The sequence below is a fragment of the Bos taurus genome, chromosome 1, assembly GCF_002263795.3.
Source record: "Bos taurus isolate L1 Dominette 01449 registration number 42190680 breed Hereford chromosome 1, ARS-UCD2.0, whole genome shotgun sequence".
Lineage (NCBI taxonomy): Eukaryota > Metazoa > Chordata > Mammalia > Artiodactyla > Bovidae > Bos > Bos taurus.
This window is the reverse complement of record NC_037328.1, coordinates 151,399,151-151,470,953: the sequence shown is the minus strand read 5'-3', so window position 1 is coordinate 151,470,953 and position 71,803 is coordinate 151,399,151. Positions and strand designations below refer to the sequence as shown.

The window sequence follows — 71,803 nt, the reverse complement described above, 5'->3', positions numbered from 1 at the left end:
GAGGTCATGATCTCAATGCAGGCAGCCCAGGTTTGATCCCCGATTGGGGAACTTAATCCTAAGTGCCACAAAGACTCCACACAGCCAAATAAACAAAATAAGAAAATAAAAAGTATATTCTTAGAAAAGAAAAAAGAAACTAACCATCTTAACCAATAATGATTAAAAAATGTTTTTAATTTAAAAATTGAATGCAACAAAGGCATGATTGGGCTGGGGGTGCATCGGTGCCTTGAAGCCTCAGTCTCCCTGAAAACTGGGAGGAGCCATTTGGAAGAGGGGATGATGTTTGGAAGAGGGTCTCGTGAGAACTGACACGCAGCTAGTGGTGGCAGGGCCCCTGGCATTTGCCTTTGGCCTGGGCGGCCAAGGAGATGGAGTGGGAAAGACCCTGAGGCTGGCTGATGTGGGTGAGGGAACCAGAGGTCCATGTACAGCTGTGCCGTGCTCGGTGAGTCCACACAGCCCCCGTGCTGGTGAAATGTTGTAGCTGAACCATGGAAAATGCCGGGATTCTTGGCCTCCAGAGAAGAAGAATTCAATCCGGGGCCAGAGACAAGGCTTGATTGCTCAGAGCTTTTGTGTAATACAGTTTTATTAAAGTATAAAAGAAATAGAGAAAGCTTCTGACATAGACATCAGAAGGGGGCAGAAAGAATACCTGCAGGCTAGTCTTTAGCTGGCTGTTAAATAGCTACTAGCAGTCTGCTAATTGGAGAAAGGAAACATCTCAAAACTCAGAGACTCACCAGGTGAGTCATCCCAGGCCATAAAACGATTGACATGAATCTTGAAGAAAGCCAGGTTTTCCATACAAATATATAGCTTCATTAACATATATTAGGAGAACAATGCATGAGTATAAAATATTGGTTTGTCAAGTGGTTCTGAGCCTAAATCTGAGCCTTTAAACGACTGGAAGATAGAGTCTAAGGTAAATGCATAGCACAGTAACATAGCTAGAGACAAACATTTCCATAAGAAAAATACATTGGCGAGCTCAAGGTTTGAGAAAAGCTAAGTTCGGATGGAACCAGGTGTCATTACGGCAACACAGAATTTTAAGAGAAACCTCTTTTTAAATTTGTATAGAGAAGGGGAAAAAATGTAACACTAATTTGTTTCCTCCTGCCCCTTAGATCAGATCAGTCGCTCAGTCGTGTCCGACTCTTTGCGACCCCATGAATCACAGCACACCAGGCCTCCCTGTCCATCACCAACTCCCGGAGTTCACTCAGACTCATGTCCATCGAGTCAGTGATGCCATCCAGCCATCTCATCCTCTGTCATCCCCTTCTCCTCCTGCCCCCAATCCCTCCCAGCATCAGAGTCTTTTACAATGAGTCAACTCTTCGCATGAGGTGGCCAAAGTCCTGGAGTTTCAGCTTTAGCATCATTCCTTCCAAAGAAATCCCAGGGCTGATCTCCTTCAGAATGGACTGGTTGCATCTCCTTGCAGTCCAAGGGACTCTCAAGAGTCTTTTCCAACACCACAGTTCAAAAGCATCAGTTCTTCGGCACTCAGCCTTCTTCACAGTCCAACTCTCAACATCCATACATGACCACTGGAAAAACCACAGCCTTGACTAGACGAACCTTTGTTGGCAAAGTAATGTCTCTGCTTTTGAATATGCTATCTAGGTTGGTCATAACTTTCCTTCCAAGGAGTAAGCGTCTTTTAATTTCATGGCTGCAGTCACCATCTGCAGTGATTTTGGAGCCCAAAAAAAATAAAGTCTGACACTGTTTCCACTGTTTCCCCATCTATTTCCCATGAAGTGATGGGACCAGATACCATGATCTTCGTTTTCTGAATGTTGAGCTTTAAGCCAGTTCCTCTTCACTTTCTGCCATAATGGTGGTGTCATCTGCATATCTGAGGTTATTGATATTTCTCCCGGCAACCTTGATTCCAGCTTGTGTTTCTTCCAGTACAGCATTTCTCATGATGTACTCTGCATAGAAGTTAAACAAACAGGGTGACAATATACAGCCTTGACGAACTCCTTTTCCTATTTGGAACCAGTCTGTTGTCCCATGTCCAGTTCTAACTGTTGCTTCCTGACCTGCATACAAATTTCTCAAGAGGCAGATCATGTGGTCTGGTATTCCCATCTCTTTCAGAATTTTCCACAGTTTACTGTGATCCACACAGTCAAAGGCTTTGGCATAGTCAATAAAGCAGAAATAGATGCCTTTCTGGAACTCTCTTGCTTTTTCCATGATCCAGCAGATGTTGGCAATTTGATCTCTGGTTCCTCTGCCTTTTCTAAAACCAGCTTGAACATCAGGAAGTTCATGCTTCACATATTGCTGAAGCCTGGCTTGGAGAATCTTGAGCATTACTTTACTAGCATGTGAGCTGAGTGCAATTGTGCGGTAGTTTGAGCATTCTTTGGCATTGCCTTTCTTTGGGATTGGAATGAAAACTGACCTTTTCCAGTCCTGTGGCCACTGCTGAGTTTTCCAAATGTGCTGGCATATTGAGTGCAGCACTTTCACAGCACCATCTTTCAGGATTTGGAATAGCTCAACTGGAATTCCATCACCTCCACTAGCTTTGTTCGTAGTTCACCCCTTAAGAGAGAGATAAAAAATGTCTGAGACTGGCAGCCTATTTCCTCCCTTTGGAGACCCCTGGCCTTCCTGTCTGTTACCCTCTCACTGGAGTCTCAAGACTAGGGGGCTGAGTTGAGCCGGAGCCAGCCCCTTGCCCGAGGAGCACCGTCACCCTCTCTGGAGACATGGACAGCTCACTCTGGCTGGAGACAAAGTCCAGGCAAGGCTGGCGGAAGGCTTTCCTCTCCCCCAGAGCCTGGCGATTTTCTGACAGCTCTCCTGCCTTGCGCGGGGCTGGAAGCCAGCCCTCCAGGTGGGCTGGGGAGGAGGGCTAGGATATGGATGGACTGATGGAGTGTCAGCCTGAGCCAGGGTGGCGGGGGAGTGGGTGGTGCTCATCCCTGCTCCATTGTCATCCCAGGCAAGTCACCAAGGGGACCGTCTCCAGACGCCCAGAACCAGAGAGGAGAGAAACTCTGTTTGGGGGCAGCGTGTGCTGCAGGCTTGCTTCCCCCTAGAAGCAGTTGTAGGGAAGGAGGAAACAGACAGAACAGGCTCCACCTCGAAAGCAGGACTCCATCTTGGGCCAGACTGTGGACTTTGAGCTATTTGCCCAGTATCTATGGAAACAATGTACCAACTGGAAAACCAGACCCCCCCAGAAGGAACAGCCCCGGGGCTCGTACCTAGACTCTCCATCGCCTAAAAGAATACCCTAATTATCTGGGTAACCAAATAGAATCATACATTCTATTATGCTTATTGGGATATGACCACAGGCCTATTGATCATTGTCCACTGTTAACTACCTAGGCTTAAGGCATATGAATCATGGGTTAACTTTGATTGTATCTTTCTTTTCCTTTGTTCAGACTAGTTTCAGGGAATTTGGGGAGGCAGGTTTGTGCACATACACTTAGGGTATATAAAGTTTTCACAAAAAACGGTCGGGGTCCTTGGCTAAGAGGAGACTCTGCCTTGGGCCTGCCGGTGTAATAAACTGCACTCCACTATCTGCATCATCCTTCTGAGGGAGTTTATTTCCTGGAACGCGTGGCTATAACAGTGGAGCATAGAAACTGTCTAGTTTTCTGTGTCTCTTCCCACTGTGTTCCTTGCAGACCGTTCAATGCCTTCCCCCGGGGTGTCATTTTCCACTTGCCCTCCCTGTTGTTTGAAATGGCCCAGAGCTCCTTAAGCTGTAGCCTGAGGTCATCTCTGAGAGAAACTCTCTCTGCACACTTACAGTGGAGACACGAGCTCACAGCATGGGGGTGCCGGCCGGGGTGAGCCCCACCAGGGGGCCCTGAGGTCTGGGGTCTGGAGGGGTCGCCAGAGGCAAGCTTGGCTGCCAGGGGTCAGCTCCCCCGAGGGAGGGCTGGGGAGAGGTGAGGAGGGGGCTGCAGAGATGACCACTGGGCTAGCTAAGCTGGCCTGGTACGTCCTGAGTTCACTGTCAACCCAGAGGAGCATCCCACATCCGCACTATCACCCCAGCCAGGAGCGCCTCTGTCTGGAAAGGCCACCGGAGAGGTCCCCAGGTTGTACTCTGAGGTCTGCAGATCAGTTTGTGGATTGCATTCTCTATCTACAAACTGAGGGTTACTGATGGAAGAGACACCATTGTTAGGAGCCTGTGATCTCACGGTCTGGGCCCCAGGGCAAGTGCGGGGCTTGGGACGCAGGTGGCTGGTGGCCAGTGCCTGGACCAAGGCAGATAGAGGAATGCCTCGCTTGTTCTGGAAACTTCTTCAATCTGTGACAACCCTTAACGACCCCCAGAGAAGAAATCATTGTCCTCAGAATTATGTTCTGCAATCTTTGAATGAGCAATGCTTCTTTTGGGGTGGATCGTGGCTCAATGGACGAAATATTTACCTTACCATGTCCCCAGGAGGGGGATAAATTTGTTCTGAGTCATTCCTCGTGGACACATCCCTGTGCCTGCAGGAATATGTCCCAGGTGACCTTGAACCTCCAGCGACAGCTTTCATTGTTGACCTGTTTCCCACTCAGGCTGTTTAAATTGCACTTATGTAGACTGGATTCCCTGGTCCAAAGCGACTCTTTCTCTACCGTCTAGTGTGTGCGTGCTCCGTCGTGTCAACCTTTTGTGATCCCATGGACTGCAGCCCGCCAGGCTCCTCTGTCCATGGAATTCTCCAGGCAAGAATACTGGAGTGAATAGCCATTTCCTTCTCCAGGGGAATCTTCCCGACCCAGGGAGGAAACCTGCATTTCCTGCTTTGGCAGGCAGATTCTTTAGTACTTGCACCACCTGGGAAGCCCCGAGATTCTTTTCATTATTTGCTTATTTGCCTGTGTCACGTCTTAGCTGCAGTGTGCAGGATCTTTAACTGTGCCCTGCGAACCCTTGGTTGGGACAAGTGCGTTCTAGTTCCCTGACCCGGGATCGAACGCAGGCCATCTGCATGGGGAGCTTGGAGTCTTAGCCACTGGACCACCAAGGAAGTCCCACTATGACTCTCTTTATGAACTGTGTCCAGAAGGGGAGAGACCATTTCAAACTATGTAGCATGAGAAGAGGGCACTATCTGCTGTGTTTTCCCAGCCCTTTATTGTGTGTCTTTTCTCTCTTGTTAAATTGTAAGTTTCTTAACTGCAGAGACCTTTCACAAATTCTATCTTTCCTATTGGGGTTTTACCAATGCCCTGTGAAGTTAGCTACATATGCAAGATGAGTGATACTTGTCACACTGCTGCTGCTGCTAAGTCGCTTCAGTCGTGTCCAACTCTGTGCGGCCCCATAGACGGCAACCCACCAGGCTCCCCCATCCCTGGGATTTTCCAGGCAAGAACACTGGAGTGGGTTGCCATTTCCTTCTCCAATGCATGAAAGTGAAAAGTGAAAGTGAAGTCACTCAGTCGTGTCCGACTCTTAGCGACCCCATGGACTGCAGCCCACCAGGCTTCTCCGTCCATGGGATTTTCCAGGCAAGAGTACTGGAGTGGGGTGCCATTGCCTTCTCCGGATACTTGTCATAGACAGTAATAACAGTAATAAAAATTATCTTTGAGGCAGTGGGTTGAAGCTGGCTTCTGCCTTCTTCTGAGACCCAAGGACGGAACCCTCATCTCCTGCTTGGCAGGAGGGTTCCTTACTACTGAGCGCCAGGGAAGCCCTCTTCTTGAAACAGCCAATAAATATCCAGGAATTTAAGGGATCTGGTTGCTAAGCTGTTGATGCCTTGACATTAGCCATGGTAGGAATATTTACACCATAGAAACTGGCAAAGGCTGCAAATCAGGATTTTGACTTTCCTCTCAAAGAAACAGTTTATGGACTTTCCTGGTGGCTCAGTGGATAAGAATCCGCCTGCCTGTGCAGGGGACTTGCGTTCGATCCCTGAAGATCCCACGTGCCGAAGGGCAATTAAGCCTGTGCGCCCCAACTACTGAACCCAGGCTCTGGAGCCTGAGAGCCAAAACTACCAAAGCTCTCATGCGTGAAGCCCGCGCTCCACAAGAGAAGCCACCTGCACGGAGAAGCCGGTGCATCCCAACGAAGCGTAGCCCCTGCTCACGGCAACTAGAGAAAGCCAACACACAGCAACGATGACCCAGAGCAAAGATAAACAGAGATGGTTTACCAGCACATGGCTTTTTGAAGATGAGAAAAACCTCCTGTCATTCACTCCTGGAGAAAAATGAGGAAGACACATGGGACCGCGCACCCCCAACCACCCCCCCCCACCTCATTTGCTCAGAGGATAAAATTCAACTACGCTTTATTTCAGAGAAGGCAATGGCAGCCCACTCCAGTACTCCTGCCTGGAAAATCCCATGGACGGAGGAGCCTGATGGGCTGTAGTCCATGGGGTCGCTAAGAGTCGGACACGACCAAGCAACTTCACTTTCCCCTTTCACTTTCATGCATTGGAGAAGGAAATGGCAACCCACTCCAGTGTTCTTGCCTGGAGAATCCCAGGGACGGGGGAGCCTGGTGGGCTCTATGGGGCCGCACAGAGTTGGACACGACTGAAGCGACTTAGCAGCAGCAGTAGCATGCTTTATTTGCTTTCTAGAATATGTTTTCTTTTTTTTTTTCTCAATATCTGGGTTAAAGATGGGTAACTGAAAATACTCATAATATTCCCAGGCACATGTGCTGTGGAAATGTAAACAACCCCTCCCCCACCCTTTCTCATGTACGCTTTGGTTCAGCCAGGAAATTTTTGCTGAGAGAATGCAAGTCTTTGCAGATGCTCAGAATGTTGAACCGCAGGTCTTACCGTCATCATTTTAGACACTTGTTTACTTTAAAGAAACTGTAGGGTAGGAATGTGAGATTCAGCTAATATCACAAAGTCTGGTTTTCTGAAAATAACTTGCCATTTGGGAAGATGATAAAGAGTGTTGATCTCAATGGTTTGGCTGAATTTCCTAGTACAGTTTTAACTTTGCCAATCCTGAAACCAGACGAAGTTGTTTCTTAAGGCATAAGTCATTTTCAGGGTGTTTCTTGGGTTCTGAAATTTCAGTGTGCCAACACTAAACCATCCCTTCAGAAAGAACCACTGTCCCTTGAGAATCGCCAAGGCCTCACACAGCTGAGTCTGACAGATACGCGAGGCACTGAAAGACTGAATTCTTTTTCTTTTTCAAAATATATTTAACTTCAGTAAACCTTAAGCCAAGTCTCTTGCAGATGGCAGACAGCTTAATTGCTGTGGTAAACTCGTCTGACGTTTTTGGGAGAACTTTGGGTGCTATAATTATCCATCAAACCCAGAGAAAAAAGATTTCAACCCACACAAAAGACAGGCATATGGACTAGCCTCTCGACTTGGAGGCTGAAGTTTTGTCCAAGTCTGCTCCTATTTCCCCTTCCTTTTTCAGGCTTTCTTGAATGGCTGGCAAGTGCAGAATGTATTATAGGAACAGCTTTAGAGATCTGGAGGCTTCCGTCATGGTCCAGTGGTTAAGAATCCAGCTTCAGTGCAAGGGACTCAAGTTCAACCCCTGGTTGGGGAACTTAGATGCCACCTGCCTCGAGGCAGCTAAGCCTTCGTTCCACAACTAGGGAGAAGCCTGCGTGCCACGACTAAGACCTGATGTAGTCAATAAATAAATAAAATTTTTAATGGATTTCCTTTAAAAAAAAAAAAATTGAGAGGCCCAAGATAAAGAAGGCTGAGCACCAAAGATGTGATGCCTTCGAATTGTGGTGCTATAGAAGACTCTTGAGAGTCTCTTGGACTGCAAGGAATCAAACCAGTCAATCCTAAAGGAAATGAACCCTGAATATTCAGTGGAAGGACTGATGCTAAATTTGAAGTTCCAATCCTTTGGCCACTTGATGCCAAGAGCTGACTCATTGGAAAAGACCCTGATGTTGGGAAAGACTGATGGCAGGGGGAGAAGGAGGCGACAGAGGATGAGATGGTTAGATGGCATCAGAAACTCAATGGACGTGAGTTTGAGCAAACTCCGGGAGATAGAGAAGGACAGGGAAGCCTGGTGTGCTGCAGACCATGGGGTCACAAAGAGTCAGGCAAGATTGAGCTCTTGAACAGCAGCAAGATAAGATAGCTTTGCTATTTCTGCCTCCTCTGTCTGTCTTCCTTGAATAGCTGAGATGGTGAAGGACAATATCAGTGGACAGTATTCATGTACTAGCTTCATTTATTTACTTATTTTTAAATTTCACAGGCACTCTGTGCCTGTGGGCTTCCCTGGTGGCTCAGCTGGTAAAGAATCTGCCTACAGTGCGGGAGGCCTAGGTTTGATACCGGGGTTGGGAAGACCCCTTGCAGAAAGGAATGGCTACCCACTCCAATATCCTTGCCTGGAGAATTCCATGGACAGAGGAGCCTGGCTGACTACTGTTCATGGGGTCGCAAAGAGTCAGATGCTGCCGGGGACCAGCCCCGGCTGATCCAGGGTATTCGAAGGAGAGACGGCGTAGGCGAAGATCAGGAAACAATTGCTTAATTAAATGTTAATTAAGGATATAAAGAGTAATAGAATGAGGATAGCTCAGTGAAGAAATTCAGTGGAGAAAAGAGGCTGAAATAAGGATAGCTCAGTGAGGAAATTCAGTGGAGAAAAGAGGCTGAATAATTCAGCCAGAAGGTAAGAGAAAGAACGACATGGTGAGACCAAGTTTCGGTGAACAAGGCCCGCACTTTATTTTCCAAAGTAGTTTTTATACCTTAAGTTATGCATAGAGGATAATGGGGGAAGGGGTAGAGTCATGCAGTAAGCCAGGCTTTCTTCCTGCAAACTTATCATATGCAAAAGCTTAGGTGATTTGCATCATCTTCTGGCCCGGAGGCCTGTTAACATTTTAAGACCTTTTCTTCAGAAAACTTATTTTTCTTTAAAGGTGATTGGTCAGGAGCCACCCTCCAAAAGCATTAGATAAAGTTGCATCCTACAGAGCAAAGATGTGGTGGGCTATAACAAGAAAAAGAATTAACTCAAGGGTCCCAGGTTACAAACATTAAAGCTACTATTTACACCAATTATATTAATCAATACACTGCCAGGGACACAGCAGGTAAGGGATATGGAAACTTAGCAGCAAACATTGGCCCAACAAGTGAAAATCCCTTCACCAATACAATTTCTAATCAATCTTTTAACTACTCAAAAGAATCTGTGTTTAGACAGTTTAGAACATCTCCTGCCTCTCACAGTTGGGAGGCTCTGAACAATCACATGTGGCGGGAAAAACCTATTCAGGCAGGCTAGAGGATTTCCAAAGGAGTTTGTAGGTTAAACACTGTCACACCCAGGAATTATTAACTGGAGCTGTAAGCTAACTTTTTTCAGAGAGGTAGTGGGGGACAGCCCCCCGTAAAGTCAGAGGTGTAGGTGAAAGCACAAAGCAGAAAGTAGGCAGACTCTGGTTTTGGGGGTAGATTGCTCGAGAATTTCCAGGGAGACTCCTGAGGCTTGATCTCGCCTTTGCGTATGCCAAGCCTCCTTCCTCATGACCTTTGCCAGAGGCGGAGCTCGCTCCCCGCAAGATGCTGCTGAGAGACTCACACTTTCACTTTCCATGCCTCTAGGCACATCGTTGGTCCCCGGTAACAAGAGCTGTAAGCTGCAGGAGACACAACTTTTTCCAGGAGTGCCATCCACTGGCCAGGCACCGCCCAGGTTCTATTTTCGGTATCTGTATCAATAATGGATCTTTTCTAAAATAATGACTTCTGAGTCCACATAGAATTTATAATTGGCAGATTGTAAGAGAAATATTCAGCTTGAAAGCTGCAGTTCCTCACCACACCCAAGATTCCTGCCATCTTCATGGCAAAGATGGAAACAGAACCCACTGGAAACAGAACCCACTGGAGAGTGACTTGTTTTACCTCAACAACCAAAGGCTATGGAGTTTAATTCCTTTTTTAAATAAACTGTGTTTATAAGCACTTGGGAACAGCCCTAGCATGCGTAGTCGATCCATGGGTGGACGCGAATTTGTTTTAACCATCTCCCCTTATGCGTGTCACTGTGTGTACTGATGAGAGTCTGGGCTTGCTCAGCCTCTCTTGCCCTCTAGGGTCCAAGGATCTGAGGGACGCGTGATGTCGTCCACGCCTCAGCACACTTCATCTTCCTCTTTTCCTCACCTCTCATTCTGGGTGGCTCTGTTGAAGCTGTCATTTAACCAGACGGCCTTTGTTCTGTCTTTTAATGCTTTCAGGTACTCTTCTCTCACAGGCGCAGTCTCAGCTTAGTTTCTTCCCACAACATACACGGGTGGTTGCTGCTGATCTGCTTGCCTTCCTTTTCCTTTCGCCAGGAAAATTGAGGATGTTAATTCCCTTTGCAGGGAAAAAAAAAAAAAAGGGAAGGGGGGGAGGGAAACTTTCCCTGTATGAGCAGGAAAGGCTGTATTGTCATTAGGAAGTTTTGGGCTGGGAGCCCTGGAGAATCCTAGTGAAAATGGCTTAAATATGAAAACAACTGTGTTGTAAAGCACGGAGGCAGTACTTCTGGAGTTGAGTGGCTCAGGGGTGTCATCAAGGACCAGCTTCCCTTCCGTCTTTGGACAGATGGCTTCTTAGCTTTGTCCTCCTCTGGCCGAAAGATGGCGCTGCTGCTCCAGCCATCGCGTCGACACTCAGCACTGTCGACGCTCTCTGCCTGTTTCAGAGGCAGACACACTTCTCTTCATATGACCTTATCGAGGAGGAAAAGTTTTCTCAGTACCTCGGCTGCTCCCCAGGTTCCTTCCAGCTCACCCGCACGATCAGCCAATCCTTGACCCTCCGCTCAGGCACTTGGCCCTGTATGCTGCACGTGGACCAGTGCCGTGGGGGTGGGGTCCGGGGGGACGTTTCTCAGTCTCATCTAGGTTCTGATTTGAGCTGAGGGTTGGCGTTCTCCACAGCGGCTTGAGGACATCCTTCCTCTGTGCCTTGAGTATTCTAAGCCTTCCAGATATCTTTCTGGATTTTTCTAAAGGCTCTGAGTCCCAAGGGGTCAGATTTTTCACTTTCTCCTGCTCTTTTTCCTCCTGTCGCTGACGTCCTGATTACATGATGTAGGAGCTGAGTTTCTGAGATTGTGTTTTTTTTTTTAAAACTTATTTATTTTCAGCTGCACCTTGACGACTTTCAAGTTCTTAGTTCCTTCGCCAGGGATTGAGCCTGGGCCCACCGCAGTGACAGCCCTGAGTCTCAACCCCCCTGAACCACCAGGGAATTCCCTCGACAACACTCTCAACTTCATGATCTCTTCTCCATGGCGTGGTCACAACAAGGGAAGCACCTTGATGATCTGAACTTAGAAAATCCTCCTTCTCAGTGAGAACAGGCTTCCCAAGGGACAGGCTTGCAGAGCCGCAGACAGGTGAGCCACTCGACACTCAGTGAATTTGTGTGAAGCGCGTAGACGATTCCTTGGCATGTAGGGAACCCTCAGCAGGAAGCACTTGCTGATGTTATGATTTTTATGATGACAATCACTGAGCTTCATTCTGGTCACCATCTGTCCTGCCCCGAGGTCCAGATGGGAAGCGCCCACCTTGGTTTCCCCACGGGGCCAGGAGTCTGTGGGGCCAAGTCCATGACCACCCCCACCCCCAGATCCTGCTCCACGTGCCAGGGACCCTAAAATTCCCACCCCCGGGGTCTCAATTCTTCTTCTCCCCAAGGTCTGTCCACCTGCCCCCTCCAAGGATGAACAGGCACCAGGGTGTTGCCCCACCTCAGGCCCAGGGAGGAGGCTGTGGAATGGCTGTTTCTGAGACAAATGAGGGACAACCACAGTGCCCGTGAGATTTCTTAGGAGCAGACTGAGCTGGTTGCGGGGATGAGAGGAGGGGAGAGTGAGGGGTGGCTCTGGGGGGTGGTAGGGTCCAGCTCCACGCCCCCTCCATGGGATTCCAGAACTCCGGGACAGGGAGCGCTGCAGACTCAAGTGCAGCTTTCCAGGTTCGTTACAAGGTCTGTCTGGGCTTCCCAGGTGGCGCTCGTGGCAAAGAGCCTGCAGGAGACCTAAAGAGATGCGGGTTCGATCCCTGGCTTGGGAAGATCCCCTGGAGGAGGGCATGGCAACCCACTCCCATCTTCTTGCCTGGAGAATGCCATGGACAGAGGAGGCTGGCGGGTTACAGTCCTTAGGGTTGCAAAGAGTCAGGCGTGACTGACTTAGCACAGCACGTAAAGCCTGTCTATCAAATTTTGTTGTTGTTCGGTCGCCAAGTCGTGTCCGACTCATCGTGATCCCATGGACTGCAGCTGGCTAGGCTTCCGTGTCCTTCACCATCTCCCGGAAGATTGACATCTGCCCTATCCGTCAACACCTCTTTCACGGATCACAGTCTTGTTGTGGCGAAGGGACTTCTGTAACTCAATGAAGCCATGAGTCAAGCCATACAGGGCCACCCAAGACTGACGGGTCGTGGTGGAGAGTTCTGATAAAACGTGGCCCACTGGAGAAGAGAATGGCAGCCCACCCCAGTACACTAGCTGTGAGAACTCCATGAACTGTATAAAAGGGCAAAAAGGTGGAAGCTAGGACTCAAATGGACTTTCTCCACTTGATTTATCGCTTTAAAATATTTAGTTGTGTGGTTTGTAGGCCTCCATTTGTATTCTTACCCTGGGCAACCCCACCGACCCTTACGGCACCTTAAGCATCGACAGGGAGATTGTGATTTATGTTATCTCGTTCAATCGCTCCTGTTAACTTTCAAAGCAAGCGCAGACTGGGGTTTTACCGTGATCCCACCTGACAGTATCGAGCGTTCTGAAGCTAATACATCACGTAATTCCATGGGTGTCGTTTAAATTTTCTTTCCTGGAAGAAAAATGATCCAGGCACTGCGCACACGAGGCCAATGTCCGCCCGGCGCTGGGAACCCTTGCCTGCAGCAGACCCGAGTTCTGGGGAACACAGCCCCTTTGTTACCCTAATGGATCCATTCTGCAGCTGCTACTGCTAAGTTGCTTCAGTCGTGTCCGACTCTGTGCGACCCCATAGACGGCAGCCCACCAGGCTCCCCCGTCCCTGGGATTCTCCAGGCAAGAACACTGGAGTGGATTGCCATTTCCTTCTCCAATGCATGAAAGTGAAAAGTGAAAGTGAAGTCACTTAGTCGTGTCCGACTCTTAGCGACCCCATGGACTGCAGCCCACCAGACTCCTCCATCTGTGGGATTTTCCAGGCAAGAGTACTGGAGTGGGGTGCCATTGCCTTCTCTGATGGATCCACTCTGGCCTCTGCTGTTTTCCACTGCCTCCTGGCTGCCCCCGGGAAACGCCACCTCCTAACAAATACTGGACGCCTGGCAAGCAAATCGAGGTAGGGATGTTTGTGTTCAGGGCTGGGCCAGGTTCGGCCACAGATGGAAAGCTATAGGATGCGGCTCCTGCTCTCAGAGTAGTGAGTAGAGCTGAGGAAGAAAGGCAGAGTGAGAGAGCACATGCTTTTAAAAAGTTTACTTCTCAACAATTTTATTAGAACAATTGAGTAGGTACCCTGGGTGTTCATTGGAAGGACTAATGTTGAAGCTGAAACTCCAATACTTTGGTGACCTGATTCAAAGAGCTGACTCATTGGAAAAGACCCTCATGCTGGGAAAGATTGAAGGCAGGAGGAGAAGGGGATGACAGAAGATGGTTGGATGGCATCACCGACTTGATGCACGAGTTTGGTAAACTCCAGGAGTTGGTGATGGACAGGGAGGTCTGGCATGCTGCAGTTCATGGGGTCACAAAGAGTCAGACATGACTGAGTGATTGCACTGAACTGAACCGAATATATTCATGTGACTCAAAGTTAATAAGCCACAGATGACTCATCCGTCGACACGAATCCTCCAGTCACCCAGATCTCTTCTCCATAGGCAATCAATCTTACTCATTCCTTCCAATGATAATTTATGTATGTATATTTTATATTTATTATATATATATATATATATATATATATGTATGTATCATTGGGGCTCCCCTGGTAGCTCAGTTGGTAAAGAATCTTCCTGCAATGCAGAAGACCCCAGTTTGATTTCTGGGTTGGGAAGATCCCCTGGAGAAGGGATAGGCTACCTACTCCAGTATTCTTGGACTTGTCTGGTGGCTCAGATGATAAAGAATCTGCCTGCAATGCAGGAGACTCGGGTTCGATCCCTGGGTTGGGCGGATCCTTTGGAGGAGGGCATGGCAACCCACTCCAGTATTCTTGCCTGGAGAATCCCCATGGACAGAAGAACCTGGCGGGCTACAGTCCAAGAAATTGCAAAAGAGTCAGACACAACTGAGCAACTAAGCAAGCTCAGCACAAGAATTATTACTGTTGTTTAGTTGCTCAGTCGTGTCTGACTCTTTTGCAAGCCCCTGGACTGTAGCCCATCAGGCTCCTCTGTTCATGGGATTTTCCAGGCAAGAATACTGGAGTGGGTTGACATTTCCTTCTCCAGGGGCTCTTCCTGACCCAGGGATCAAACCTTTATCTCCTACATCGGCAGGCAGATTCTTTACCACTAAGCTATCAGGGAAGTGGTATGAGTATTTCATGTATGTAAAAGTCAATACATAGACATATACGTTATGTATGTATATAATAAACACGCACTCATTTCTTCTCCTTTTTGCATATTATGTAATTTAAAAAATAGGCTATTTTAAAAAATTGAAGTCTAGTTGTTATAGTTCCAATCAGCATAATAAAGGCTCTGAGAAATTCTGCAGTGAAATAACCTGTGTATGCAATATTTTCCTGCTATTCAGTTACTGCACCATTTCCTAATGATGCTTGGTCATTAGAATGCTCCTCCTCCTCCTCCTTCACCACAGAATATGTGTCAGCTCCTTGTAGAACTGGTATTCTGAAGAACCCAGATTGGGACGTGTTGGCCCAGAGGTCCTGAAGCTTTTGACAGTACAGTTTGGAAGCAGTGGGAAGAGTCCAAGAAGGATTTTTGGAAAAGTTGGAATTTAAGTCTAAACAACTCTTTTCTTTTCTTTTTAATAGATAAGAAGTGGATTTATTTAGAGAGATACACATTCCACAGACACAGTGAGGTCCGTCTTGAAAGGTGAGAGCGGCTCTAGGAGAAGCACACTCCAGAGACGGGTGGTGGGCCATCTCACACAGCTTTCTTGAGCTCACCTTCAGATGGAGAGATTCTCTGGGGGGAAGCTCGTATCAGCCATGCACAGCAGACTCTTCTTCATCCCCTACCCACCACCTTCCCACCCGCTGCCAGCCTGGTCCTTCCCACCTCGGTCAATAGCAACTGTATTTATCCAGCTGCTTGAACCGAAAGCCAGATTTGTTCATGACCCCTCTCTTTTCTGTACATTCCATGTACAATTCATCAGCAAGACTTTTCAACGCTGCCTTCAAAACACATGAGGAATCCAGCTGCTTCTCACCACCTTCGCCCTCACGCACCTGACCTGTAATAGTTAACACCCCATCCCTCAAGTATTCCTAGAGCAGTGATCTCCAGAGTGGGGAGGAGAGGAAGCCATTAAATCTTTTATCTATATTTTCTCATTTCCTATCCTTCTATTTAAAAATGTACACAGTGTTCATTTTCTAATGTACATAATATATGACTAAAGCAGAGCATGCTTATAATTTATAAACAGTGTGTGTGTCTGTGTGTGTGTAGAGGAAGGGGTGGAGAATCTGGGTTATTTTTGCATGCAATCTATCACACACAGGAAGGAAAATCCAACCCTCCTCCTGAGAATAGCTAGAAATGAAGACAACAGGACAAATATTTGAAGGCCTTGGAGAGTTAACAGAGCAGGTAACAGAGCAGTGGAAAATTTTAGGACCAAGATCTGGGAGAGGAATAAAGTACAGAAAGGTGAGCCAGCATTTGTGACCCCTTTCCCCCAGGTGTCCTTTTTTTTTTTTTTTCCAGAAGAAGAAAGAAGCCAAGAGAATAAGAAGCTGACAGAGCTGTTGATAGACAGTGCAGATAGAAGGACGTGGGTATTTGGGGCTCGTGAGGAGCTGAAAGCTTTGGACACCAGAGCATTTGGTCTGGGAAAACCACTCCTAGAGCTTCAGTCTAGGAGTAAGGGGTGACAGATTCACTTCAGTAACTGAAGCCCAGCTTTGAATTGTTTCAATTCCAGTTTGGATCAAAGAGCTTATGCACACAGCTGCCTCCTGTAAGTAGATGCAATTTCTCTCTAGACCAAGAAAACATCCTCCAAGATCTCTATGGTTTCTATACACAATGTCTGGCATCAAATCAAAACAACCTATGTACAAGGAGACAAAACAATGGTACTAAAACAAAAACAAAAACAAAAAAAAACAGAGAGAAAGAGAATTGAGAAGTAAAGGAAACATACCTGCGGGAAATCCAAAATCGTGGGCTTGAGAAAAACTATGCTTAATATCTTCAAGGAAATGAATACAAAATGAGAATTTTGGTGGAGAAATAGAAACTATAAGGGAGAATTGAAAGAAAATCTTGCAAATGGAAAATCCAAGTTTTCTTTCTTTCTTTTTTAAACTTTTTGGCTTCACCAGAAGGCATGTATAATCTCAGTTCCCCAACCAGTGACCAAACCCTGAGTGGAAGCGCAGAGCCTGACCACTAGACCACCAGGGAAGTTTCGAGACCCTAAGTTTTCACTCACAGGTTTGACACAGCAGAGGAGAAAATTAGTGAACTGGAACAAGAAAAAAAAAAAAAAACAGGTAGAAGGAAGTGCAAAGGGAAGAAAGCAGAAAAGAGAGACATAAGGATGTATGGATCTGAAGTCCCAGGAGAGAAGGGAGGAAATGAGGCAGAGGTAACATTTGAAGAGATAACGGCAGAAAAAAAAAATCCAAAATAGCTATCAGATCACATGTTCCAGAAGGCCTCTGAGCTCTAAGCAAGATAAAGATGAAGAAAACCACATCTAAGTGCATCAGAGTGAAAGTGTTGGCCACCAAAGACAAAGGGAAACCTCAGAAGAATCAAATCCACGTTTCCTACCATGGCCAACAAACGTTATATGACCTGGTCCATCTGTTCAGTTTCATCTCTTAACACCTGCACCTTGTTTATAGCACAGAACTGATGATTTCAAACTGTGGTGCTGGAAAAGACTCTTGAAAGTCCCTTGGACTGCAAGGAGATCCAACCAGTCAGTCCTAAATGAAACCAACCCTGAATATTCATTGAAAGGACTGATGCTGAAGCTGAAGCTCCAATACTTTGGCCACCTGGTGAGAAAAGCTGACTCACTGGAAAAGACCCTGATGCTGGAAAAGATTGAAGGCAACAGGAGAAGGGGACGACAGAGGATGAGATGGTTGGATGGCGTCACTGACACAACGGACGTTGAGTTTGAGCAAGCTCCGAAAGTTGGTGAAGGACAGGGAGGCCTGGCGGGCTGCAGTCTGTGGGGTCGCAAAGAGCTGGACACAACTGAGCAACTGAACAACAGCAAGCCTTTTTTGGTGTGTGTTTCACATTTGATTATCATGACACCAATTTATAACAATAAAAATGGATAAATAAAATCAAGGTCAATTACTTCTTCACATGTGGCTGATTATACGTGTTGCAACTCACTGGTTCCTTTATTTTTGTTTCAGTTCTGTTCAGTTCAGTCGCTCAATCGTGTCCGACTCTTTGCGACCCCATGAATCGCAGCACGCCAGGCCTCCCTGTCCATCATCAACTCCCGGACTTCACTCAGACTCACGTCCATCGAGTCATTGAAGGGAAATTGCTTTATAGTGTTTCAGGGAAGCAAGGGAGATGCAGATGTAAAGAACAGACTTGCGGACACAGTGAGGGAAGGAGAAGCGGGATAAATGGAGAGAGTAGCATTGACATGTATACATTATTACGTGTAGAATAGACGGCTGGTGGGAAGCTGCTGCATCATGCAGGGAGCCCGGCCTGGTGCTCTGTGAAGATCTGTGAGGGGTGGGTTCCTGGGAGGGGAGGGTGGCTCAAGAGGCAGGGGAAATACCTATAGTTACGTCTGATTTGTGTAGTTGTGCGGCAGAAACCAACACTCTAGTCTTTTGTCCTCCGGTTTCATTGAGTTACAGTTGTCATGCAGCATTGTATTAGTCCAAGGCATACAGCATAATAATGTGATGTATGTTAGTCAGTCATTCAGTCAGTTCAGTCGCTCAGTCGTGTCCGACTCTTTGCAACCCCATGAATCGCAGCACTCCAGGCCTCCCTGTCCATCACCAACTCCCGAAGTTCACTCAAACTCACGTCCATTGAGTCAGTGATGCCATCCAGCCATCTCATCCTCTGTCGTCCCCTTCTCCTCCTGCCCCCAATCCCTCCCAGCATCAGAGTCTTTTCCAATGAGTCAACTCTTCGCATGAGGTGGCCAAAGTACTGGAGTTTCAGCTGTAGCATCATTCCTTCCAAAGAGATCCCAGGGCCAATCTCCTTTAGGATGGACTGGTTGGATCTCCTTGCAGTCCAAGGGACTCTGATGTATGTATATATTGCTAAATAATCGCCAAAATAAGTTAACATTCACCACCTCGTATGGTTACAAATTCCTTCCTCTTGTGATGATAACTTTTAAGATTTCTTCTCTTAGAAACTTTCAAATATATAATGCAGTATTGGTTAACTACAGCCACCATGCTGTATGTTACATCCCACAGCTTATTCATCTTGTAACTGGAAATGTGTACTTTTGACTCTCTTTACCCATTTCAGCCACCCTGTACCTCTGGCCACCACGGACCTGTTTGCTATATCCATGAGATTTTTTTTTTAAAGATTCTGCATGTAAGTGAGTTCATACAGTGTTTGTCTCTCTGATTTCATTTAGCATAATGTCCTCAAGGCCCACCCATCCATGATGCTACAAAGGGCAAGATTTCCTTCCTTTTTTATGGCTGAATAATATTCTAGTGTGTGTGTGTGTTTATCTCACATATTCTTTTTTAAAAAAAACTTTTGTTTTGGGGGTGTAGTCGATTAACAAACAATGTTGTCATAGCTTCAGGTGAAGAGTGAAGGGACTCAGTCATACACATACATGTACCCATTCTCCCCCAAACTCCCCTCCCATCCAGGCTCCCACCTAACATTGAGCAGAATCCCATGTATCCGTTTATCCATCAAGGGATGCTCAGGTTGCTTCCATCTCTTGCCTAGTATAAATGATGCTGCACGAACACAGGATGCTAACATCTTTTTGAGACAGTGGTTTGGTTTCCTCTAGATAAATACTCAGAAATGGGATAGCCGGATCATATGATCATTGTATTTTTAATTTTGTGAGAACGTGCCATATTGTTTTCCACTGTGGTTGGACCGATTCGTAGTCCCACTAACAGCCACAAGGGTTCCCTCTTCCCCACATGCTCACTAGGACCTGTCTTCCCTTGTCTTACTGATGGCGAGCAGGTGTGAGGTCGCTCCAGCCTTCTGGACTGGCTGGTCCCTGAACACAGCAAGCTTGCTCCCAAGTCAGGACTTCTGTTCCCTCTGCCTAGCAAGTTCTTGGGTATTTGTTTTGGCTTCTTCCCCCTCATCACTCAGGTCTTGGCTCAAACATCACCTCCTAAAAATCCCTTGGCTCCTGGCCCATAGTTCTCTGTCTACTCCCATGGTGTTATTTTTCTTCACTATCCGAGGCATTATTATGTGTATATTTATGTATTATTTGGTCCCTGTCACGAGAATGACAGCCCATGGAAGCAGGGCCCTGCCTTGTTCTCCCCTGTATTGGATATACTTAGCACTTGGCACAGTTCCTGGCCCAGAATCAGCCTCAATAAATATTGCTAGATGCAAGAGAAAAGAATGAATGAGTGAAGACCTGGCGGATGCTGTAGGCATGTGGAAGAATTCTAAGTCTTCTGGCAAACAAGCATTTCATTCTGATGAATTCATCAGAAGATGCTTCCTGCAGGGTTGGATGCCCTCTTCATCAGGTGTGTGCTAAGTCGTTTCAGTCGTGTCCGAATCTCTGTGACCCTACAGACTGTAGTTCACCAGGCTCCTCTATCCATGGGATTCTCCAGATGAGAATACTGGAGTGGGTTGTCATGCCCTTCTCCAGGAGATCTTCCCTGACTCAGGGATGGAACCAGTGTCTCTTACCTCTCCTGCATTGGCAGTCAGATTCTTTACCTCCAGTGCCACCTGGGAAGCCCCTCTTCATCAGGTGCAGACAGTCTTAAGTTTACCAAGGAAAATAGCTCTTTACAGGCAGTAGAAGGCTGTTGCTCTCCCCTCTGTTATATGCAGAGTACATCATGAGAAACGCTGGGCTGGAAGAAGCACAAGCTGGAATCAAGATTGCCAGGAGAAATATCAATCACCTCAGATATGCAGATGACACCACCCTTATGGCAGAAAGTGAAGAGGAACTAAAAAGCCTCCTGATGAAAGTGAAAGAGGAGAGTGAAAAAGTTGGCTTAAAGCTCAACATTCAGAAAACGAAGATCATGGCATCTGGTCCCATCACTTCATGGCAAATAGATGAGGAAACAGTAGAAACAGTGTCGACTTTATTTTTTTGGGCTCCAAAATCACTGCAGAGGGTGACTGCAGCCATGAAATTAAAAGACGCTTACTCCTTGGAAGGAAAGTTATGCCCAACCTAGATAGCATATTCAAAATCAGAGACATTACTTTGCCAACAAAGGTCTGTCTAGTCAAGGCTATGGTTTTTCCTGTGGTCATGTATGGATGTGAGAGTTGGACTGTGAAGAAAGCTAAGCACCAAAGAATTGATGCTTTTGAACTGTGGTGTTGGAGAAGACTCTTGAGAGTCCCTTGGACTACAAGGAGATCCAACCAGTCTGTTCTGAAGGAGATTAGCCCTGGGTGTTCTTTGGAAGGAATGATGCTAAAGCTGAAACTCCAGTACTTTGGCCACCTCATGCGAAGAGTTGACTCATTGGAAAAGACTCTGATGCTAGGAGGGATTAGGGGCAGGAGGAAAAGGGGACGACAGATGATGAGATGGCTGGATGGCATCACTGACTCTATGGACGTGAGTTTGAGTGAACTTCGGGAGTTGGTGATGGACAGGGAGGCCTGGCGTACTGCGATTCATGGGGTCGCAAAGAGTCGGACAGGACTGAGCGACTGAACTGAACTGAACTGTGAAAAGAAACAATGTAACACAAATTCTCAGAGGCTTCTGGGGACATTAGGTTCCTTTTCAGAAAGCCATCATTTGCTCTGGCTGGGATTACCTGTTTTGTGATTTTTGAGTGTCACTTAGAAACTTTACGACAACCAATTAATCTTTTGTAAAAGACCTGGTTAATGCATTTGAGTTTCCTCCTCCCCCCACCCCGAGGTAGTTGAGATGAAGCCTGAAAGAGATTTATAGGATTTAAGAGAGATTTAAAAAACTTTTTTTAAAGCAGGATTTTTCTTTATTGAACAGCTAAAGGCAAAACCATCTGTTGCCGTAATGAGTGTCTTTGGAGGGGATAAAGATGCCAACAATGAACAAAAACGGCCTTAAATGCCCACCAAGATCCTGCGTCATGGTTCCTTGTCTCACTGTCTTCTGGAGCTGCCTTTAGACAACCCAGGAATAAATGACTCCAAGTGTTTGCTGGTGTTGCTGAGTGAGTTCAGAGCTTGCGTCTCTCTCAGGGTTCACAGCACTAATATCTGATTTGTTTGATGTCAGTTTCCTGGAGACAGAGATGGGAGGCCTCGGGTGCAGGGGCCAAATTTCCTCTCGGGATGACTTTTGACCTGTCCTTTTCCTCAAGGTCCCTGACACACAATACCTCCCTGTGTCATGCTGGGTCAGCTCACACCAGGAATAATTAAGCAGAGCTTTGCTGCCGGAAAACCCAAGGCCAATTTGGGGCTGTCATGGGCAGTGATGGCCTCCAGTCAATGACTGCGGTGCCCCCTCCACCCCCCGCCCCACGCATGGGGATTTGCCTGATTTCTGAGACCTACCTTAGGAACAGCCATGTGGCCGTGCGATCATGGCGCTCTAGAATCTGACTTTCGAGAATCTGCACACCAAACGGTGGGTTACAAGTTAGAATCCATGCTCTGCTCTGGGCTGCGTCCCCACGAGGCTCTCTCTTCATAAGTATGATTAAGCTGAAACCCTAGTCTGCCATCCGTGTCTCTTTCGAACTCCCCTGCAGGTTTCAGATGGAGCCCGGTTTTGTACCAAGGATCGTGTTAGCTCTTCAGATAGATGTGCGGGAGATTCAGTGGCAGCTTAATGTCAGAGACAAATTCCCCAGTCCTGGCTTGGGTGTGTGGAGAAAGTCTCCAGATGTTTCTCTGAGGTTTTTCACCCCAGGTACGTGGCAGGTGGCGGGGGGGGGCGTCCCCTGAGCGGTCAGCCATGGACACTGCCATCACAAGCGGAGATTGCTGGGTGTCACTGACAGCCCTGCTCCCAGGCGTAATGACCGGCGGGCCCCAGTGCAAGAGAGCTGGCACTTCTGCTACTGATGGAAACCAGATGCTAAGGGGACCGTGTAATTACAGGAAAGCTGGTTAATGGTGGAGGGGGGAGGGGAGGCCCTGCCACCGAGCACGGGATGGGGGGAGGGCAGGCTCTGTCTTCCTCCTGTCTTTGAATGAAGTCTCTTTCATCAGCACTTTGAAATGCTGACACTGGCCTGCAGCCGCTTGTTCAAGGAATCACACAGGCGATTTTTGCATGTTTGACACTTTCTTATTCGGAGGAAGGGGACAGGCTGGCAGAATCAGAGGATGCTTTTGCTTTAGGAATGAGGGTTTCGGGACTTTGTGACACAGGTCCTGTGTTGACCTGAATGCCATTGGGGACATGTCTTTCCAGACCGGAGGGTGTCCAGCCCGCAGGCAGGCAGGCCCAGGCCCCTTGGGCAAGAAAGGGAAACTGCACACTCATGTTTCTCCCTTCAGTTGGAGCCTGGTAAGGCTTGTCTGAGTCGCCACAAAGTTCACTTCCACTTCTGGCCCGCCTGTTTCTCTCACTTCCCCAATATCTTGTTAAAACTGCAGGAAAAAGAACACATTGCTTCTTGCCTAAGGTCATCTTTGGAAGGAGCACATTTGACTTTTAGAGGCATCAGACTTCCTGGCCTCGATGGAGAAACACACTTACTCGGTAAACTTTTGAGCTGAATGATCCCGGCAGAGGGACACATACACAGGGGCCTAAAGAGGCAGGAAGGCCATAGGGACGGGAGCGGGGCGCGAGGCGGAAACCAGGGTGAGTCCAATTGCCCCAGTGTTTACCAAGACGGAGGCAGGTTAGGGAGCCAGGTCCTGGCACGTCTTACTGCTGCAGACACGGAACCAACTGACCCACGATGGCAGGTCTTCCTTCTTCTTGGGGGGCATGGTCATGTCAGGGGCCAAGTTTTGACCTGACTTTTAAGAACCTCTCTTTCACAGCCCAAGGCCTCTACGGGGAGCAGGGGGCGGCCCCAGTGTGCCTAAGCATACTGCAATACTTGGCAGGATCCCACTGCCCGTCTTGTGCAGCCCTTGTTTGCGGGCTTCAGTTTGCAGCCTCAGTTTGAGGGTCTCCATCGTGCCACCCCTCTCTCCATGGCCCTCATGCCCCACCTGCTGGGGCGCCTGGTGTGTTCTGGACACCCCTGGTCTCTACAGCCGGCTTCCACATTGTCCAGACGCCCTCATGACCCTCCACACCCAGCAGTGCCACCCACGCACATCGGCACCATCCAAAGGGCAGTGACATCTGTGACACCCTTCCTTGGGACCCTAGCTCAGTTCCCCAGCCACCAGAGTGAGCGTGGTCCACCCTCCTCCGAAAGAGCGCTTTCAAGCCAGCATTTATCTGGTGTCCAGGTGCTGCCCAGTCGTCCAGGGACCAGCTCGGTTTTCATCTCAATTTAACCACTTGGTACTCGGTCTGAGCAAGTACAAACAACAGGTGTTTAACACGCGTCAGCTGGAGGAGCACATGGCTTACGTGGTGGGATCATCTTCCAGATTTTCTAGGAACTGAAAGAGAGTTCACCACCAAGAAAGAGCATGGGAAGGCTGTGTCCCCAAACAAATGTCCAGGAGGTATGGCTGTCATATCAGAAATGGCAAATGACCCATAGCCTTAGGAAGAGATGATGATTTGTCTGAGAATTCTGAGTCTAAAGAAGCCTAAGATTTAAGCTTTCTGTCCATCCATCCATCCATCCATCCATTTACCCATTCACATTGACCTATCCATCCAACCATCCATCCATCCATCCCTTTATTCATCTATTTCTCTCCTTTCATTTTTCCCCAATACCGATAAGAATATGAGAACAAGGAGCAGTCTCTCAGAACTACCTGAGGTGCTGTCTCCCAGGCTGTAGTCCTCATTTTGAGAGGCATCTAGGCTTGAGAAACATCTAGATTTTTTTTTCTCAGATTTTTATAGCTATGTGATTATTATTAGGAGAATATTAAAAAAAAATCCCTTAAAAGTAGGGGATGGATACATCCCTTGATGAAATGTTATGTAGCCTTGAAAATGATGCCTGCCAAGGGCTGGCAATAATATGGAATATGGTGTCATAGAAGGTTAAATGAAAAAGTGTATACAGCATTTGAAATAAATATATTCAATGAAGAGTCTGGAAGGACACAGATACACGTGAACAGCAGCTCGAGTGGTGAGGGAGGAGGGATTCGTCTCCTTCACTCCATCTCTGTTGTTTTCCTGTCTTGCCTAATGAGCTCATTCTCACTGAGCAAAATGGTGTTCCAGAAATTTCTGCCACATTCTCCTTCCTTCCTTTGGACGTCTTGAATCATTTCAGTAGAGTTTGCTCCATATAGCAGGAAAGAGGTACTGTCTCTAAAATATATGTACGTATGTATGTATTTGGATGCGTTGGATCTTGGCTGCATCACGTGGGATCCTTCGTTGCAATGAACAGACTCTCTCGTTGTGTCTTGTGGGCCCAGGACTTGCAGCATGGAGGCTTTAGTGCTCTGTGGCATGCAGGATCTTAGCTCCCCAACCAGGGATCGAACCCGTGTGGTCTGCACAGCAAGGTGGATTCTTAACCGTTGGACCACCAAGGACGTCCCCTTTCTTTCTTTTTTAAAGAAAGAATTGGACAATTTCATCTGAGCCAAATTTGAGATCTATAACCCTGCAAGAGCATCTCAGAAAGCTCTGAAAACTGTTCTGATGTACTGTCTTTCTGTGATTAAAAGAAGAATGTGTGTGTGTATATAAAATAAATACATAAAATCAAACATAAATACACAGACATGTACATATAAACACATATGTGTGTGTGCACGCATGCTCAGTCACGCCAGTTGTGCCCGACTCTTTGTGACCCCATGGACTGTAGTCCGCCAGGCTCCTCTGTCCATGGAATTCTCCAGGCAAGAATACTGGAGTAGGTTGCCATGCCCTCTGCCAGGATCGTCCTGACCCAGGGATGGAACCCATGGCTCCTACGCTGTGGCAGATTCTTTACTGCTGAGCCACCGGGGAAGCCCCAGGAACATATATATACGTATATATGTCCGTCTAGTCAAAGGTATGGTTTTCCAGTGTTCATGTATGAATGTGAGAGTTGGACCATAATAAAAGCTGAGCAGCGAAGAATTCATGCTTTTGAACTATGGTGTTGGAGAAGACTCTTGAGAGTCCCTTGGACAGCACAGAGAGCCAACCTGGAAATCAGTCCAGAATATTCACTGGAAGGACTGATGCTGAAGCTGAAACTCCAATACTTTGGCCACCAGATGCAAAGACGTGACTCATTGGAAAAGACCCTGATGCTGGGAAAGATTGAAGGCAGGAGGAGGAGGGGACGACAGAGGATGAGATGGTTGGATGGCATCACTGACTCGATGGACATGAGTTTGGGTAAACTCTGGGAGTTGGTGATGGACAGGGAGGCCTGACGTGCTGCGGTCCGTGGGGTCACAAAGAGTTGGGGATGACTAAGAGACTGAACTGAACTGAACTCATGCATATTCTTTTAATTTTTTCCCCCAATGCTTCTATTTCCAACCAAATTAAATGTGGGTGGGCCTTGCTGCTGGGCCCCTCTGGATCCCCTGCTGGGAGCCTGGCGAGGAGCCCAAAGACTTCAACTCAGTCACTTGAAGGAGCATCCTCTCACCTGTGGCCCAACTGAAGAACCCGCTCTCGAGGGCCTTCCTCCAGGAGACATTATTAAGAGGCCCATTGGCAAGCATTAATGTGAGTGCGCCTGTTTCCACCACACAAACCACACTTTTCTTGGCTGATGTTAGCTCATGGTGTTTATCTGAGCTTCGAATCCTTTGCAATCTAATATCCAATGTCACAGTATCCCCACGGGCGCTTTTCACCACGTGTCTCTGAACCTCTCATTTTTCTGCTGCCGTTCCCTTGCGGGTGGTCCTGTGCATGAAATTAGCCTCCCTCCCACCCCCCATCCCTCGGCTTCACTTCTGAAATTCATACTGTAATGCGATGGGAAGCGTTTTTGTTGGCAGCCTCTGTGCAGAGAGGTTCTGAAGGATCAAGAAACATGTTCCCTCCGAGGGCGTATGTATGTGGCTCCATTTCTTGGAAAAGGCAGCAACTTTTCTGGCGCTGGTTCAAAACCCAGGACTGTACCCTCCGACCTGGCCAATGAGAGCTCTGGGCGTGGCTCTGCCAGGACAGCAGGATGTGTCCCCACTGCCCCTCCCTGGCCCCTGCCATCACAGGCTTGCCCTGGGGATGCTCTGGGGTCTCTCGTGCTGACCAGGCCTGGGGAGGACCCTGCCCCTTGACGGGGCTCCCTGTAGCCTTTCCTGGGCTGGTGGAGCAAATGGTAAAGAACCTGCCTGCCAATGCAGGAGACATAAGAGACCTGGGATCGATTGCTGGGTTGGGAAGATTCCTCTGGAGGAGGGCATGGCAACCCACTCCAGTATTCTTGCCTGGAGAAGCCCATGGACAGAGGAGCCTGGTAGGCTACAGTCCACGGGGTCACAGAGAGTCGAACATGACTCAGTGACTTAGTACAGCACATGCTTCATGTTAGTGCTCGGTGTTGGGCACACCTCGATGTTACTGGGTCCTGACTCAGGCTGGAAAGAGTCACCTCCCTTCCTCAGAGAACACAGAGGAACTGCCCATGGTTAAACAGGAAGGTGAGAGCTGGGCCTGCGTTGTCTGTCGTCTCCCGAATCTTCACACTCCACCTCTGTGCTTGTGCTTTCTGGAACCTCACTCGGCCACAGAGCACGAGGGGCTCCTGAGTCCTGAGCTCCTCTTCTACCAGCTTGGCCTAACTTTCTTAGGTGGGCTTTCCAGGTGGCGCTGTGGGAAAGAATCGGCCTGCCAGTGCCAGAGATGCAAGAGATGGGGGTTTGATCCCTGGGTCAGGAAGATGCCCTGGAGGAGGGCATGGCAACCCACTCCAGTATTCTCACCTGGGGAATCCCATGGACACAGGAGCCTGTTAGGTTACAGTCCATGGGGTCACAAAGAGTCGGACCTGAGTGAGCGACTAACACTCACTTTTTTACGCTCATGAGGACTCGGTGAAGGAGGTTTAGAATGTGGCCTCATTCTTCAAAGAGGAGGTCGCTGACGCCCATGAGGACTCTGTGTAAAGTGATGCTGGAGTTTATGGATCTCATCTGCTGGACCTCCCTGTGACGTTACGTTCCATCTGCCCTCACCCTGGGCCTGTGCACCCAGCCGTTTCAGCTCTTCTGTTTTTCTGTCCGGGTCTAGGGAAGAAATCCATGGTGCCTTTCACATTGGATGACATGGAATTTGGGGGTGAAATGTTTTAGCTGCTCTCTCTCTCTCTCTTTTTAAATATTTATTTGTTTGGCTGTGTCGAGTCTTAGTTGCAGCATGTGGGGTCTTTCCTTGCGGCCTGGGGCCATCTCTAGCTGCAGTGCTCGGGCTTAGGTGCCCAGGGCATGTGGGATCTTAGTTTCCTGATCCGGGATCAAACCCAAGTTCCCAGCATTGGCAGGTGGATTCTTAACCACTGGACCACCAGGGAAGGCCCACTGTTCATTTTGCAATTGTGCTGAGATCTTATAAATGAATAGATCAGAATCCTTCTTCATGCGCACAGTTCATTCGTTGCAGTAAAGCTTTCAGAACATTCAAGGTCTCTAAAGGGCAGAGAAACCTCGGAGGGTGATGGCTGAGCTGAGCTCTTTCAGAGTCTGCTGTTTGGTACAACCTTGCCGTAGCGAATCTGGGGTGGGGGGGCTTGGCGGGCAGACAGGCCCTGGGACCCCCATCCCACCGTTGAAGCCACGCATCACCAGGTGCAGATATCCCGGCAGAGGCCCACTCACATTCCGAAGGTCCTTTGGGGAAAAGGAAAACAAAAGCAAACAGTAACAAACCACAAGTTTCCAAACCTCACAGCGGATGCGTTTTGTCAGACAATGCAGCCACCCTCTTACTCTCCACTTTTCATTTAATCAGACTAGAACTGACGTACTTTGAATACCAGGAAAAGGGGAACTCATGTTCCCTGGTATCCCCAAAGAGGAAGTGAAACAAACAAGCAAAACAATTCCATTCAAGAAAAAAAAAAAAACCCAAACTGCTTATAGAAATATGACTTGTGCTTTCAGCTAACCAGGCGTCTAAAATAAGAATGGTGCTCAGCACAGATTCTGGGAAGGCTTTTTAAGAAAGGGAGGAGGAAATGAGTCGTCATCCTGGGCTCCTTGGGCGCAGGACTCGCCTTGGTCGTGGTGTCTGAAGATGACCTCCTGCCAAACCAAGAGCCAGGGTCCACGGTTGGAAAACTGCCCACCGGCCACTGATGTTAAAAAGAAGCTGGGGAAAGTCTACTTAAGCGCCCTGTGCCTTGTCTGTGCCTTTGAATGATGTGTGACTTTTCTTATTCAATTTAATTTGGCACTCGCAACCTGCCATTTCTTCTTCTTCTTTTTCTTGCATGCATGATCTTAGCTCCAACTAGGGGTTGAACACACACCCTCTGCAGTGGAAGCACAGAGTCTTAACCACCGGACAGTCAAGGAAGTCCCTGCAATCTGCCACTTCTGTTGTTCTCAGCTCCTTCCAGAATGGGTCACCCTTTCCCTGGGACTCCTCACCTGGACAGGCCCTGCCTCACCTGGGGAGACAGGTAGAGTATATTGGCCTAAGAGTATATTGGCTGGTTTTTGCACACGGGCTCCGATGGATGGGGAATAAGAAGGGAACAAGGAGAGGGGTCTCTTAGGTACTTTCTCCCTCCCTTGACAACTCCCAGGTCTTTGCTCGGGGTTACCACTCTGGATGGCACGTCATCCGTTGTCACGGCGGCAGGTCAGCTGGGGAGAAGCTGTACCTGTTGGCCATTCAATCTCGCTGGGGGCTGGAGTTGGCTGTATGGGCACAGACTGTGGAAAACTTTGTGAAAGATGCTATCTGCCCGGGGCCACTGCTCGGTCATCGCCAGGGTCTCACAGTTGCAGGCAGGGCTTAGCGGAGGCCCATGGGTGTGGGAGAGTCTGGCCAGGCTGGTGGAGGAGACTCAGGCATTAAGGATGGACGCTGGGGAGGCAGAAGAGGGGCCATGGAGTCCACAGGGGCCCCTCACCCTCCTTCCAGTTGAGCTCTTCTCTTTTTTTTTAAAAAAAATTAATTTTTATTGGAGTAGAGTTGCTTTACAAGGTTATGTTAGTTTTCTGCTGTAAAGCAAAGCTGATTGACTCCACAAATACATACATCTCCTCTTTTTTGGATTTCCCCCCCATTTAGGTCACCACTGAGCTCTGAGCGGAGTTCCCTGTTCTGCACAGTCGGGTCTCGTTAGTTGTCTGCTTTATACATAATGGTGTGTATATGTCAATCCCAATCTCCCAATCCCTCCCGCTTTCCCCCTCAGTATCCACACGTTTGTTCCCTGTGTCTGTGCCTCTATTTCTGCTTGGCAAATAAGTTCACCTGTACCATTTTTTCTAGATCCCACATATCAGCCTTGCTAGGTGACATTTGTTTTTCTCTTTCTCATCTGCTTCACTTTGTATGACGGTCTCCAGGTCTGTCCACGTCTCTGTAAATGGCACTATTTCATTTTTTATGGCTGAGTAATATTCCACTGTACACATGTACCACACCTTCTCTATCCATCCGTCTGTTGATGGACATTTAGGTTGCTTCTTTGTCCTGGTAGTTGTAAATAGTGCTTCAGGGAACACTGGGGTGCATGGATCTTTTTGAATTATGGTTTTCTCCAGGTATATGCCCCTTTTAACCACAGATCCAATTCAGTTGTCTCCACAGGAACCTCAGGGGACTTCCTGTTCCCATACAGTTGCTACAGAGATGCAGAAATCAGGTTCACTCTTCACTCCTTCAAAATGTACAGCGGGCGTGTTAGACTTGAGTTAAAGGGACACATCTGGTTTTCTACCAGGTGTAAAAATGGTTTTGACCAGACTGTGTGTTTCAGAATCACTGGCTTCTGCTGTAACCGTTTGTGATTTATTTTACGTATTTGAGAACATCTGATGGCTCCCCCGCCCTGCCCCACAGCTGCCATGGTGGGAGCCTTGGATACAGAGGGCTTCTCCTCTCTTTGGCCTCAGCACCCAACACTCCACACTTCTCCCAGGAACCCATGCTGCTTCAGCTGAAACTTCATCTGATGCTTCACAGGGAATTGGCATCAAGTTGGGGGCGTGGTGCCTTCCAGGCCAGGATGGCAGGGCCCCTCCAGTGGGAAGGGTCAGAGGCTCAGGCAGCGTGGGGTCAGGCACCCAGGGAGCAGATGAAAGTCTAATCTTGGACCATGGTTTTTCTTTGGTTTCTTCTCAAAGGCTGCGTTTGGAACTCAGACCCCACTGATTGGCTGGTCTTTTGACTGGTGTTGGGTTTCTAAACACCCTCCTCCACGGAGAGGTCCCTGGAGAACCAAGGTGGTCAGTGAGATGAATGGAAGCTTTTTTTTCCCCCCTTTAACTTTGTTTAAAAAGAGCTATTTTGTTATGAAAGTATCAGTGTTTGCTCACTGTAGAAAATAGATCACATAAAAGGAAAAACATCCTCGCTGCTTTCTGCCACCCCAATAGGCTGTCAGGGATGTAGGGTCTATCTTTCCATCCTGGAAGGCAGCCTGGTACCCACACTGCTTGTCACCCTCTTTTCCTCTTGCTTAGTAATGTATTGTGAATATCTTCCCACGGTAAAATGTTTTGCCATGCTACAATCCCTTCTGTACGACTTACTCCATCAGTGTATGAAATTAACTGTTATCCTCAGTGTATTATTTGTTCAACTTCCTGGTGTTAGCACACTGACTTTTTTTATTCTTATAAGTGATGCCCATCTTGTGTCCATGAATCAGTATTTGTTTAGCTCAAGAGAAGCTTTGTTTTTTTTTTTTTTTTTTGGGGGGGTCACAGTCTACAAAGGAGGCTTTTCTTTCTTTCTGGCAATGCTATGAGACATAGAAATTAAAAATAAAAATTGAATCCTTCAAGTAACCAGCTGGAGTTAGCTGGTTGACCATTCATGAACAGTTTCAGCCCAAACCCCACGAACTCTCTCTGGTGGCCCAGGAACCAGCCAGGAGAGCTGCCCTCTGCTGGCCCTACCTCTCTGGAAGTCATCCCACCTGTCCCCCAACTCCCCGCAGGGTAGAAGTGGAGACAGGGGCACAGCAGGATGGGAGGCGGTCAGCGTCCAGGGGCTGGGTCTGGGAGGGACCAAAGGAAGGAGGAGTGTGTTGTCCAAGCCATGAACTGACTCCCTAAAAAGGTGGGACACAGTGAGTGGCGTGCTGAGTACAGAAAGTTCTAGAACCCGGAGGACCAAGGCCTGGCTTTGTCTCCAATTGGCACCAGACTCTGAGCTTAACATTACCATTCATGGCCTTTAGCTGAGCACCTACTTTTTATTTATTTTTCTTGTGTCTGGCCTCTTTTAAGGCTCAAAGTAGATAATATTGGTAAGGGTGCTTAAGAACAGCTTATTTCATTAAAGGAGCCAAAATCTAGTCTCTGTTGTAAGTGAATGTACCTTTTGTAAAAAAAAAAAACACAAAAAAAAACACGTTTTGAGCAATAAAGTAATTTGTTTATTGGCTGTACCCGTGGCGTGTGGGATCTTAGTTCCCTGATCAGGGATCAAACCCATGTCCACTGCATGGGAAGCACAGAGTTTTAACCACTGGACTGCCAGGGAAATCCCAGTAAATTATTCTTAGATTAATGTATAACACACCTTTTCTTAATAAACACAGAGCATCATCCTCCCAGTTGTCACAGGAAGAAGCCCCTTCTGGAGGTGTCCTTGATCCCCAACACCTGCCGAGAAGCTGAGTCACCTCCATTCTGACCTCAGGGTACCCCCTCTTTCACTCACCCTTAGCCTGGGACCACAGACCCCAGAGACAAAGCCAGGAGTCAGTGGTCCCAGGTGACTAGCTTGAGCAAATCCACTCATTCCTGCAGCTCAGGAGCCAGCCAGAGCCTAGGGGCCTTCAGGCCTCCCGGAAGTCCTGCTGGGCCCTGGTCTCCTCCACCCTGAAAGGACCAGTGCCAGGCTCTGGGCTCTGGGCATGAGTGTGAGCTTGAGGCCTGTTAGGGGGTGCCTGTGTCTCCCAAATGTCGGAATCCTTACCCCCAATACCTCAAAAATGACTTGATGTGGAGACAGAGTTTTCACAAAGGTGATCAAGTTACAGTGAGGTCATTAAGGTGGCCCCAATCCAATAGGAGGGTTTCTCTGGTGGCTCAGTGGTAAATAATCCACCTGCAATGCAGGAGATGAGGGTTTGATCCTTGGGTCAGGAAGATCCCCTGGAGGAGGGCGTGGCAACCCACTACAGTATTCTTGCCTGGAGAATCCCATGGACAGAGGAGCCTGGTGGGATACAGGCCATGGGATTACAAAGAGTTGGATACAACAAAGCAATTGAGCAACAACAAATCCAGGACTGTGTCCTTATTCAAAAAGGAAATTTGGACACAGGCAAGCACAGGGAACTAAGATCACGGCATCCAGTCCCATCACTTCACAGCATATAGATGGGGAAACAGTGGAAACAGTGGCTGACTTTATTTTGGGGGGCTCCAAAATCACTGCAGATGGTGATTGCAGCCTTGAAGTTAAAAGACACCTACTCCTTGGAAGGAAAGTTATGACCAATCCAGACAGCATATTAAAAAGCAGAGACATTACTTTGTCAACAAAGGTCCATCTAGTCAAGGCTATGGTTTTTCCAGTAGTCATGTATGGATGTGAGAGTTGGACTATAAACAAAGCTGAGCGCCGAAGAATTGATGGTTTTGAACTGTGGTGTTGGAGAAGACTCTTGGGAGTCCCCTGGACTGCAAGGAGATCCAACCAGTCCATCCTAAAGGAGATCAGTCCTGGGTGTTCATTGGAAGGACTGATGTTGAAGCTGAAGCTCCAATACTTTGGCCACCTGATGCGAAGAGCTGACTCATATGAAAAGACCCTGATGCTGGGAAAGATTGAAGGCAGAAGGAGAAGGGGACGACAGGATGAGATGATTGGATGGCATCACCGACTTGATGGACATGAGTTTGAGTAAACTCCAGGAGTTGGTGATGGACAGGGAGGCCTGGCGTGCTGTAGTCCATGGGGTCGCAAAGAGTCAGACATGATTGAGTGACTGAACGGAACTGAACTGAGGCACAGGGAGGAGAGGAAGCCATGTGGAGAGGAAGCCATGTGAACAGGAAGGCAGAGATCAGGGTGATACTGCTCAAGCCAAGATGATCAGCAAAACATCGGAAACTCAGAGGGGTCTGGACACATTCCCCTTCACAGCCCTTGGGGCTCCTCTGTCCATGGGATTCTCCAGGCAAGAACACTGGAGTGGGTAGCCATTTCTCTCCAGGGGATCTTCCCGAACCGGGGTTCGGACCCGCGTCTGTTATGTTCCCTGCATCAGCAGGCAGATTCTTCACCACTGCCTCGGGCTCTGGGACTTTCGGCCTCCAGAGCCTGAGGCAGTGACCTCCTATAACCCCTCAGCCGGTGAGACTTTGGTGGCCAAGCACCCGGCTGCCTTGACCTCCTGGGAAACCGGATTGGCTTTGCTCTCTTGGCATTTCTGATGTGCTTGCAGGCTCTGCTCCTCTGGAGCATCTCAGAGACCAAAGGAAAAAGCCCACAGCAACCACCCAACCAAACAACGACAGCAAAAAGGGAAGAAGTGACGACTGGACACCTTCTGGGGTCAGCTCCCACCGGGGGAAGTGGCTGGGGGGAGGCTTTTCGTCCAGCTGCGAAGGCGGCTCAACTCAGCAAAAACTGTGGGGAATTCAGCAAAGAAAGGCTGGGAACGGGCTCTGTGAGTGTTGTGCTGATTAAAGGCCTGATCCCTGCTGTCCGCCACGTGGATACAGCCAAGCTTTGCTTTCAAAAACTCTGGCCTTGGATTTTTGGCAGCTGCTCCCAACCCTGGCTGGAAATGAGCATCACCCCTGGGCCTTAAAAAAATGTGCCCCTAACAGAGCCTGGCAAGACCAATGTCTTCAGAATCTCCAGGGAGGGTCAGACAGCAGAGATATACAGAGTGGATTCTGGCATGCAGCATGCCTAGGTGGCCGCTGACCCAAAGGGTGAGGGCAGAGTGTTCTGGATCAGCCAATGGCCTGGCTGCCTTCCCACCCCACCCAGCCTCTCCAGGCTCCACCTTCAGTCCTCACCCGCCAGCCAGACTCTGTTGCACCTGACAGTCACCACGGAGTCCTGTCCTGGGGCTACTGCGAGTAACAGAAGTACCACAGACTGGCAGTGAAAAAGAAGGAATGTGTCTTCTCATGGCTCAGGAGGCCAAAATCAAGGTGCTGGCAGCGCTGGCTCCTTCTGGTTCCCTGAGGCTCCCCCAGTTCCTGGTGCTCCCCACAATCCTCGCATCCCTTGGCTTGTGGACGCATCACTCAGATCTCTGCCTCCATCTTCATATAACTTGGTCCTGTCTGTGGGTCTTCTTTTCTGTCTCTCATAAGGACATGTTGTGTGCTCAGTCACTCAGTCATGTCTGACTCTTTGTGACCCCATGGACTGTAGCCTGCCAGGCTCCTCTGTCCATGGGATTTCCCAGGCAAGAATACTGGAGAGGGTTCAGTTCAGTTCAGTTCAGTCGTTCAGTCATGTCCAACTCTTTGCGACCCCATGGACGGCAGCATGCCAGGCCTCCCTGTCCATCACCAACTCCTGGAGTTTACTCAAAACTCATGTCCATCGAGTTGGTGATGGAGTGGGTAGCTACTTCCTTCTCCAGGGGATCTTCCTGACCCAGGGATCAAACCCACATCTCTTACATTTCCTGCATTAGCATGCAGATTCTTTACCACTAGCACCGCCTGGGAAGCCCCAAAAGTCATTGGGTTTAACGTCCACCCTAATCCAGGATCACTTCATCTAGAGAGCTTTACCTTAAAGACATCTGCAAAGGCCCTTATTCCTAATCAGGTTGTGCTCTGAGGTCCCAGGGGTATATATTCCAGGGAGCAACACTGCTCAGCCCACGACCCCTGGAGGGTTTTATATATCCTGCTGGGCCTGGGCACAGAGCCGGCAGTCTTCAAAGCTCCTGATGATTCCAACCTGCAGCCTGGGTTGCAAAACCCAAGGGAGATGTGTGTCCTCAGGTGCCTTTTATACTGAAAAGTCTGAACTGAGACCGGCTCAGTGGGGTTGCCCCTGGTGGAGGGGTCTGTGCAAGGTCTAGTCTTCCCAAGTCCATGGTTGTGGGCTGTGTGTCTGTGTGTGTGTGTGTGTGCGCGTGTGTCCTTTTTCAGTAAATCAACCATCGTGAAGGGCAGTGTGGGCGCCGGAGCTCCGGCATCAGCTGTCGTGTGTTATTTCTGGCTTTCTGCACCTGGGCAGCCTTGGCTTCGCGAGGAGATGTTTGTTGTCACTGGGCAGCGCCAGCCACTTTGTAATCCGAATCTCTGGTGGTCACGCGAAGGCTTGAACAAAGGTTTACTTCACTCCTCGACGACGTCTGAATGGTTTTCTCGTAAGAGACCGTGAAGCTGGTTTTCTTGGGTCTGTCAGCTGGATTTCCAGCCAAGGGCTTTTGATCCACAAAAGGGCCATTCAGGGCTCGCCTCGGCCTTAATTAATTGCAGGCCCTTGGCCGGCGGGCCCTGTGGGGCTGAGAGCCCCGTCTGGTTTCCATCCCGCCCCGAGGCTGCACCCGCTCCACCAGCTCCCCGGGCGCTCTGTGCCCGCAGCCTCCGCTCAGACCCCAGCTGGCTCCTCTTGGGGCAGAATCAGGGCAAACAGGAGCCTCAGGCGCCAGCTCGGGGACCAGCTTCCACGCCGGGTAGCCATAGGCTTTCGATCCTGAACCTCGCTCACTTCTAGGGAAAGGGAATGAGCACCGGGGAAGGGCCCGCAAGCAGAGGGCTGGCTCGTGGGATCCACGTCTGTTCCGGCCCGGGGTGCAGCCCTCGGGACCCATGTGGGTTCGCAGCCCCGCTTCGCTGTGCCACGCTGCAGGACCTGGAGCAAACTTCTTAACCTCTCTGTGCTTCCTGGACGCCCTGGAACGTGGTTATGGCCGCAGGTGACCGCATGTGGCCCTTGGCTCCCTTTGCGTGATAAATGCTCGCAGTCATCGCTGGAGCCTTGTTGGAGCCGCGACTCTGTCTGAGGCTCCTCGTGTTGGAGGGCACATCTTGGTCATCAGAGATCATGTAAGGAAATACCATTCCTTATCCATGGCCTGCAAAGACATGAAGGGGCTCCAATCATGCCCAGCAGCCCAGCTTACTTCTCCTTCTCCTGGGCACTGCCACTTTCTTCCCCAGATGCCTTTCCATGCCTGAGGCTCTTCTTTGGAATTCCTTCCCAATTTCTTTTATTTTAATTTATACTTATTTATTTATTTGGCTGCACTGCATCTTTATTGCAGCATGTGAGATCCAGTTCCCAGACCAGGGATCAAACCTGGGCCCCCTAGGTTGGCAGCGTGGAGTCTTAGCCACTGAACCACCAGGAAAGTCTGGTTCTCAGTTTCTTGATCCTCAAACTTAAATGCCTCCCAAAGCAGGACACCCACCTGAGCAGGTGTAGGAAGCAGGGACACTGGGTCTATGAAGCCAGATTCTTCCGGAGTGAACCAGCTTTTGCCAGGTTAATTGTGCTTAGTCACTCAGTCATGTCTGACTCTTTTCGACCCCATGGACTGTAGCCTACCAGGCTCTTCTGTCCACGGGATTCTCCAGGCAAGAGTATTGGAGTGGGTTTCCATGCCCTCCTCCATGGGATCTTCCCAACCCAGGAATCAAACCCAGGTCTCCTGCATTGCAGGCAGATTCTTTACTGTCTGAGCCACCAGAGAAGCCCAAGAATACTGGAGTTGGTAGCTTATCCCTTCTCCAGGGGAACTTCCTGACCCACATTAATAGTTACACTAATATTATTAATAAGAAATAAGGCTGGAACTTGAGCCCAGGTCTGTTGATGCCCCGGCCCTTGCCATTTAATCAACAGGAGCAGGTGAGGAGGGCTTGTGTGAAGTCCCTTGGAGCCAGGTTGACTGTGAGGCAGGGTTTTCAGGGGGTGGTGCTGCCTTCCTGTTTTTGTAAAGGACCCAAAGCTCACTCCCAGCCCTCAGGACAAATGCCCAGTTGATCTGACTTGTTCAGAGGCTGTTCCTATAAATCAAGAAATTGTTCTCCCAGCAAGAATGACATAAGATTTCTTGCTTCTTGTGACAAGGCTTTTACTGGCATCAGCTTTTACTGAGCACCCTGGTGATGACTTTCTTGGGTGTTGAGCAGTTCAAGGGAAGCTGCTTTTGAAGACCAGCATTTTCAGTTGGAAAATAAACAGAAATTCAAGTGCCAAATGCTGACGGCAAGGTTTCTCCATGAATGGAGAGTGGGCAGGTCAGCAAGGGCTGGAAAGGGCCAGAGAAGATTGGTTCCTGATTGAGGGGAGCTTGAGCTTCGGAGGGTGAGGGGTGGGTAGGTGTGGGGTCGGAGGGGTGGCAGCAGAGGCTGGAAGGCTCAGTGTGTTGTGTGATCCCCAGGAGATGAGCGGAATTGCAGCAGGAATGCAAAGTCCAAGTCAGCTCAGTGGGGACCAAAGGGCTCCCTATTTCGTCCAGAGCTGTCACTAGCGCCAGCCCTGCAGGTGCGTTTGTGAGTCCTGGGGTATTTGATCTGTGCTTCAAGCTGGTAGAGAAAGCACACTCCACACTGGGCTTTGAAGTCCTGGGACTCTGAATTGAAATGCATAAGGATCTGGTCAGGTTTAGGGGGCTATTTTGGCACAAGACAGACCAAACCAGAACCTTGGAGGGGTTGCAGCTCCCTCCGCTCCCAGCAGCCTTCCCTGCAGACACGCCTGCCCTGGGAGCTGTGCTCTGTCCCCAGTGAGGAGGGAGGTGTAGACAGCTCCCTCTGGAGTAGCGAGACCTGGACACGTCCATGCCCCTGGGAAGCTCAGTCTCCCCTGAGATTCGCCCACTTCAGCTACATCAGAGTCACCTGAGGGCGGGCCTCCACCTCTGGTGTCTCTGATTCTGCAGGTCTGGGCGGCGCCTGAGCATCTGCATGAATCTGACAACCTGCCAGGTGGTGCTGATGCCGCTTGTCTGGGGACCACACTTTGAGAACCACTCGTCTAGGGGATTCCCTCGTGGCTCAGACCGTAAAGAGCCTGCCCTCAGGGCAGGAGGTGTGAGTTCGATCCCTGGGTGTGGAAGATCCCCTGGAGAGGGAAATGGCAACCCATTCCGGTATTCTTGCCTGGAGAATCCCACAGACAGAGGAGCCTGGCGGCTACACACACTCGATAGGATCATAGAGAGTCGGATACGACTGAGCAACTACACGTTTTCATCTAAGATGCGGGTCCCAAATTTCCAATGCCTGAAAATCATCTGGGTCTAGTTTCTGGAAATTTAAAAAAATTTTTTATTTATGTCTTCTTTTTGGCTGTGCCGGGTCTTCATTGCTATGCATGGGCTTTCTCTAGTTGGGGTGAGCAGGGGCTACACTCTAGCTGTGGTGCGTGGGCTTCTCACGGCAGTGGCCTCTCTTGCTGCAGAGCACGGGTGAGAGGGCTTCAGTGGTTGCGGCCCATGGGCCTCGTTGTCCCACGGCATGTGGAATCTTCCTGGACCAGGAATCGAACCTGTGTCCCTTGTGCCAGCAGGTGGACTCCCAATCACTGGACCATCAGGGACGTCCCCATGGAGATTTTGATAAGTCTGCCATATATTGGGGTGAAAGTGAAAGTTGCTCAGTTGTGTCCGACTCTTTGCAACCCCATGGACTACACAGTCCATGGAATTCTCCAGGCCAGAATACTGGAGTGGGTAGCCTTTCTCTTTTCCAAGGTATCTTCCCAACCCAGGGATTGAATCCAGGTCTCCTGCATTGCAGGTGGATTCTTTACCAGCTGAGCCACAAGGGAAGCCCAAGAACACTGGAGTGGGTTGCCATTTCCTTCTCCAGCAGATCTTCCCAACCCAGGAATCGAACTAGGGTCTCCTGCATTGCAGGCATATTCTTTACCAACTGAGCTATGAGGGAAGCGCCAGCTACCAGGGAAGCCCTGTTCTGGGGCAGATGCATGCATTTTGATGATGTTCTGGGGACTCGGGGATTTGTGAATCTCTGGCTTACAGAGGGAGGTACTTGTTGCTGCAGCCTCCCAGGTTTCTCCCCAGGTTCCAGACTTGCATCTTTAACAACCGGCCCTCTGACTCTTACAATGATACCGGCTGGGGAGAGATGAGTGGGAGTTTCAGCTCCTACGTCCGGAGGGAAGAAGCATCTGTTGTCTCTTTGTCAAGCCCTGGGTGTCTCCCACCTCCCTCTGCCAGCTCTCCTCTTCCACAGCAGCAGTGCAGCCACTGGCACGGATTTAGGAAATGCCCATTGTCCACTATGTTTCACTTGGCACGTAGTGAGTTGCCCATACCCTTCGGTATTCTCAACAGTGGAAATGCCCAGCAGTGTGAGGAACATTTTGACCTTGTTCAGTCTCATCAGGGCTGGGTCCTGCACCTCCCAGTGTTCCCTGCCGCCCCGTCACTTCCCCAGCTCCAGCCTCAGTTGCTGTCGACTGTTTCAATGGAGTGACTGCTTGCAGCACTTTAAGTCCTTACCTCCAACCGCAAGAAAGCAGAGATGCTATCCAATACGGCTAATGACATGCCTGCTGATGCTCATGTAAGCACGTGCCCCGGGATTCTTGCTCATCTTTCCTGTGCAAGGCTGATGCAACCTCCCCAACTCCCTCCCCCACCCCAGCATTGAGGAGATTGGAGGCCCCTAAATATGAGCACTTGCAAAACTGTGCGGTTTAAACAGGATCTGGTTTCCTAAGCAAAATGGTCCAGCTCCACCCCATGCAATTCTGTGACTACTACTTTGGGGAGATTCCTTCAAGGAAGTCCTAGAGACTGAAGGGAGACTTGAGAGGTCAGAGGGCAGGGGAGAAGAGGGCAAAGGGTAGATTTTTACTGCTGTGAGGCTCTATTTTGGAGCAGTCATGACTGTAGAACACAGAGGAAGGGAAATGCAGACTTGGTTGCTTAGATGGTGAAAAATCCGCTCGCAGTGCTGGTGACCTGGGTTCGATCCCTGGGTTGGGAAGATCCCCTGGAGGAGGGCATGACAACCCACTCCAGTATTCTTGCCTGGAGAATCCCATGGACAGAGGAGCCTGGCAGGCTACCATCCATGGGGTCACAAAGAGTCGGACACGACTGAGCGAGTACACTTTCACTTTCAACCCAGCCCCACCCAGAAAGTGGAAGCCTGTGCTCTCTCCCCCTACTAGGCAGAACCAAGCAGTGCGGGTGAGATGAGAGCTCAGGACGGGGAGCAAGCCCCAACCTGGCTTTCCCCACCCCTACATGAGTGGAATCCCTCAGTTTATGCATCTGTGAAATGGGAGGGAAATGTCTCTCCGACTCCCTGCTGAGGGAGACCTGGGAGGATGCAGTGTTTGAAGCTGGTTTCCCGGGAGGTTTGGCATCACCAGGCTGCTGGCAGGGCCCTCCCTGGTAGCAGTGGCTGGGAGGAGGCACCCTCTTCCACCCCCAGCCCCGTAGGGTGTCGATATTAGTGGGGAATCCTTCTGGAGAGGCCCAAGGACTCTAAAGGCAGTGGTCAGGAAATGAAAATTCATCCTGGCCTTTTGTGTACATTTTTAAGACTATCCTGGAGGAAGTGGGCAGCGGGCGAGGGGCCTCCCTGTTTGTTATTTTCACTGATGCTGTTTCTCCTTTCCTGGCTGACCTGGCATCTTCAAGGTCACCCGGGCAGAAGATGGGGAGATACCGCCATACTTTAAGAAAGCAAAGGGACACCCAGGCCAATAAACAGGCGCGCATTTGTCCTAACGATCCTTGTCACGTGGTGCCCCATCCTCCCAAGTTCAGACAGAGGGGGACACAGAGACAGGCGAGCTTGGAGGTGGCCACACAGAGTGCATGCACTGCGCAGGCCGGCGTGAAGGATGCTTGGGCAGAGGGCAGAGGTCGCCAGGGTCCGGGCTTAGGTCTGCAGGACCCCTGGGCTGAGCAATGCTGGGCAGGAACACATGTATTTCTTTGCTTTGTTTTCTTTATTTTAAAAATAGCAAGATCTCCGACGTGTTGTTAGCCTTGCAGTTACAGGGTTCTGGGGCCGTGGTTCACACAGCAGCTGTAAAACTGTTCGGTGAGAATGAAACATTTATATAACCAGCTCTCTCTGCCCTGCAGAAAAGCTCAGAGTCATTTAGTCACTGTAAAGTGTGAAGGTGGTGAAAGTGCTGATGGAAGCCCAAGGAGCATCCCTGGAGTCTCAGCTGCTCATTGGCTCACGGGTTGTAGGGCAGCCTCCGACCCAGGCCCGGGGTGTGTCCCTGGCTCCATGAGCTTGACTCTTGACTAGGGCAGGGGTTCTGCCTTCTGGTGCTGTGACACCTTTGAGGAAGCCTGTTGGCTCCTTATTAGGATAACATTTTTAAATGTATAAAATAAAACACTCGGGATTGCAAAGGAAATCAGTTTATCTTCTCTGGTGGCTCAGATGGTAAAGAATCTGCCTTCAGTGCACGAGATCCGGATTCGGTCCCTGGGTTGGGAAGGTCCCCTGGAGAAGGGAAAGGCTACCCACTCCAGTATTCTTGCCTGGAGGATCCCATGGACAGGGGAACCTGGCGGGCTATGGTCCATGGAATCATAAAGGGTCAGACGCAATAACAAGGAGGAAAGATACAGTTATCAAGTTAAAAAAATGTGCTCTTGTTTAAATGTGTTTTGTAATAAGATCTACCAGCGGTTCGGATAACCGCTCTAATTTGAGAGTGGTGGGAGATTATTCTGAGATTTGTACACCAAGTGTAACGTTAGATCAAAGCATCTGCTGTTTCTAATCCATGACCAGTTCCCAGGATCTGTTCATTCTGTGTGTTGTGTCCATTCATGATGGAAAGAAATGCTCATTTTCAGTTGGAGATTAGTGAAAATATGAATGTCATTATTTGCCTATGCAGTTTCAAAGACTCCTTAAATTCCGTCCATGGACACTCCTGACTAGGACCCCCTCGAACTAGAGCTCATTTACCAGGAATGTCTGCCTGGCTTCCTGCAACCGTGCTGTGCACTTCTCTACCTCCCTCCACCCCTTCCTCTCTCCCTTCCTTCCCCACTGTTTTCCCAGCCTGATATGAGAAAGCCCTTAAAAAATATTTGTTGAAGGAGTGAATTCCTTCAATTGTAGGCATGAGAGGAGGTCGTGTTATGAGGCCAGGGCTGTGTAAGGTGATGGTTTAAAGAAAGCACTCCACCAAGGTCCTTGCTCTCCACGTGGAGCTCTGCAGTTGGGCTGTGGTCCCCTCTGGCCAGGATTGGAGGCGGCCGAGTAGGAAGCCTGCAGCAGAGCTCGGGGTGTGACTCCAAGTTCCAGGCTCACCACCTGTGTGACCTAGACATTTTTTTTTTTTTACAGTGTGAAGTAAGTCAGAAAGAGAAAAACAAATACCGTATATTAATGCATGTATAGGGAATCCAGAAAAATGGTACTGATGAATCTATTTTCAGGGCAGGCATGAAGACGAAGACATACATAATGGACTTGTGAGCACAGTGGGGGAAGGAAGAGACGGGACACATGGAGCGCGTAGCACTGACACGCATGCACTGTCGCGGGGACATAGGTGGGTCGTGGGACACATGGAGCGCGTAGCACTGACACGCGTGCACTGTCGTGGGGAAACAGGCGGGTCGTGGGAAGCTGCTGTGTAACACAGGGAGCTCAGCTCTGTGCTCTCTGACAACCTAGACGGGCGGGATGGGGTACGTGGGAGAGAAGCTCAAAAGGGAGGGGATACACGTACACATATAGCTGACGCATGAGGTTGTATGGCAGAAACTAAGGCAGCATTGTAAAGCAAATATCCTCCAATTAAAAAATTTAAAAATTGAGGTATGTCAATCACTGACATATTGTGTAAGCTCAAGGTGTACAACATATAGCTTTGATACATTTATGTTACCGTGTGATTGCCACTGTAGCATTAGCTAAAAGCTCTGTCACATCCCATAATTATCATGTCTCCTAGTCCCTCCTGACCTGTCAGGTCCACACCTGTTAAGAGGCGAGGAGCGCAGGAGCTGCCCTATGGGTGGTCCAGGTCAAATGAACTGATGCATTGAGCGTGCTTAGAACATTCGGCACACGGTCAGGGTGACCAGTTGTCTCATTTTCCTGGCGCTTCCTGAAGGCACTGAGGTTTGCTGAATGCTGGTGGCTTCCAATATTAAAAACCTCAATAGACCCAGGCAAAGGGGAATGAGTTGGTCGCCCAGTGATTGCTCAGCAAACGTTAGTTACCATCACCCTCTTGGGTGGTGTTGCCATGGTGCAGGAGGAAAGGAAAGGGAAGTGATGTGATGGGTGGGAGTTTGCTAGCCTGACCTTCAAGGAGAGGCATCCCTGTAGGATTTTGATCTTCTTTGCAATTATCTTAAAAGGATGCCCACTCTTTGTGACCCAATTTATAATGGAATGCCTCCAAAAACAGAATGCATAAAGTCCAAGCCTCAGCATGACAAAGGGAGAGGTTGGGAGGGAGACCCAGGCACCGCACACAAGGATCCCAATTCACCAGGGACCTCCGAAGCTGGCAACGCCTGCCTGGGGTTCTGGAGCTCGGATATTTTGCTGTAACAACAGGCTGACTGGTGAGTGAAACTGCTTTGTTTTACAAACCCACAGTTTTGGGGATCTCTTTGAGGATGTAAGTGTTGTAACAGCAGGATTCTATTCTGCAGGCTGATATTTCAGTGGATTTGTTGCAGTTTCCATACCCACCTGCCAGGTGCTATTAGCTGGTGCTGAAAGCTAGAAAAGTCAATATTCTAATCTTTGCTTCCTGAGCGTATGAACACTGAGCTCATAGAAATGCAGATCTCTCTCGGGTACATGCTTGGCTTATACCTTGTATGTAAGGAACTGGGAAAGATACAAGCAACACTGGCTAGTAACTATTAGAGGCCTTTTCTGTATTTTTCAGTTGATTGCAGAATTTCATTGTTGCCTTTAGAATTAATTTCATGCCCCTGCCTCTTTGGGAAATAAATGAATATCTCACTCTCGCTATACACAAAATATTTTTTTTAAAAAAAACAGTGTAAGCTTTATCGTTTTCTAATATTTATATTTATTTATTTCTTTGACTGTGCCAGGTCTTAGCTGTGGCATGCAGGCTCCCCCTGACTGGGGATTGAACCTGGGCCCCCTGCATTAGGAGTGTGGAGTCTTAGCAACCGGACCACTAGGGAAGTCCCCAGGAAATACTTGTTGATTGCCTCTACCGTCTGCTTCTCCTGCCCTGGTCACCTCCCCAGACAGCACAAGGGGGGCCATGAAATGGAACCACAGGTGTTTTTCCTCACTGGCTCCAAGAAGTCCTGATGGATGCATTAGCCAGAGGTTTCCAGTTCTTCCTGACTGTAACCAAGAAAAGTTTAGCAAAATATATGCACGCATATGTGTGTGTGTGTGTGTATAATTACAGAGGTTTCTGTGAACAGTTGGGGAGGCTTCCCTGGTAGCTCAGATGATAAAGAATCTGCCTACAATGCAGGAGGCACAGGTTCGATCCCTGGGTCGGGAAGATCCCCTGGAGTAGGAAATGACTACCCACTCCAGCATTCTTACTTGGAAAATTCCATGGACAGAGGAGCCTTCTGGGCTACAGTCCATGGGGTCACAAAGAGTCAGACACGACTGAGCCACTGACACCTTATCACTGTTCTGCGAGCCATGCTTACCTTGAACATACTCTCCCATGCCAATGCTTTCAACTCTAGGCTATGCAAGTATGCCTGTACCCACATGTTTTTACAGCACACACATGTATGCACATGTACATGTGGCTGAAACAGTGTAACATGACACCCTCACCCTACGGAGGCTATGCATTCTAATCTATTGTATTCTATTCCACTCTCACTTTGCTTTTATTGGTTGCTGGCTGTGACATTTCAGTTGATTTCAGGACTTACTGGTGGTTGAGATCCTGGACAGATTGCTGCTGGAGAACAGATCTTACAGGTGTGGGTAGGGTGCCCTGAGGCCTATGAACCAGCCAAGGAATTCCTGGGGTAAGGTGGGGTGGGCTGCTTCTAGTGGCTTCTGCATTTGGGCCCTTTCCCCTTTCTTCTGGCCTTGACCTCTGCCTCCCTTTGTTTGCATCAGACTCATTTTTTTCTTTAAACCTCAGTGTATGCACACTCAGTCATGTCCAACTCTTTGCAATGCCATGGACTGTAGCCCTTCAGGCTCCTCTGTCCATGGGAGTCTCCAGGCAAGAATAGTGGAGTGGGTTGCCATTCCCTACTCCAGGGGATCTTCCTGACGCAGGGATGGAAACTGTGTCTCCTACATCTCCTGCGTTGGCAAGAGGACTCTTTACTACTGAGTCACCTAAGATGCATAAGAGAGAGTAGGAAAATATAATCTAAATTTGGAGAGATTACTCTCAAAAAACAGTATGGCAAAAGGAAAAATCTTTAAGAAAACATGAACAAATAAAACACGCACACATAGAACATCCATTTGGAAGATCAGACAGAACATTTACATCTCAAAGACACAGAGAAACGTAAGTTTCCCCCAGAAAGCCTTTATGTAAAGTCCAAAAAGATATTTTTACTAAGTCAGCTTATAATGTTAGTTAATGTAACTTAACTGCATATGCAATGAAAGAGCCCCCTCAATTTTTAGGGTGAGATTTTCTTTAATTAAACCTCAGGCTATCATCTTAGCCCTTTGCCCCGAAGGCTGCTTGGTCTCTGTGGGGTCCTCTCCACCAGGCCTGCACTAGCTGGTGGTGAGAGATCAGGGGGGAAGACCTCACTAGCTGTCAGCGCCTAGCCTCAGGGTCACGGGCACAGCAGGTGAGGTGGCTCATCGAGGCATCTCTGTAAAGCTGCTGGATCATCACCCAGGCTTTCAGAGCAGGAAACCCTGCCCCCTGCAGCTCTCTGACTCACCCCGTCTCCAGGTCCTGCTGCAAGTAGGGCAAAGGGTTTCTCTCCAGCCCAGACCTGCCCGGCTCCCAGGCCTGCGGTTTTCATCTCTGCTCCCTCCAGACTCTTCTTTGCTTTTTTGGAAACCATGGTTTAAGGGAAGAGCTCTGACAATGTCTTTGGAGCAAGGATGCCCTCTGCTTCGTGGGAATCAGCTCCTTAGAAGTCGACTGTCAACTCTACCTGAGTTCAGGAGCTTCCCAGTAAGTCGTTGAATGTGAAAGTGATTTTGCCTTGAAACACACCAGCAGTGATAAAGGGTGCCATCAGTCGGTGATCCTTTGTTTACCTGCTGTTTCCTGGGCTCCTTGCCTCTTCTCTTTGTATCTGTATGTGGTGGGGGTGCCTGTTGGTATTTGACTGGTGGGAGGATGCTTTTGGGCTTTGGTGTTGGAAAGACTCTTGAGAATTCCCTGGACCTCAGGGAGATCCAATCAGTCCATCCTAAAGGAAATCAACCCTGAATAATCATTGGAAGGACTGATGCTGAAGCTCCAATACTTTGACCACCTGTTATAAAGAGGCAACTCATGGGAAAAGACCCTGATGCTGGGAAAGATTGAAGGCAGGAGGAGAAGGGGACGACAGAGGACGAGATGGTTGGATGGCATCAATTACTCAATGAGTTTAAGCAAACTCTGGGAGATGGGGAAGGACAGGGAAGCCTGGCATGCTACACTCCATGGGGCCGCAAAGAGTTGGAAATGACTGAGAGAATGAACAAGAACAACGAGGCAGGTGTGGAGTCATACTGGGAGGTTTAGGTATTTCTGAGGAGGCAAAGCACTGTCCAGTCATGGGGTAGGATGTCCTGTGTGGGTCGTGAGCGCCCCACTACCGGAAGTGTCCAGATTTCCCGGAAGACTCCTGGAATGCGTGATTTGGAATACCCAAGAGGTAGCATGGTGCCTGTATACAGTGCTCAATAAATGCTTGTTGGATGAGTGAGTTTCTGAGCTTGGGTGCCCCCTTTCTGCCCTGATGAATCTCGGAAGAGGGTGAATGTTAGAAAAGACATTGAGGGATTTGTTGGTGAATTCATCAGCCCTGCATCTTCAAAACCAGCCCAGCCAGAGGGTGGCCACCTTTCCTCAAACTCGACTCAGCTGCTTATGTGGAGGACTTCAGATGCTTCATAATCAGGAAGTTCTTAAGGTGCTGTCTTGAGTCCCTTCTCTTTTTTGGCCACACCATGGAGCATGCAGGATCTTAGTTCCCCCACCAGGGATGGAACCCACGGCCCCTGTGGAGTCTCAACCCCTGGACCACCAGGGAAGTTCCTCAAGTCCCTCCTGCCATGAGTGAAGTCCACTTTCCTTGGCATGCTCACCAGCACTGAAGATATGATTGTGCCTGTGCCCATATACGTGTGGAAAGTGCTTTCTGACCTGTCCTGTCCTGTCCTGGCTGAAGGAGATCCATCCTTCATGGAATGGAGCACTTGCATGAGGCTACCTCCTTCTGCGCTCGTCCTAGAGCTGAGGTTGGCACACTCTAGTCTGAGGGCCACATCTGGCCTGCTGCCTGGGGCTGGTTTTTTGTGAATGAAATTTTATTACAGCACTGTAAATGTCATACACATTGTCTGTGACTGCTTCATGCTGCAAAGGCAGAGCTGACCACAAGACCCATGAAAACGAAACTATTTACTTACCTGGCCCTTAGAGGAAAAGTTTGCTGGCCTTTGATCTGCAGCAAAAATATTCAACATAAAGATTGAAAATATGAGCAGATATTGCACTGAATACCCTGAAATGTACGGTCTCAGTAACATCGGCTGTGTGGTCAAAATGGTGAGGATGCAGAGTGATTCCAGCCCTAGGTATGAGCCCCAGAGCACTGAAGTCAAGGACCCAAAAAGTACTTGTACGTGAACGACCAGGGCAGCATTACTCACAATAGCCAAAAGCTGGGGATTACCCAATGTCCACTAGCGGACAAAATGTGACATTTCCACACAATACACTACTATTCAGCGATGGCAAAAGGTGAAGTCCCAATGCATGCTTCAACATGGATGACCCTCAGAAACATTATGCTAATTCAAAGAAGTCAGATGCAAAAGGTCATATATTGGAATTTCATATAATTCCATTTTTATGAACTGTCCAGAATAGGTAAATCCAAAGAGACAGAAACAATTAGTGTTTTCCAGGAGCTGGGGGTATGGGAAAAGGGGGTGACTGCCTAATAGTTGCAGGGTTTCATTTTGGGCTGATGAAAAAGGCCTGGAACTAGAGAGAAGTGATGGTTGTATAACACTGTGAACACATGCCTCTGAATTGTTCACTTTCAAATGGTCAATTTTCTATTGTGTGAATTTCAGCTCAACTGGAAAAACTGATAGGGATGCTAAGCAGTATAATACATCCTAGAGTGGCAACTGCAGCCTCAGAGTCCAGAGTGTGAGAGCCTCCCTTTGTCTGTGATGCGTTTGGGCTTGTGCGTCTGTGACGTTCCTGAGTCCCTTACAAGGCAACACCATGACCATAGTTTTCTCAGGGCAGAGTTCTTTAAGGGAAGCGACCAGAATCTCATTATCCCTCTTCAGAATTTTTCCTTCATGTACATCCCATCAATTGCTGCTTAAATTCCCATTCCAATCTTCATGGTCCTTAACATTTCTTTAGAAACACAGAAGCCACAGTGCATCCATGTTAGATGCGCACACACTTCTGAGAGGTGTAGGTAGGGAGGGAAGGCAGAGAATGAGGTGGAAATGCATTAACAGGAAGGGTCTTGTTGCAAGGTTCTGTAAGGAACAGGATGGGGAATAGGAGAGGCTGAGAACTGTGGCCAGAGAGTGGGTCCCTGTGAACAGTTAGCATGAAGACAAGGGAGGGATAATTTGCTGAAGACATGCTTGCTGTGTTACACGGTTTTAGAGGCACCATAACCTGATGGCTATATGTTGCACAGTACACAACCTGAGCAACTGTACATGGTGGTCTTGGGTGACAATCAGTTCACCAGACTGACGAACTTTAACTTTGATGTTCAAGTTGTAGACTTATCTGAGATCATTATCTCATCTAACACTCAAATATTGCATGGGACATACTTATACTGAATAATTACTGTTTATATTACAAATAAATATTTATACATTTATCTGAAATTCAAGTTTAACTGGGTATCCTGCAGTTTTATTTATAAAATTGACAGTTCTGTGTCTAACGCATACTTCAGACACTGGAACTATACGTGCGAGATGCCAAGTCACTGATGTGGGTCTGGAACCCAAGCTGGGCTGACATGTCTGAGTAATGGAAAATAAACCAGTTTACAGGAGCTGTTGGAATTCTGGTCTGTGTTAGTTTCCTAGGGCCTTTGTAACTTTGTTTACAAAACAAAGTCTCCCTGGTGGCTCAGACTATAAAGAATCTGCTTGCAATGAGGGAGACCTGGGTTCAGTCTCTGGGTCAGGAAGATCCCCTGGAGAAAGAAATGGCAGCCCACTCCAGTATTCTTGCCTGAAAGACCCCATGGACAGGGGAGCCTGGTGAGCTACAGTCCATGGGGTCCCAAAGAGTCGGACACGACTGAGTGACTAACACTTCCACTTCTTTGTATCAAAGTGCCATGACCTCAGTGGCTTAGAACAACAGATGTTTCTCCTTTCACAGTTCTGGAGGGTTGAAGTCTGAGCTCCTGCTGTCGGAGGGCCAGTGCTCGCTCTGAAGGTGCTGGGGAAGGATCTGTCCAGGTATCTCCCTCAGTTTCTGGGGCCCCAGATGGTCCTCAGCTTTTCACAGCATAGCATCAGCCTTCACGTGGCGTTCTCCTCCATCTCTTCACAGCTTTCCCCCTGTGTGTGTCCAAATTTCCTGACGCCAGTTACATTGGATCAGGGCCCACCCTCGTGAGCTAATTTTAGTGTGGTTACCCCGGTGAAGACCTGATCTCCTGATAAGGTCGCCTTCTGAGGTCCTGGGATGTCTCAGTCTGATTTGTGGTTGTTGTTTAGTTACTCAGATGTGTCTGACTCTTTGCAACCTCGTGGACTGTAGCCCCACCAGGCTCCTCTGTCCATGGGACTTTCTGGGCAAGAATACTGGAGTGAGTTGCCATTTCCCTCTCTAGAGGATGTTCACGGCCCAGGGATCAAACCTGGGTCTGCTGCATTGACAGTCAAATTCTTCAGCACTGAGCCACCAGGGAAGCCCCCTTGGTATCACTGGGTGGCTCTAAAGGAATCCCGTAAACTGAGTGCTTGTATGTTGTGTCTCACTGTCTGGAGGCTGAGAAGTTAAAAACCAAGGTGCCTGATGAGGGTTTGGTTCCTGGTTCACAGACAGTGCCTTCTTGCTGTGTCCCCAGGTGTAGAAGAGGTGGCAGAGCTCTCTGGGGTCCCTTTACAAGGGCACTAACGCCATTCATGAGGGCTCCACCCTCGTGACCTCATCCCCTCCCAGAGGCCCCACCTGCTGATACCATTCCATGAAGGTTAGTGTTTCACGTAAATTTTGGACGGACACAGGCACTCAGTTTAGAGCACAGATGTCAGGATTTCAGCATATCTCTTTTAGGGAACACTGTTCAATTCATAACACAGCCCTAGGTCTGTCCAGGGCCTTTGTTTTCTGAAACTGAGTTGGATGGCTTCCATGTGGAGGGCTGGAAAGCCCACATGTATCTGGCCTGTGGACAACTGGTCTTAACTAATGACAGTTCAAAGTGTGGCTGAGAGTCACGCCCGTCCAGAGGGGTCAGGTCTTGGGAAGGCCGATCATCAGAGGACAGGCACAGAGGCAGCCAGCCCAGCCATGAGAGAGGGGCGTGTGTCTGCCGGACGTGTGGAAGTTTTCAAGGGAACAGACAAACGTGCACGCTCACTTCCGCAAAGTAAACATTTCTGGAAACCCTTGCTTCATAGAAAGGGCCCACGAGTTTTGCACAAAATGTTACACAAGCTTTGGAAGTCATGGGTAGAAACTGTTTGCAAAATCCTTCGAGCCTCATACCAAATGTTTGCTTCAGTCTTGAAGCCTGAAACAAACAACCCTGCTGAGTCGAAAATGTGGGCTATGTATAAATAGGTAAGCAACAAGGATATTCTGTATCACAGAGAAAATTATAGCTGTCATCTTATAATAACCTGCCATGGAGTATAATCTGCAAAAATACTGAACCAGTGCGCTGCACACCTGCAACTGACAGCACTGCAAATCAGCTGTGAGTGCAGTTCAGTCGCTGAGTCGTGTCCGAACCTGCGGCCCCATGGACTGCAGCATGCCAGGCCTCCCTGTCCATCACCATCTCCCTGAGTTTACTCAAACTCATGTCCATCGAGTTGGTGATGCCATCCAACCATCTCATCCTCTGTCGTCCCCTTCTCCTCCTGCCTTCAATCTTTCCCAGCATCAGGGTCTTTTCCAATGAGTCAGCTCTTCACATCAGGTGGCCAAAGTATTGGAGTTTCAGCCTCAACATCAGTCCTTCCAATGAATATTCAGGGCTGATTTCCTTTAGGATGGACTGGTTGGATCTCCTTGCAGTCCAAGGGACTCTCAAGAGTCTGTTCCAACACCACAGTTCAAAAACATCAATTCTTCACTGCTCAGCTTTCTTTAGAGTCCAACTCTCATGTCCATACATGACCACTGGAAAAACTATAGCCTTGACTAGATGGATCTTTTTTGGTAAAGTAATGTCTCTGCTTTTTAATATGCTGTCTAAGTTGGTCATGAGTTTTTTTTTTCCAAGGAGTAAGTGTCTTTTAATTTCATGGCTGCAGTCACAATCTGCAGTCATTTTGGAGCCCCCCAAAATAAAGTCTGCCACTGTTTCCACCGTTTCCCCATCTATTTGGCATGAAGTGATGGGACCAGATGCCATGATCTTAGTTTTCTGAATGCTGAGCTTTAAGCCAACTTTTTCACTCTCTTCTTTCACTTTCATCAAGAGGCTCTTTAGTTCTTCAAATCGACTATACTTAAAAAAAAAAATCAGCTAATGAGACATTTTGTTCTTTTTCAGCTGTACTTGTAATAGGGAAGAAACTTTGTATTCTATTGCAAGTTAATCACTAAAGGGATGTTTCCCATAAGCTTAAATTATGCATCATGGTCCATCTCTGGGAGCCCTGCCTCCCAGGTAATGAGCATTATTCTAAATTACCTTTGGTTAGTTTATAGGAAACATCCTGATCAGGCCCACCTCTGAATGGCTGCAGGGAGGAAAAAATTGGCATACCCCTCTGGAGTCTGGTTGGAAATGGGAAATGTTGGGCTTTACTCCCTCCCCTTTCAGTATGAATGAGTTTGAGTAAACTCTGGGAGTTGGTAATGGACAGGGAGCCTGGTGTGCTGCGGTTCATGGGATCGCAAAGAGTTAGAAACGATTGAGTGACTGAACTGAACTGAGTCTAACTCAGGCAAGATGGTTCTTTGGGGCATGAGCTCACCGTCTTCTCAGCTGTCTGCCTTTCTGTCAACGTTTCTCACTCCAGAGACTCATCACTTGATTTATCAGCCTGTGTATGGCACGCAAGACGAGCTTGGACTTGGTAACAAAGGCAAAGGTATCATTAGGAAAAAAGCCCCAAATGTATCGTGTTGGCCAAGAAAAGAATCAGCTGAGGACTCCAGTCATGCTTGTTGCTTTGATCAGAAATAAGGCTGATATCAGCTTAGCTAAGTATTTTGTTGGACAGGCTTAAAGGTCAATTTAAAGGACAAGCCTCTGATACCTGGAACTAGGTATGTTCAGTCAAGGGTCAGCAGGATAATCTTCAAAGGAAGCCCTGGCTAGGCTGACAGAAAACTTGTGGCAGATATATATGTGGTCCCTGTAGCCCCTTCCTTCTGCTTTCTAGACAGAAGAGATGAGATGACAAGACTATCTTGACAAGCTGATAAGTTTTATGAATTTTCAGAAAACAGAGAATCAGATATAAAACGGTCTTTAAGAATACTTCCAAGAATCATAGCTTTGAAGTTTGGGGAATCCCTTAGATCAGGGCTGCCCAAGAGAAATATAATCTAAGCCTTTTTTTATTGGATCTAAAATTTTCTCGTGGCCACATTCAAAAAAAGAAGAAAGAAACAGCAAAATCAGTTTTAATCATATAGCTATTTATATCCAAATATATACAAATATTACCATTGCATCATGTGTGTGTGTTAGTCGCTCAGTCGTGTCCAACTCTTTGCAACCCCATGGACTGTAACCCTACTGGAATGGGTTGCCATTTTCTTCTCCAGGGGATCTTCCAAACCCAGGGGTCAAACCCAAGTCTCCTGTGTTGCACGAAGTTCTTTATTATTAGATCCACCAGGGAAGATGGCCTGACTTCTTGGCCCAAATCACTTAGCCTCTTGGTGTCTCTATTTTCCCATTGATGACATGGAATTTACGTTCCTGGAGGGTCTCTCCTGAGTTTGGAGGAGGCATTTTGGAGCCACTAGGGGAGAGAAGTACTGTTGCCTGGAAAATCCCATAGACGGAGGAGCCTGGTGGGCTGCAGTCCATGGGGTCGTGAAGAGTCGGACACGACTGAGCGACTTCACTTTCACTTTCCACTTTCATGCATTGGAGAAAGAAATGGCAACCGACTCCAGTGTTCTTGCCTGGAGAATCCCATGGACGGAGAAGCCTGGTAGGCTGCAGTCCATGGGGTCGCACAGAGTCGGACACGGCTAAAGCGACTTAGCAGTAGCAGCAGCAGGGAAGAGAAGGGATGAAGTGCAGGCTCTGTGAGGGACACGCATCCAGATGCTACACTAAGATGCTGGAGTGATAATCTCCAAGCCGGGAATTCCAAGAAACCCCCATGTTCAGGTTTTACCAGAAGGTCAAACCATCCTCAGGCAGGACTGAGAAAAAAAGAGGAAAACAAAATTAGACAAAACCACAAAGAAATCCAAGAGGTGATGGAGAAAAAAATCCAGCCCAACCCTCCCAGGGTATAAATGACCCGTAGGAATGGACAAGCCTGCTGATGGCTGTAGACATGTTTCCAGCCCGTCTGGAACTTTTGAGGCTGGTGGGTAATGTGAGCCATGCTCAGATCTCTGTCAGAATCCTTTCATATGATTTTCTTTTGTTAAAACTTTATTTAAAAATGCTTTACAGTATTGTATTGGTTTCTGCCATACATCAACAAGAATCGGCCATAGGTATACATATGTCCCCTCCTGAACCTCCCTCCCACTTCCCACCTCATCCCACCCCTCTAGGTTGTCTCAGGGTACCAGAGTAGTCACTTCATAAGATTTTAAAGAAAGATTTCTAGGAAGTCACTGGCTTACAAACTTCTTTTATGCAAACACTCCATAACGTGTTCCTGGCTGTGGGAGGTGGCTCAGGGCAGGGTCTCTGGGGACATGGTTGCTAGTAGAAATATCGCCAGGCAGATTCCACCAGTGGTGCAGGGACCAAAAGCCTGATTTCTCATGGAGAAAGGCATGCGAAGAGCATGTCAAACCCTCTGCATCATACCTTTCTCCAAAGCTATAAAGGTGAAATGCCCAAGTCATCTCCAGCCAGAAGTTTCTAGAACAGTGATTGTGCTGTGTGCAGTCAGTTGTTCAGCCCTGTCTGACTTTTGCAACCCCACAGACTGTAGCCCACCGAACTCCTCTGTCCGTGGGATTTCGCAGGCAGGAATACTGGAGTGGGTTGCCATTTCCTCCTCCAGGGCATCTTCTCCATCCAGGGATGGAACCTGTGTCTCCAGTGTCTCCTGCATTGGCAGGGGGATTCTCGACCAGTGCGTCACTGGAGAATGGTGAGCACTTAATAATAACACACCAGGCTCTGTTCCTTTGGGGACAATCCAGGTAGTCACATCTGTGAAATGGCTGTGAAATGACTTTGATGGTGAGGACTTCTGAAAGCACAAATAAATCCTTCATTCCATCACGTGCTTGCTGCCTTATTTTAAAAACCAAGTGAATACATTCACCATTTCATGCCAGGTGGAAATTTTAAGTGCTAAGATGCATTGCTGGATGGGATTAGCCCTTCTGAGTTGACTCATTGGAAAATACTCTGATGCTGGGAAGGATTGAGGGCAGGAGGAAAAGGGGACAAAGGAGGATGAGATGGCTGGATAGCATCACCGAATCGATGGACGTGAGTTTGAGCAAACTCGGGGAGCTGGTGATGGACAGGGAGGCCTGGCATGCTGCGATTTATGGGGTCGCAAAGAGTCGGACATGACTGAGTGACTGAACTGAACTGACTGAAAGAATGTTTCCCAGACACATGGGTGAAGAGTCAAGAGCATTACTTCAGATGGCTCATCACTCTCTACTCTTCAAAATTAAAAGATAAACATTTCTCCTAATTATCAGTTTTACATGCCCATGGTAGAAAGCCAGAAATTAGAGTGTAGACTAAGGAATGAAATTTACTGTAATAATCCCACCAGCCAAGATAATATCTACTGGGGACATTTTGGTCTAAAACATGTTCATTTGAATAGCTTAGATGTTATTGTGTTTACTTTTTTCCTTTTCTGCTTAGTATAGTGAAAGTGTTAGTCACTCAGTTGAGTAGATAATGGCATTTGCCCATGTCACTGAAAATTATTTGCAAGCAAGATTTCAAAACAGTTCATTATAAAATTTTAAAATGTACCAAATTCAATAGCAGTTTATCATCAACTGGAAACACTGACAATTATCAGGATGTGGCTAGTCTTGTTTCTTTTAATCCCACAAATCATCCCACCCCCAGAATTTACTGGAAGCAGTTTCAAGGAATCACATAATTTTATCTCTAAATATTTCAGTATGTAACGGAAAGATGATGAAAAGACAGAGAACTTAAATCATGCCAATAAAACCACAGTACCATTATCTCGTTTAAAAACAAGCACAAATTTTTAGTCAAATTAAAATAATATTTTTTTTAATCATCCAGTCAATGCTTACATTTCCGTGAATGTCTTGAGAGTTTTATTTTGTTTTTGGCATTTTATTTGAATTGGGATCCAAAAACTTTGGTTTGCTTGGATTGGTCCATACATCTCTCTCTCTCATTATTCAGTTATTCTTGTAACTTACTTATTAAAAGAACCAGGACACTCGTCCTGTCCTTTCCTGGAGTCCCGTGTTGCTGGTTACATCCCTGCACTTTTTTCAGTTTTGCCCTGTTCTTTCTTTCTCTTACCTGTTCGTGGTTCTGGCCCCTTCCAGTGAGCCTGCAGGCTATAACATGCTCCCAGGGAGATTCAGGGTCCTGAGAGGAGGTGTCAGCAGGAAATTCCATCCTGCCCATGACTCCTCCCCTGAGGAAACAGGCAGCCTTGAGCTCTGTGGTTCCGTCAGGAGGGACTGAAAACATGGATGCACAAAGGGAAGACCAGAGGCAAGATTCTAGAAAATGTACTAGGTCAGGGTGAGGGGCCTGTGTGTGTGGTGTGTGTGTGTGTGTGTGTGTGTCCTGAGTACGCTGTGTGTGTGTCCAGAGTACGCTGTGTGTGGGTACTCTGCCTTACCTCTAAACTGGATTTTGTTGGTTGAGATATAATCAGATTGGTGCTCAAACTTGGAATATTTCTATTATTGATAGAATGTGCCTTGGTGTTGTTGAGTCACTAAGTCATGTCTGACTCTTTGCGACCCATGAACTGCAGCAAGTCAGGCTTCCCTGTCCTTAATTATCTCCTGGAGATATATATATATCTGAGATATATATATATATATATATATATATATATATATATATATATATATACACATATATATATATATATATATATACACACACATATTGCATATGTGTGTTATATGCATATAACTCAGTTATATATATATAACTGAGATATATATATATATATATATATATATATATACACACATATTGCATGGTATCATTCTATTTGCTTACTTATATTGCATTTTCTCATAACTGTAATTCATTTTTTATTGTGGTAAAATATGCCTAACACAAAAGTTATCATTTCTGCCATTTTTCAGTGTACAGCTCAGTGGCATTAAGTATATTCACTTTACTGTACAACCACCACCACCAACCGTGTCCAGAACTTTCACATGTTCTCCAGTTAAAGCACATTGAATGCTAATTCCTCTCTGTCCCCTCCCCAGGCCCTAACAACCATTGTTCCTCTTTCTCTGTGGATTTTACACTGTAGGAACTTCATGTAAGTGGAATCACCATTTTTTTTTTTAAATTGTGTGGTGGCTTACTTCACTTAGTGTAATGTTTTCAAGGTAGCATTGAAATCCTAACATTATTAAGTCTTTTAATCCATGAACCCAGGATGCCTTTCCATGTATTGGTATCTTCTTTAATTTCCTTCAGCAACATTTTGTTCTTTTTGATTTTATTTTAAATGAAGTCACTAATTTCCTTTCTGGATTGTTCACTGTTAGTGTACAGAAACGCATCTGATCTTTGTGTAATAATTTTATATGTGGCAACTTTGCTGAATTCATGGATTAGTTGTCACAGTTTTTCTTTGGTGTAATTTTTAGGGTTTACTATGTATGAAATCATACATAGGAATAGACAGTAATAGATACTGATAGACAGAGTGCCTGATGAACTATGGATGGAGGTTCATGACATTGTACAGGAGACAGGGATCAAGACCATCCCCATGGAAAAGAAATGCAAAAAAACAAAACGGTTGTCTGAGGAGGCCTTACAAATAGCTGTGAAAAGAAGAGAAGCAAAAAGCAAAGGAGAAAGGGAAAGATATAAGCATCTGAATGCAGAGTTCCAAAGAATAGCAAGGAGAGATAAGAAAGCCTTCCTCAGCGATCAATGCAAAGAAATAGGAAAACAACAGAATGGGAAAGACTAGAGATCTCTTCAAGAAAATTAGAGATACCAAGGGAACATTTCATGCAAAGTTGGGCTCGATAAAGGACAGAAATGGTATGGACCTAACAGAAGCAGAAGATATTAAGAAGAGGTGGCAAGACTACACAGAACTATACAAAAAAGATCTTCATGACCCAGATAATCACAATGGTGTGATCAGTCACCTCGAGCCAAACATTCTGGAATGTGAAGTCAAGTGGGCCTTAGAAAGCATCACTATGAACAAAGCTAGTGGAGGTGATGGAATTCCAGTTGAGCTATTTCAAATCCTGAAAGATGACGCTGTTCAAGTGTTGCACTCAATATACCAGCAAATTTGGAAAAGGTCAGTTTTCATTCCAATCCCAAAGAAAGGCAATGCTAAAGAATGCTCGAACTACTGCACAATTGCACTCATCCCACTCCAGTACTCTTGCCTGGAAAATCCCATGGATGGAAGAGCCTGGTAGGCTGTAGTCCATGGGGTCACAAAGAGTCAGACACGACTGAGTGACTTCACTTTCACTTTTCACTTTCATGCATTGGAGAAGGAAATGGCAACCCACTCTAGTATTCTTGCCTGGAGAATCCCAGGGACGGGGGAGCCTGGTGGGCTGCCGGCTATGGGGTTGTACAGAGTCAGACACGACTGAAGTGACTTAGCAGCAGCAGCAGCAGCAGCAGCAGCAGCAGCACATGCTAGTAAAGTAATGCTCAAAATTCTCCAAGCCAAGCTTCAGCAATACGTGAACCGTGAACTTCCAGATGTCCAAGCTGTTTTAGAAAAGGCAGAGAAACCGGAGATCAAATTGCCCACATCCGCTGGATCATCAAAAAAGCCAGAGAGTTCCAGAAAAACATCTATTTCTGCTTTATTGACTATGCCATAGACTTTGACTGTGTGGATCACAATAAACTGTGGAAAATTCTGAAAGAGATGGGAATACCAGACCACCTGACCTGCCTCTTGAGAAACCTATATGCAGGTCAGGAAGCAACAGTTAGAACTGGACATGGAACAACAGACTGGTTCCAAATAGGAAAAGGAGTACGTCAAGGCTGTATATTGTCACCCTGGTTATTTAACTCATATGCAGAGTACATCATGAGAAATGCCAGGCTCGATGAAGCACAAGCTGGAATCAAGATTGCTAGGAGAAATATCAATAACCTCAGATTTGCAGATAACACTAACCTAATGGCAGAAAGTGAAGAGGAACTCAAAAGCCTCTTGATGAAAGTGAAAGAGAAGAGTGAAAAAGTTGGCTTCAAGCTCAACATTCAGAAAATGAAGATCATGGCATCTGGTCCCATCACTTCATAGGAAATAGATGGGGAAACAGTGGAAACAGTGTCAGACTTTATTTTTGGGGGGCTGCAAAATCACTGTAGATGGTGATTGCAGCCATGAAATGAAAAGATGCTTACTCCTTGGAAGGAAAGTTATGACCAACCTAGATAGCATATGAAAAATCAGAGACATTACTTTGCCAACAAATTCCATCTAGTCAAGGCTATGGTTTTTTCTGTGGTCATGTATGGATGTAAGAGTTGGACTATAAAGAAAGCTGAGCACTGAAGAATTGATGCTTTTGAACTGTGGTGTTGGAGAAGACTCTTGAGAGTCCCTTGGACTGCAAGGAGATCCAACCAGTCCATCCTAACCAACCAGTCCATCCTAAAGGAGATCAGTCCTGGGTGTTCATTGGAAGGACTGATGCTGAAGTTGAAACTCCAATACTTTGGCCACCTCATGAGAAGAGTTGACTCACTGGAAAAGACTCTGATGCTGGGAGGGATTGGCGGCAGGAGGAGAAGGGGACGACAGAGGATTAGATGGCTGGATGGCATCACCAACTCAATGCACATGAGTTTGGGTGAACTCCAGGAGTTGGTGATGGACAAGGAGGCCTGGAGTGCTGCGATCCATGAGGTTGCAAAGAGTCAGACACGACCGAGCAACCGAACTGGACTGACGTATGAAATCATGTCATTTACAAGCAAAGACAATGTCTCTTCTTTCTTTCTGATTTAGTTGAATTTATTTGCCACATTAAATCTTTATTAATTCCATTCCTATAATGGAAAGAGAAAGTAGGTCAGAGAAGGAGAAAGCAGAAGCTGGGCTAAGGACTGTGCATTTGGTTAATTTCTTCCCCACCCATAAAAGAGTCTCTTGGTTCAGACCATTTTGACTGAGGGGCCTGGTTTAAATTAACAGAAGTGCAGCTCAAAGTCTTAATTTGGGACTGAAATGCTTTGCTGAGTGTTCACTGAAGCTTCCAAAAACAAGACCATCTGGTCAATAAAGAAAGGACCAGGGAAGGCTGTGCTGCATTTCCAAACAATGTTCATGGATCTTGAATTCTCAGTATTCAGGTTGAATTAGCAACATCTCCTTTGTTGATAAGCTGAACCTGCTTCTGAACCAAGCATCATTGTATGGTATTTTTCCATAAGCAAGAGTGGTCATATATCATATACATAGATCTGTAATATACGTAAAATGCTGAAAAATAACAGCACCCTATAATACATGAATCTGGAACATTTCTCTGGATTCGAGGGGCCTGCAAGATTTGGGGAGAGAAAACTAAGGGTGGTGGTAGGTGGTGACCATGTCTTGGGATTTCCCTCCACAAGACTATGTCACTTAGCTATGTCTGCAAGGATGCATATGTGACAATTCTGAGATCCAATTCTGAGTTTGAAACAGGAGCTGTTTGACTGAGTCACCATAGGTTAACCTCCATAACAAACAATCCCACTGTTTTAGTGGCTTAGTATAATAGAGTTTATTCTGTATCTGGTGGTGGGAGTTTGGTGGGAAGGAAGTCTGCTCTACAGCCTTGTTCAGGAACCCAGGCTCCTCCTGTCTTATGGCCATGCCTTCCTCCAAGACCTGGGGTCCTCCCTTCCCAAAGGATATGGGAAGAGAGAACGTAAGCAGGATTTCCCAAAAGATTTCTCAGGGTCAGATCAGGAAGTAGCTTGTGTTCTTTCTGCCCATGTTCCATTGGCTAGAGCCGTCACCTGTCTGCAAAGGGGACTGGGGTGTTGGTCCAGGTGGGAGCCTCAGAAGCAGAGGAGCCCACTGGGACACAAGGCATTCTCTGTCATTCTGGCCAACCTGAAAACTGGTAAGTCAAACCATCCCGGGGATGGGAAAAAAGGCATTTTTATTAAATCAAAGGATTGTAAATTAGTATCTATTACATTTCTTCGGTATTCAGTTGCTTTTCGACTCAGTGAAAAGACTTTTAAAATTGATATAATTTTCATAACGTTTTTTTCAGAGTTTGGTTAGGCTTCAAAGGCTAAAATAAAATTTTCTGTATAAAGGCCTTAAGACATAATTTTTTCCTTCTAGTTTTATGGAGATAGAATGACATCCAGCACTGAATGTCGAAGGTGTACAGCATAATGATTTGACTTGCATACATCACGAAATGATGACCCACTGTAGTAAACATCCATCATTTCATAAAGATACAAGATGAAAGAAATAGGAAAAAGTTTTCTCCCTGTGATGAGAGCTCTTACAGTTTCCTCTTTCAACAACTTTCATATATAATGTACAGCAGTGTTAACTGTATCGGTCATTTGTACATTACATCTTTAATGCTTTTCTATATTATAACTGGGAGTTTATACCTTTTGATTACCTTCCTCTAATCCCCCCTCCCTGTCCCCACTACACAGATTCTTTACCAGCTGTGTCACCAGGGAAGCCCAAGAATATTGGAGTGGATAGCCATTCCCTTCTCCAGGGGATCTTCCCGGCTCAGGAATTGAACTGGGGTCTCCTGCATTGCAGGCAGATTCTTTACCAGCTGAGCCACTAGGGAAGCCCATTTAATCCCCCTTCCCTGTTTCCACTACTGGTAGCTACAAATCTGATCTATTTTTCTATGAGTTTGTCTGCTTTTACAATGTCAAGAACTATGAAGGGTCCTAGATTTTAACCCTACTTGTAAGCTAACGAGTCAGCATGCCTGTCTCATAGTAAAAGACATGAAACTCCCAGGCCAGAAACATTATTTATCTTGTTCACAGCTGTCTAAGCAGTGCCAAGAGCACATTGTGTGGCACATAGGAGTTTCAAGTAATATTTAGGAAGGAATGGACAAGTTAATATTCATGTATTATGGATTTATTAATATTCAAAATAAATGATGTGTACACATTAGTATATTTAAAATAAATAACCGACAAGGACATATGGTATAGCACCTGGAACTTGGCTCAATATTGTGTAATAACCTAAACGGGAGGAAAATTTGATAAAGAATGGATACTTGCATGGATATAACTGAATCACTTTGTTGTATGTCTGAAACTAACGCAGCATTGTTAAGCAACTCTACTCCAATGTAAAACAAAAATTAAACAAAATCAAAGCATAGTTAAGTCAATGAATACTGGTATAACAAATGAATGAGGAAATACCATGACCTAGTCTCATCAAGCCCCCTTCTTATACTTTGTCCTCTGTCTCAGTAAAGGACACTCTCAGTTGCCAAAATAAAAAACTGAGGGCCACTCTCAACTCTCCCTGTTGTTGTTCAGTCGCTGTCATGTCTGACTCTTTGCGACCCTATGGATTGCAGTTTGCTCAAAGTTATGTTCACTGGGTTGATGAGCCATCCAACCATCTCATCCTCTGTTGTCCCCTTCTCCTCCTGCCCTCAATCTTTCCCAGGATCAGGGTCTTTACCAATAAGTCAGCTCTTCTCAACAGGTGGCCAAAGTATTGGAGTTTCAGCTTCAGCATCAATCCTTCCAATGAATATTCAGGGTTTATTTCCTTTAGGATGGATTGGCTGATCTCCTTGAAGTCCAGGGGACTCTCAGGAGTCTTCTCCATCACCGCAACTCTCCTTACTGGAATGGAAACAGTCACATTCACGAAACTACCTATCAGCCAAACATGGGCCCTCTACGTGTCAGCTCCTGCTGACTTGATCTTGCTGTTGGCTTTGAAGATGGAGGGAGGGCCCATGGAATGCAGGCAGCCACCAGAAAGCTGGAGAGACCAGGAAACAGACTGTCCCCAGAGCTTCCAGGAGGAACCAGACCTGCTGAGACCTCGGCTTTGGTGCCCATGTCAGATGTCTGACCCCAGAATTGTAAGATGACGTATCTCTGTTGTTTTAAGCCAGTGCATTTGTGATCATTTGTTATAGCAGGAAATCAACACAGGAGAGAAAGGGCTCCCTGGGACGCCATCCCTCCCACTGGGAACTGGCCAAGGACTCTGATGACATCTTGAGAAGATTTGTTTGTAGGACGAGCCTTGATGGGGAAGGGGTGTTTTGTGGGTGATCAGAAACAGGAACTGGAGAGCTTCTAAAACAAATTTCCAGGCAAGGCTGGAAGGAACCAGAAGGGCATGTCCCAGCTCCTCCATCCAAGTTCTTGAGACTCTTCAGTGCTCAGAAGGGCGTGGGGACAAGTGGGGAAAGGAGAGGTTAAAATTTGTACATGGGTTAAAAAAAAGAAAATTAGCAAATTAGCAAACAGGTGCACAGCCATGCAAGAAAGCCGGACCTGCTGTTTCGGGAACAAGACTTTTTTTCTTTCTTTCTTTTGCAGGGAGACTTCCCAAACCATCTCACCTCCCTGTGAGCCAGATCTTGGCAGCTCTGTGAGGTCCACCTTCCCGGCTCTGTTCTGCCTGCTGAGGTCGTAGCTTTTCTTCCGCTCCCCCTTCCTTTTAAATATTCTTTTCTTCTCCTGATGGCCTCTCCTTTACGGTTTTCCAGTAGAACTTGGGATGTAGTACAGGGGAAAAACAAATGACAGATGAGACTTAAAAGTGGAATGTTCTGAATTTCTCAAAGGAGACTATGAAAAAAGGAAAAATGTTTAAGTAGCGTCTACAAGGGAGGAGAGAGGACAAATGAAAGGAACAATTTTTAATGGGATTTGCAATAGGCGTGGATGGGCATGAATCGAGGGGCCTTGAATGAGCGTATACCCCACCAGGGACTCTGGTCTCCCGGAGAGGATGGCTGGATGGGGACACAGGCAGAGGATGGGCCAGCATTTCTCGCAAACATCAGAGAGGCCAAAGGAAGGCACACGTCACGAATCTGATGGCTGGATTTTCGTTATTTTCCTTTTAAATGTCCATTTCTTTTTAATGTTTTAATTGGAGTCTGATTGCTTTACACTGTTTTGTTGGTTTCTGCTGTACAACGAAGTGAATCAGCCATCATTGTTGTTGTGTTCAGTTGTTCAGTCGTGTCCAGCTTTTTGCAAACCCATGGAGCGCAGCCCGCCAGGCTCCTCTGTCCAGGGCATTTCCCAGGCAAGAATACTGGAGTGGGTTGCCATTTGCTTCTGCCATCCAGACCCAGGGATCACGGTCATCTCATACTGTGTCTCCTGCTTGGCAGGTGAATTCTTTACCACTGAGCCAGCAGGGAAGCCTGAATCAGCCATATACACATGCATATATCCCCTCCTTCTTGAGCCCTCCACCCCCCCATCCCACCCTCTAGGTCATCACAGTGCCCGGAGCTGAGCTCCCTGCTATACAGCAGCTCCCCACCAGGCGTCTATTTTACCCGTGGTGAGGTAGATGCCATGCTTCCAATTTGTCCTGCCGATGGTTTGATTTTCCTATTCTGATTCTTGGCCTTCTCTTAGATGTTTTTTCTCAAAGCTCCACCACACTAGAAAGAAGACACGGGCCTTGGAATTCTGTACTTCCATTCTCGTACTTCCCGAATGGCAACCCCGGTCATGTAGACTGGGAGCACCGACCTCATTTTCTTCCACAGCTTGGCCCTGTGGTATTTTGTGCCCTGTCCATTTGTCACCTGACTCCAAATATGTCTATGGTCCTTATGGTTGAAAGGAACAGTGGTTCAGGTCTTATGAAAGTGAAGTGAAAGTGAAAGTTGCTCAGTCGTGTCTGACTCTTTGTGGAATTCTCTAGGCGAGAATACCAGGGTGGGTAGCCTTTCCCTTCTCCAGGGGAACTTCCCAACCCAGGGATGGAACCCAGGTCTCCCACACTGCAGGTGGATTCTTTACCAGCTGTCGAGGAAGCCCTTCAGGTCTTACGCACGTATGCATCTGTGAAAAATGCAGACTGCTTTGTCTTCATACCCAGCGTTAAGGAATTTGTGTGGACTCGTCGAGTGACTTTGTGGGTTATTCTTCAGGAGTCATCCTCTAAACTTGCTTAGAAGTTATGAAATGTGTCTTGATATCAGCCTTGGTCTTTGAGTTGACAAATGGTCTCAATAAAAAATAGTTCCAAACACTGGCATGCAGTCAGGTTCCTGGATGCCTTCTGCCACTCATTAGAGCTTTCATTTGCAATTGTTTTTCGATCACTTATCCATTGTGTTAATTATGCTTTGTCGGTTTATTAATGTCTCATATTTGCTGTCACATGTGATCATAGTATTGTAATAAAAGCCAGTAATTTGTAGGTGATAGCAGGCGGTAGGCATCCAAATGTGACCTAGAGGGAGAAGTGAATTTATAGATTGCATCACAATATTTTTCTCTTCAAAGTTCCCATAATGTTCTCTTGCAAAGCCTTTTTTTTTTTTTTTTTTTGGTGTGTTTGTCTTGAGGACACAAGCCTTTGAAATAATTTTTCTCCAGGAAGTTTCTCTGGTGCCAATTCTCCATGACAACTGTTTAAAATACCCTGAGATGTTTTATAAAAAAGAAACCCCAAACCCAATAATAGTAATAAAATTACTGGAAGCAAGGGTAGAGATCATCCAAGGCAATTAAAAAGTTTCTGAGTAGCAGAGCAGTCATTTCTGCAGTTGCAATTTTAATCATGTTGAAAATTGTCATTGTCTTGAATCCCTTTGATGAGAAATCTCCCTGGGTCGCTTGTAACGCCTCTGGTATGAGTGTCTTGGAAAAACAAGTCTAATTTCAGGCTTCCCTTAGGGTAGTGGAAGATGGAATATTTTTTCCTTTTCTTGAGCAGCATGTAATTTTGCCAGATTCCCTCTGAGAAGCTCCACATGGCATCAGTGTGATAAATGGCTATGTGGCTCTGCAAATAATTTGAAATTCTGGGGAAATCCTGCTGGGTTGGCAGGAAGAAGTGGGGGTCTGTGCCACATTTTGGGGAAAGTAGATATTTGAAATGAGCCCCCCATCTGAAGTACACACCACTGGAGTACACACGTATTTTATGTCAGTTGCCCACCTAGACAGGGCAGACCAAGAGGACATTGACCATCTCTCAGCGGGGGTACTGATCAATCTCAGTCCCTGGAGGTGGCTGAACTCTCCTTGGAAGACCTGCCTACAGAGAAGGCAGCTTCATCCCACACCTGGAACTTCAGAAAGTTGGCAGAGGGCTTCAATTATGTCGGGAAAGCATGCAGATGAAGGTTTCCCTGGGAACTCTTGTTCTGACTTGAAATTACTTGAGCTAGTTACTAACCTGGGAGGCGGGGCACCTTCCGATGTGGGTGGGGCGGGGGGCAGGTGGCGGGGAAGCCATCTGAATGGCTCCTTGTCTGGATCCTAGCAACTGTCAGAGTGGATTTGCAGTTTCCTGTGGGAGGCCAGCCTCCTTGGGGACCCTCTGGCAATTAAGACACGGCCGATTTTAGGGCCTGAAGCCCCCACTCTGGAGCCCCGGGCGTGTGACGATGCGAGGGGAAGAAGGGTGTGTCCCGTCCTCCCTTGGTCCTCTGCAGGCTGGTGTTTTCCTTGAAGAGGGAATACATGCCGTCAACTTCCTAGGGCCTCAAGCATCACAGAACAAACATTAGTTCTAGTTCCCTCATCAGATCCCCAAGAATCTCAACTTCCTTGAAAGAAACCCTCTGATCCTGTGGAATCTCTTCCCTGGAATTTCACTGAGGGCAACCAGTCAACAAGGACCAGGCCAGCACTTAAACCAGATTCTGCACAGAGTTTAAGCACTTTGGGGAGGCCCTTCACCCTGAGACTCTGCCTCCATGGCCTTGCCCCCTTCACGGGGAACTTCCTCCTAGCAAAGGGCAGGGCTGGGGAGATCTACATGGGCCGTACTCAAAGCCCCACAACTAATTTTTTTTATATGTACATACCGTAAAAGTCATCCTTTTAAAGGGCACAATTCAGTGGTGTTTTGTTTTTTTTTAATTTATTGAAATATAGTTGATTTACAGTGTTGTGTTAGTTGCAGGTGTTCAGCAAAATGATTCATTTATCTCAGTCTCAGTTCAGTTGAAGTCATGTGCGACTCTTTGCGATCCCATGGACTGCAGCTTGCCAGGCCTCCCTGTCCATCACCAACTCCAGAAGTTTACCCAAAGTTGGTGATGCCATCTGACCATCTCATCCTGTCGTCCCCTTCTCCTCCTGCCTTCAATCTTGCCCAGCATCAGGGTCTTTTCAAATGAGTCAGCTCTTCACATCAGGTGGCCAAAGTACTGGAGTTTCAGCTTCAACATCAGTCCTTCCAGTGAACACTCAGGACTGATCTCTTTTAGCATGGACTGGTTGGACCTCCTTGCAGTCCATGTACATATATTCATTCTTCCCAGATTCTTTTCCCATTTAGGTTATTATGGAATATTGAGTAGAGTTCCCTGTCTTATACAATAGGTCCTTAGGCCAATAGGTCCTGTTGGTTATCTATTTTATATTTGGTAGTGTGAATGAAGCAGGGCAAAAACTGATAGAGTTTTGCCAAGAAAATGCACTGGTCATAACAAACACCCTCTTCCAACAACACAAGAGAAGACTCGATACATGGACATCACCAGATGGTCAACACCGAAATCAGATTGATTATATTCTTTGCAGCCAAAGATGGAGAAGCTCTATACAGTCAGCAAAAACAAGACCAGGAGCTGACTGTGGCTCAGACCATGAACTCCTTATTGCCAAATTCAGACTTAAATTGAAGAAAGTAGGGAAAACCACTAGACCATTCAGGTATGACCTAAATCAAATCCCTTATGATTATACAGTGGAAGTGAGAAATAGATTTAAGGGCCTAGATCTGATAGATAGAGTGCCTGATGAACTATGGAATGAGGTTCCTGACATTGTACAGGAGACAGGGATTAAGACCATCCCCATGGAAAAGAAATGCAAAAAAGCAGAATGTCTGTCTGGGGAGGCCTTACAAATAGCTATGAAAAGAAGAGAAGCGAAAAGCAAAGGAGAAAAGGAAAGATATAAACATCTGAATGCAGAGTTCCAAAGAATAGCAAGAAGAGATAAGAAAGCCTTCTTCAGCGATCAATGCAAAGAAATAGAGGAAAACAACAGAATGGGAAAGACTAGGGATCTCTTCAAGAAAATCAGAGATACCAAAGGAACATTTCATGCAAAGATGGGCTTGATAAAGGACAGAAATGGTATGGACCTAACAGAAGCAGAAGATATTAAGAAGAGATGGCAAGAATACACAGAAGAACTGTACAAAAAAGATCTTCACAACCCAGATAATCACGACGGCGTGACCACTGACCTAGAGCCAGACATCCTGGAATGTGAAGTCAAGTGGGCCTTAGAAAGCATCACTATGAACAAAGCTAGTGGAGGTGATGGAATTCCAGTTGAGCTATTCCAAATCCTGAAAGATGATGCTGTGAAAGTGCTGCACTCAATATGCCAGCACATTTGGAAAACTCAACAGTGGCCACAGGACTGGAAAAGGTCAGTTTTCATTCCAATCCCAAAGAAAGGCAATGCCAAAGAATGCTCAAACTACAGCACAATTGCACTCATCTCACACGCTAGTAAAGTAATGCTCCAAATTCTCCAAGCCAGCCTTCAGCAATACGTGAGCCATGAACTTCCTGATGTTCAAGCTGGTTTTAGAAAAGCCAGAGGAACCAGAGATCAAATTGCCAACATCTGCTGGATCATGGAAAAAGCAAGAGAGTTCCAGAAAAACATCTATTTCTGCTTTATTGACTATGCCAAAGCCTTTGACTGTGTGGATCACAATAAACTGTGGAAAATTCTGAAAGAGATGGGAATACCAGACCACCTGACCCGCCTCTTGAGAAACTTGTATGCAGGTCAGGAAGCAAAAGTTAGAACTGGACATGGAACAGCAGACGGGTTCCAAATAGGAAAAGGAGTTCATCAAGGCTGTATATTGTCACCCTGTTTATTTAACTTCTATGCAGAGTACATCATGAGAAACGCTGGACTGGGAGAAACACAAGCTGGAATCAAGATTGCCGGGAGAAATATCAATAACCTCAGATATGCAGATGACACCACCCTTATGGCAGAAAGTGAAGAGGAACTCAAAAGCCTCTTGATGAAAGTGAAAGAGGAGAGTGAAAAAGTTGGCTTAAAGCTCAACAATTCAGAAAACGAAGATCATGGCATCCGGTCCCACAACTTCATGGGAAATAGATGGGGAAACAGTGGAAACAGTGTCAGACTTTATTTTTCTGGGCTCCAAAATCACTACAGATGGTGAATGCAGCCATAAAATTAAAAGACGCTTACTCCTTGGAAGGAAAGTTATGACCAACCTAGATAGCATATTCAAAAGCAGAGACATTACTTTGCTAAAAAAGGTCCATCTAGTCAAGGCTATGGTTTTTCCTGTGGTCATGTATGGATGTGAGAGTTGGACTGTGAAGAAGGCTGAGCATCGAAGAATTAATGCTTTTGAACTGTGGTGTTGGAGAAGACTCTTGAGAGTCCCTTGGACTGCAAGGAGATGCAACCAGTCTACTCTGAAGGGGATCAGCCCTGGGATTTCTTTGGAAGGAATGATGCTAAAGCTGAAACTCCAGTACTTTGGCCACCTCATGCGAAAAGTTGACTCACTGGAAAAGACTCTGATTATGGGAGGGATTGGGGGCAGGAGGAGAAGGGGACGACAGACTCGATGGACGTGAGTCTGAGTGAACTCCGGGAGTTGGTGATGGACAGGGAGGCCTGGCGTGCTGTGATTCATGGGATCGCAAAGAGTCGGACACGACTGAGTGACTGATCTGATCTGATCTGAGTGTATGTTAATCCCGAGCTCTTAATTTATTCCTTCCCTGAACCCCCTTCCCCCTTTGGTAACTGTAAGCTTGTTTCCTATTGTTAGTAATATGTCTGTGAAATCCTTTCTGTTTCGGAAATAAGTTCATTTGGATCCTTAAGATTCCACATATAAGAGATGAAAGTGAAAGTCACTTAATCATATCTGACTCTTTGTGACCCATGGACTATACAGTCCATAAAATTCTCCAGGCCAGAATACTGGGGTGGATAGATCTCCAGGGGATCTTCCTAACCCAGGCATCGAACCAGGGTCTTCTGCATTGCAGGCAGATTCTTTACCAGCTGAGCTACAAAGGAAGCCCAAGAATACTGGAATAGGTAGCCTGTCCCTTCTCCAGTGGATCTTCCCAACCCAATCAAACTCAGGTTCCCTGCATCGCAGGTGGACTCTTCACCAACTGAGCTATCAGGGAAGCATATAAGAGATACCATTTGATATTTGTCTTTCTCTGTCTGACTTCATTTGGTAAGATAATCTCTAGGTCCAACATGTTGCTGCAAATGGCATTATTTCATTCTTTTTTATGACTAAGTAATATTCCATAGTGTACATGTACCACATCTTCTTTTTCCATTTATCTGTCGATGGACATATACGTTGCTCCATGACTTGGTTATTGTAAATATTGCTGCAGTGAAGACTGGAAACCTCACAATGATTTCTTGTCCCTGAGTTGTAAGACGAGTTCTGGAATTGAAGAACATGCCTGCTTTCCTGATGGGGCAGGAGGAAAAGCACCTTCTTGCTAAAAAGCTACAGCTTTCCTATAAGAGGCCAAATAGGTTTTTAAAGCTTTGCTGGTCCTTTATATAATAATTCAACACTGCGATTATAACATGAGAGCAGCTATGCGTGATACTAGAGCCAGACATCCTGGAATGTGAAGTCAAGTGGGCCTTAGAAAGCATCACTATGAACAAAGCTAGTGGAGGTGATGGAATTCCAGTTGAGCTATTCCAAATCCTGAAAGATGATGCTGTGAAAGTGCTGCACTCAATATGCCAGCACATTTGGAAAACTCAACAGTGGCCACAGGACTGGAAAAGGTCAGTTTTCATTCCAATCCCAAAGAAAGGCAATGCCAAAGAATGCTCAAACTACAGCACAATTGCACTCATCTCACACGCTAGTAAAGTAATGCTCCAAATTCTCCAAGCCAGCCTTCAGCAATACGTGAGCCATGAACTTCCTGATGTTCAAGCTGGTTTTAGAAAAGCCAGAGGAACCAGAGATCAAATTGCCAACATCTGCTGGATCATGGAAAAAGCAAGAGAGTTCCAGAAAAACATCTATTTCTGCTTTATTGACTATGCCAAAGCCTTTGACTGTGTGGATCACAATAAACTGTGGAAAATTCTGAAAGAGATGGGAATACCAGACCACCTGACCTGCCTCTTGAGAAACTTGTATGCAGGTCAGGAAGCAAAAGTTAGAACTGGACATGGAACAGCAGACTGGTTCCAAATAGGAAAAGAAGTTCATCAAGGCTGTATATTGTCACCCTGTTTATTTAACTTCTATGCAGAGTACATCATGAGAAACGCTGGACTGGGAGAAACACAA

General features: G+C 47.2%; 1 long non-coding RNA gene across 1 annotated transcript; it reads right to left on the bottom strand.

The window, feature by feature from the left end:
• Nucleotides 1–53,507: 53,507 nt before the first annotated feature.
• On the bottom strand, nucleotides 53,508–56,714 carry LOC132346085 (uncharacterized). Its single transcript, XR_009495776.1, has 2 exons — nucleotides 56,572–56,714; nucleotides 53,508–54,269 (listed from the first exon to the last, which is right to left on the bottom strand). It is a non-coding gene; the product is annotated as an uncharacterized lncRNA (long non-coding RNA).
• Nucleotides 56,715–71,803: the final 15,089 nt, after the last annotated feature.